General features: G+C 42.7%; 2 protein-coding genes, 1 long non-coding RNA gene and 1 pseudogene across 6 annotated transcripts in view; 1 reads left to right on the top strand and 3 right to left on the bottom strand.

Annotated features, from left to right (window-relative positions):
* Positions 1-3,097, bottom strand: part of LOC113588874 (pyrin-like) — a 10,030-nt gene extending 6,933 nt beyond the window's left edge. The window contains exons 1-2 of one of the 2 annotated variants that reach the window (XM_027028252.3): positions 2,756-3,097; positions 80-175 (exon numbers count right to left, since the gene is read on the bottom strand). In XM_027028252.3, coding sequence (XP_026884053.3) covers positions 80-175; positions 2,756-3,097 — 438 coding nt within the window. Of the gene's footprint in view, positions 1-79; positions 176-928; positions 2,264-2,755 lie in introns of those variants that run through there. The other variant, XM_081694707.1, reaches the window with a different exon arrangement.
* Positions 137-3,202, top strand: LOC145643462 (uncharacterized). The gene is made up of 3 exons (XR_014115863.1): positions 137-190; positions 2,785-2,965; positions 3,064-3,202. It is a non-coding gene; the product is annotated as an uncharacterized LOC145643462 (long non-coding RNA).
* Positions 3,203-20,012: 16,810 nt separating this feature from the next.
* Positions 20,013-24,361, bottom strand: LOC113588871 (zinc finger protein RFP-like; annotated as a pseudogene). The gene is made up of 8 exons (XR_014115862.1): positions 24,266-24,361; positions 23,064-23,622; positions 22,902-22,970; positions 22,375-22,608; positions 22,134-22,282; positions 21,791-21,817; positions 21,621-21,685; positions 20,013-21,341 (listed from the first exon to the last, which is right to left on the bottom strand). The product of XR_014115862.1 is annotated as a zinc finger protein RFP-like (transcript).
* Positions 24,362-31,049: 6,688 nt separating this feature from the next.
* ube3c (ubiquitin protein ligase E3C) lies at positions 31,050-68,269 on the bottom strand. 2 transcript variants are annotated; one of them, XM_027028258.3, is made up of 24 exons: positions 68,127-68,269; positions 67,155-67,260; positions 66,896-66,949; positions 66,734-66,808; positions 65,657-65,803; positions 65,023-65,138; positions 63,925-64,082; positions 63,473-63,626; positions 62,232-62,452; positions 61,967-62,118; positions 61,666-61,853; positions 51,839-51,925; positions 51,222-51,379; positions 50,727-50,953; positions 49,045-49,149; positions 48,001-48,088; positions 44,943-45,040; positions 44,556-44,688; positions 43,560-43,807; positions 39,634-39,846; positions 38,184-38,372; positions 37,047-37,113; positions 36,516-36,646; positions 31,050-33,210 (listed from the first exon to the last, which is right to left on the bottom strand). In XM_027028258.3, the coding sequence occupies exons 2-24, from the start codon at positions 67,218-67,220 to the stop codon at positions 33,040-33,042; spliced, it is 3,246 nt and encodes a 1,081-aa protein (XP_026884059.2). In that variant the 5' UTR covers positions 67,221-67,260; positions 68,127-68,269; the 3' UTR covers positions 31,050-33,039. The 2 variants fall into 2 exon arrangements, with proteins under 2 accessions (XP_026884059.2, XP_081581548.1); XM_081725422.1 differs by having other exon boundaries at positions 68,059-68,250.
* Between the last annotated feature and the right edge of the window lie 3,820 nt (positions 68,270-72,089).

Below are 72,089 nucleotides of genomic sequence, written 5' to 3'. Positions count from 1 at the left end.
AATCTTTGAATTGGCTATACATTAGTGTGAATAAACAAAAGTAATTGCACATGGGCCATTTTGAGTCATGTGGTCTTACTTTATTCAGTTCTACAGAATTGTTTATTTCTTCAATCTTTTTTATTCGATCCTGGATCATCCATTGAACCTCTGCCTGTGTCTTCCCCAGCTGGGCCTGCAGGGTCAGAATGTAAGTGTACTATAGCTTTATCACTGAATTGATATTAGAGGAGTAAAGTGTAGCATCCTCGCTGCAGGACCTTGGTTAAACTTTGGGAATTGTAAGCCTTCAGATGAAGGGCATACGACATGAACATCTGTCAATATGGAACTGAAACGCACAAAACCAGCAATTGTGATGTAAATGTTAGCTAGCAAGACATCACCACACTCCTAGAGATTTATGCTCGTTTTTGGTCGGGTCGGGTAGGTCGAGGGCAAACACATGCGAAGTACCACTACTGCGGACGTGAGAGCAGGCATAATTCAAAGAGTGGGAAGCCATAATGAAAACGATAAACAGGACAGTGTAAATGAATGACGAGTTTAATAATTGAAACACCAGAAGAACACAGGACTGAAAAACTCAGGAACAAACAAAAGGATAAACTAAAATCTGGGTAAGGATGAGCATTAGACAAAGGGAGCTAAATATTAAGGGAAGATATACGGGAAACAACAAAGCATTAAACTAAGACAGGCTATAATGGATCATGAACGCAAAGTAAACAAAAGCACCGAGATAACGTACCACGTGCCGGAAAGCAGAATAAAACTAGACGAATAAGAATTGGGAGAGCAACGTAAATTGGAGCACAGATAGAAAGTGCGTAGGAACTAAACGAGAGAGATAACTAAACAGGAGAAAGGCGAGGGTACACAGAGAGAATAACTTAACTAGGAACAGAGAGAACAAGTACAACGTAACCTGAAACGAGCGAGGCAGATTCAGAAAATGGCGTAGACGTAAACAGACATACGCAGTAACAACTGGGAGCGTAGCCAAAAAAAAGAGCATAGGAATGCAACGAGAAATAACACGGGATATACATAAACAATGACTAACAACCAGAAGACGAAAAACAGGGTTTAAGTAGACACACTAACGAAGGCTAAACAAGGATCAGCTGGCGCTAAGGGGCGAAGACAGGAAATCTGTACTACATTTACATTTACGGCATTTAGCAGATGCTCTTATAGAGAGCGACTTACAAAAGTGCTTTGTCATTTACTCATAGAATACATCCAAGTACAGTACAGTAGGTTAGAATCAGACATACCAATGAACTAGAATACTGTGGAATACAGGGATGAATGCTGATACCTAGAAGTCCAAAATACATCAGGTCTATCTTAAACAATGATAAGTGCTATAAACAATAAGTGCTAGAGTTTGTTAAAAAACATAAACAACATAAACAGTGCCCTAGAATAAGTACTACAGGTACTACCTGTAGATGTGAGCGCACAAAATAGAGGCATAGGGCTAGGTAATACAGGCAAGGGGTGCTTAACTATTATACGTATTCTAAATCTGTAAGAATGCATTTGTAACTTTATAAATTTCAGTGAATAGGAACAGACCCGGACAGGGGGACGAAGGGTTGGGAAGCGTCAACACTATGAAACAACCATGTATTCACTTCTAGGACTACAGGTTTTCTTAGAGAAATCCTCAAACAGCACCGATTCACTCAACAGTGCAGGACAAAGGAAGAGGTGACTGTAGCATGCTGATGAGAGCAGAAGGCAGGGACATTGTTTGTCTGAGGCTGAGGGCTCAAAAGGTGAAGCATAGCACATCAGACAAATTTGAACATAACAGCTGGAGCCCAGGGCAGGAGACCCTGTGTGCAATGAGCTATGGATAGAGAGAGGGACAGGATCAGCCATGGTCATGGGGGCTTGAGTGGCTGATCCATGCACACAGAGAGCAGAAGAAAGAAATCCGGCAAAGTCATAGATAATGCTTCCCCCTGAACACTCCCAACTTCAGCATCAAGTTCTTTCATCAGTTGATCTAATCTCGCCTTGTTCACTACTGAATGCATCTTAGAGCGCTGATAAGGATGGAGAGTAACTGCACACCTATAAGAGCTTCATCTTGCATGAAATTGAATGGGAAACCTCCCTTATATATTTTTTGCAGGGTGATGACAGGAGACCATGATGCGATGACAAATTCTGTTACAGTTGCAACAAAACTGGCCTTAGCCAGAGTACTGTTTCAGTGAAAGAGATAAACTGGTGTGTTACACTACACTGCTGGATAAAGTAGTGTTCTGTTACATGTAAGGCAAGGAAAGATTCAAGTTGGATTTATAAAGCAAACTGAGAAGCACATCAACACACTCAGTGTAGAGCTAGAACACTGGCAGACAAGTGGTGTACACAATCATGAATCAAATTGAGTACATCAGAAACCAGACAAATAGCAGAGAGAAAACATAGAAAATAAAAATTTGAGAACAGGAATAATGACCTAGGAAATGTTTTACAATGGCAACACTTAGCAACCTCTAGCACAGGTATGGCTGACTGGAACACAGAACAGGTGGAACACAATTAGGGTGTGGAACAGGAACACATGACAATAATGACAAAACCAGAACAAAGGCACATGACATGGTCACCATAGCAACTGTAACGCAAATCCAGAAGTGGCAATTGTGACAATAATAAAACCACCAGTTCATTTAAAAATAATTATGCAGAAACATGAGAAGGAGTTAAGAATTTTGTCTTAATGTCTCACCTTCTTCTCTCCACTCTCTGTCTCTATAGGAACAGTGGTGTGCGTTTTGTGGTCTGTCTCAGTGCAGAACTGACACACACACGTCTGGTCGTCTCTACAGAACAGCTCCAGGGGTCTCTCGTGTTTCTGGCAGATGTAGTCCTCCAGGTTTGCCACAGGGCTGATGAGTTTGTGTTTCTTGAGTTTCGCTGCAGTTGTGTGAGGCATCAGGTGAGTGCTGCAGTAAGAGACCCCACAGTCCAGACAGGACTTCAGAGCATCACACTTCTCCTCTTGGCAACAGTCACATGGCACCTTCTTATTCTTAGAGAAGAGTTGATCTGCAGTGCTGTTGGATTCCATCTGAACTGGGCAGAGCAACAGCACAAGGATAAAAGTGTTTGCGTATAGACAGATCACTAAAGCTGATGTTCAGAGAGGAGTCTGCTGCAGGGTGCCATGACTGACAGATGGGAGAAAGACATCAGGATCATCAGGACATCAGCACTGTAGAACACACCCAATGGCTTCCATAGCAAATCCTCCTCCACAAGTTAGAATGTTCTGTATAAATACAATCTTACATTTGAGAGACCAAGTGCATGCTGACCAGTCTAATTAAAATAATTAGCATAAACAATAGTTACTGATAGAATAGATGTCTCAGTAGCAATACTGCAGTATAAAAAAATGTTGAGATATTCCCAATTCACATTTCCTCCCCAACCACCTTTTTTTGTTGCTTCCTTACAAGTTACCTGATCTCCAACCTTAACCCTCTACAAACACATGGATAGATACCAGAACTAACGCTGTGTTTCCTGCTGAAAGGAACTGGATACTGGAGATGAAACCATTGCACGTCCCTTAAATTTCACCTGAGTGACATCACCAGGACACTCCCATTACTTCAAAGGTTTTTCCATGATGATTTGTTGCACTTGCTACTTTGGTCCAGCAAGTGGCAGGCATTGACCAGTGTTATATGAAATGTGGATATTTTTCTTGGTGCATCTAAACTCAGAAAAACACAAATATATATTTTTGAAATCATCTATTTAATGCTCGGCATAGTCTGTACAGTTTTATAACACTGATAGAACTTGGGGATACACCTATGGAAAAATATACATATAATATCAATAATATAATAGTAGAACAACAATAACCAACCCACCACACTGAAGATTGGTATTCAAAATAACTTGCACCTTTCATGCTTTATGAAATGTCATCTAAGTTTCAAAACCCAATATCACTTATTTGTCACTCATGCCTTTTCCAGTACAGAGCTAGTGTCAGTGGAGCCAAACGCTCAAGTTAGTTTGTCATGCCAAATGAGTGGAGTGATCTCTGCCGTTTAGCGCTTCAGTGGTGCTGAAATTCACTATGTGTGGGTTCATCCCTCAGGAGAGGGTGGAATTCATTCAGTAAGGGTTCAGTCCTCAGGACAGTGCCTGGCTGCTCAGCAACAACATGAGTTTTGATTTGCAGAAATAGTGGGCCTGATTGCTGCCACATTATCTTTTGAGATAAATGAAGAAATCCCTATTTTTAACATTAAAATAACTTTGTGACATTGATAATAACATTACACTCTCCAGTAGAACATTTATAGTGCTATGTATTTTCTCAATACAAAAAATAATGTGTGCTCTACACTGAGGATATCTTTAATCCATCTCTCTTCTATAAAGTGCCTGTGCTCTACACTGAGGACATCTTTAATCTCTCCTCTGTAAAGTGTCTGTACTCTACACTGAGGACATCTTTAATCTCTCCTCTGTAAAGCACCTGTGCTCTACACTGAGGACATCTTTAATCTCTCCTCTGTAAAGTGTCTGTGCTCTACACTGAGGACATCTTTAATCTCTCCTCTGTAAAGTGTCTGTGCTCTACACTGAGGACATCATTAATCTCTCCTCTGTAAAGTGTCTGTGCTCTACACTGAGGACATCTTTAATCTCTCCTTAGCAAAGCATGGGGTCACTCAGTATCCTCAGACCCAAGTGCAGGTCTGGCAGGAGTAGCACGAACACTGAACCTGTGTCTTAGTGGCACTTACCTAGTGCCAGCAACTTGGACCACATGGTTTCTGTAAAGTTAAGTCTTGATGCTCTACAACAAACCACTGTGGTGACAGTGTGGATCCTTGGGTTTCCTGCCAGTCAGCCAGCATGAAGGAAAAGTCCATTTTGTTTGTCTGTTTCTATGAATTTAGTTGCAGGTTGTCTTGTCATCTGCATTTTCATCGCGGCGCCAGGTGATTGCAACGTGTGGCCTGATTGGTTATCCTATCCCACCCCACCTCACATATAGCCATTCGAGAAGAAGAGCTCCGATCCCTACCTTTCCATACTTGGCATTGTGTTTATTTTTGTACATTGTTACTGAACGGTTTTGATTTTGGGTTGTGAGTATGCGAGGGTTTTGTGTTTAGTTCGGTTATGTCTGTACAGAGTATGTTGGTCATGGAGATGTAGGGAGATGACACCGTTTATTTTGGGTAGCCTCTGTTTTGCTTTAGGGAGTTAGGGCACATTTTTGTTGATCCTTTATGTTTATTCTTTTTCTTGTTAGGCAGGTTATTTTATCTGTTTTTGTTTCAGACCTGTTTGTTTGTTATTTGGCATTGTCATCTGCTGAAGTATGCCCCTCTATAAATAAATACCGCTTTATTATATCCTTTTCCCTGTCTCTCCTTTTTTCTGTTATGGTCCGGAGCCTAGACTGGGTCGTAACAGAATTGGAGGCTTGTCCTGTGCTTGGGGTGTGTGTTTGGTTGCCGGATTTGGCTTTTTCTTTTGTGTGTGGGGGTGTTGGTTGCTGGTTTCTGTGGATTTTGCTGGTTTTCGGTCGTTATGGATTCCGTGTTTGATTTAGAACAGTTTATGCTCTTCCCCACACTGGAACAGTTTGATGCATGTCGGAAGGATGATTTGTTGCTGATAGCGGATTTCTTCGACGTAGTGGTGCCTCGTAATGCAGCCAAGCAGATAGTTAATGCTACGTTGTATGATGAGAGAGAGTAATGGTATTTACAAACCGTCAAAAATGATTTATTGTTTGAATTGATTGCTTGATTTGACAGCTGTCAATCACCCCAACACACCACCACTCCCCTCCCCCACATATTTATTATATATTTATATATTATTATATGATTTATGATGTGACAATATTATATGAAAATAAATTAAAACACAATGAGGGATCCTCAAAATAGTTTTATTGACTTAAAAAAAAATCTTTAATTGAGAAATATTCAAGTGATTAAAGTAAATAAAAGTTACAAGTCTTAAACGAATACATACCACCCAGTCTCACCATACTCAAACATGCATATGGGTCTCGGTTGTGTGTCTCTTTCTCACTCACCCACTCACTCACCCCTTGCACTCCCTCCCATTGGATGATTCTCTAAGAAGTCACACCTCCTCACAAGTCCTCCCCCTACCATGCAGCAACTTTCTGCCAAAGTTGATATAAGGTGTCGTACCCCCCCCCCCACTAAAACCATCTCCTGCCAGGGTCAGAACTAGGCCAGAAAGATCCAATTTTGCCGCCTTTTTTTCTTTCTTCCCAACCAACCAGACTTGTGTATAAGAAGTTTCTTTAATTGAGAAATATTATTGTGATTAAAAAAAATTAAAGTTTTCAGTCTCAAAGTTTTCTATATAGCTAGCCATGAGAATAAGAATAGCTGTCGATCAAGAGTTTCAGTCGTTCAAAATGTTTCACGTACTCTAAAACACAATGGTTATATTACATATTGATCAAAAATAATCAGAATAAAGACAATATCCTTTCCTAGCTAGCTCGCAAAAAGAATAGATATGATAGCTTGTATATAATACGTAATGATTGTTTGTTAAAATCTATGTTTTATCTAGACCTGAAATTAATTGCGACGCTAAGCCCACCGAGTTAAATCATACAACGCATCATTCAACCATTAGCTAAATAAATAGCGAGATACATGTCAGCCTTTTTAGTAACTTATACTAATATGTTTTAACATGAACGGATAAAAAGAATGTACCTGTTGAAATCGGTTGAGCCATGTCCATGTTTGTTCGGAGGTCTTCACAAAAGTTTTTAGATGTATCACTTACAATTACCACCGTGAACTAAAGGAGTGAAGTACCGTGAAACACGGTTTTAAGAAAGAAGTGTAGGTGGAGAAAAGAAATGGTTTTCGGATAAAAGCTGTAAATTACATTCCACCCCTCCCCAACACCACACTCAGATGTGGAATGCACTGAAAAGAGCCCAATGTGTGATAACAGACAAGAACCTAGTGTAATAAAACTTATGAAGTAACCACATTTGTTTAGAGATCACAGAAAAAATAAATAAAAGGAAACTTTATGATGATTTGTGAAAAGTTTACTTATTGCTCTGTACAAATGGCAGATAAGATGTGAGGAAGTGTGTGAGAGAACGAGAGTGTGTCAACAACCCCTGGAGAGGATACTGAACAAACATAGAAAGTGAAAAACTGGTGTAGTATGAGACTGAAAACTTTAATTTTTTAAAATCATTTTTAATCGGTATTCAAAGCTTGTGTGCTGACCAGAGCACAAGCATGGAAATACGCAGGTGCTGAGGATCTGTCAGAGATGTTTATGTGCATCAATCCGGAAAGAGATTGGGTTGGACCCATTGCAAAACCCGCCTACCGATACTCCTTTAACTGACTGGACCTTAGGTCGAGATAATCTTGTTGCAGCTCAGTGAAACACCATAGATAAAGAAAGGTTATCTATGCATTCAACAGCCTATTACTTAGACAACAGTGTTATAATGCATAAATGGACTCCTCCCGAGTCTGCTACAGCTCGTGAGTGGAGAACTGTATACCAAGTTGTAGTACGTTTTGACTCTTGCACGCAATAATTTCTTATCTGGACACCTTGGTATTATCAGCGTGTGTTGCAACAATTATTCTGGCCAATGGTAATACGGGATGTGGTCCAATTTTGTCATTCATGTCATACTTGTCAAGTTGCAGGGAAACTGAATCAGGTTATCCTGGCTCCACTGAAGCCCATTCCAGTAATTTGTGAGCCCTTTGAACGGATTATTATTGACTGTGTAGGCCTGCTTCCTAAAACGAAAGCAAGTCATGTATATTTATATTGACCTTTATGAGTGCTGCCACTTGGTTTCCTGAAGCTGTTCCTCTTCCCTCCGTTAAGGCCCCGGCCACAGTAAATGCTTTGATAAAATGTTTTACTACTTTTGGTCTGCCTAAATACATTCAGTCTGACCAAGGATCAAATTTTATGTCTAGACATTTTCATAGAGCTATGCACCAGTTGCAGGTAAAACAACTTGTATCTAGTGCTTACCATCCTGAATCCCAGGGAAAAGTTTCACCAAACCTTAAAGACCATGTTGAGAACGTTGTGTCTGTTGCACGGGAAGGACTGGGACGTGGGTCTCACCCTCCTTCTGTTTGCTATTCGTACTACTCCTCAAGAGTCACTTGGATTTAGTGCAGCTGAGTTAGTGTTCAGACACACCATCTGAGGACCATTAAAGAAGTTGCGGGAGCAGATGTTGTCTTCAGATCCTTCTCTCTCCTCTCCATCTAACGTTCTTGATTATGTTAGTGAGTTCCATGAGCATTTACACTACCTTTGTGATCTAGCACATAAAATCCTAAACAAGTCCCAGTGTACTATGAAGACTAGGTACGATTTGTGAGCTGTTCAAAGATACTTCCAGGAAGGAGACAAAGTGTTTGCTTTATTGCCTTTGTCAGGTACTGCCCTTCATGCTAAATTCGCTGGTCTGTATGTGGTTAAGTCACGATTAAGTGATACGGATTATGTGATACAGACACCCGACTGCAAGAAAAAGTCGAGTGTCTGTCACATTAACATGCTCAAATGCTATATCTCACGCTTCCACAACTGATGGTAGTAGTTGTGCACGTGTTCTTTCCCTAGTTGTAGCCCCAATCCCTGCCTCTTTATCCAAGCATTCCTCTGATTTGGATGGTTTAATTTTGCTTGAGAATTTTTGTCCTTCTGCTCGTCTACCCAATTCTGAATCCCTTAAAGATCTCCCCTGTTAGGACATCTTCCTGAGTCGTCTCATCTCGGGAGATCATATACTGGTGGCTGTACAGCATCCAAAAATGTCTAGGTCTTTCTATGCCTCGGATCCACTCCACAACTATTGAAAGCCCAGAGTGTGAAGACACAAATCGGATTCCACAAGAGTACTAGGATCTCATGTTGGTGTTCAGCAATGAAAGAGTTACTCAACTCCCCCCGTATGACTGAAGCATAGACCTAATAGATGTAGCAACTCTACCCAAAGCGTGCATTTACCCCATACTCAGGATGAGGAGAGGGCAATGGAGACCTATAGAAATGAGGCTATAGAACAACCTTCCACTTCTCCCATTGCTTCTGGTTTCTTTTTTGTCAAAAAAAAGGATGGAGGTCTGCGAGTGTGCATTGACTATCGGAACCTCAATCAAATTTCCAAATGGTATGCTTACCCTTTTCCTCTAGTTCCGGTGGCTCTGGAACAACTTCATGATATTTCAGAAAATTGAATTTAAGGAGTGCTTACAACTTGATCAGGCTCAAGAGGGGAGATGAGTTGAAGACGGCCTTTGTCACCACTCTGGGGCATTACGAGTATAGAGTTATGCCGTATGGCCTCAGTGTCATGCCTTCGGTGTTCCAGGCATTCGTAAATGACTTGTGGGAGTATATCATAAAGTTCATCATTGCCTATATGGACGACATTCTTATTTATTCTCCAGGGTCTCAAATCCCACATCAAGCATGTACGTTTGGTACTACAGTGTTTACTTGACTGCCAGCTGTGCATTAAAGGTAAGAAACGAGAGTTCCATGGTCAATCAATCTCATTTCTAGGGTACAAATTTAGTCATAGCAGTATAACGATGGACGATAGCAAGATTAAGGCTATTCTCCAGTGTCCCATACCCACAACCATAAAGAAGTTGCAGCATTTCCTAGGTTTCGCCAACTTCTATCATTGATTCATCAGAAACTTCAGTAGCGTGGCTGCCCCTCTTACTGCTCTACTCAAAAGGGGTGCTACCAAATTATGTTGGACTTCGGAGGCAAATCACTCCTTCAGCCAACTCAAGGGCTTTCACTAGAGCACCTGTTCTTAAGCACTGTGGCTGCCAACACTCAGTTATTGGATTAAGGCTTTCTTGTTTTGTTAACCTCTATTTTGGTGGATAGTTGTTTGTCAGTTGACAAATATAGTTGGGAGCATGTCCATAAGTGGAAAACCATGATGGAATTGTTCTTGCTGTAGTTGGGTTGTTATTATTGGAGACACACTTTATATCGCCATGAAGAGCAGAACATAGTTGTGTGGTCTGGTAAAGAACAATTTGAGTTTAACTAAAGCTGGAAGATTTGTAGACCCTGCAGTTTCCTTTCTTTTCCCCTTTTTAATTAATGCCACCAATGAGGTAGGGAAGTTTCTATGTTTTATGTTATACTTATTACATATGCTACTGAGCTGGCTAATAGCTAATGTTAGCTAAACTTTTGGTGAACATTCAAGCTAATTGTCGGTTAACAGTCTGTTGTAATTTGTATGTTGTTTTGATCTCTTTTCATAACTATTCTCTGGGAGAATGTGTTTGTAATGTACTAAATCATTATGATTTATTTATTTTATTTGTATAGTTCTCATGGCATGATTGAAGGCATGTTTGAAGGCATGAATGTGCAAAATAAATGCCTGTAATCAGGAACACCTTGTGTCCGTGACTTAACTGGAGGGAAGCTGGAGGAAGCTACACACACCCTGATCCTTTGGCTACCTTCGTAGTGGAAGTAGATGCCTCTGAGGTCGGTGTGGGGGCAGTGTTGTCTCAGAAAGCCAAGGATTCCAAGTTGCATCCAGTAGCCTTTTATTCTCACAAACTAACACCAGCAGAGTGCAACTACAGCATTGGGGAAAAGGAGCTCTTAGCTGTAAAACTAGCTCTGGAGGAGTGGACACTGGCTTGAGGGACCTAACCATACTTTTCTGATCCTCACAGACCACAAAAACTTGGAATACATGTGCACGGCAAAATGCCTCAATTCTCGTCAAACCTGCTGGTCTATTTTCTTCTCACATTTTGACTTTTCGATTACTTACCGTCCAGGCTCTTGCAATACTAAGGCTGATGCCCTATCACATATACACCTGGGGGAAACTGAGGACCCAGAGATGACTGATACCATTCTTCCTGCACAGATAAAAGTCAATAAGGTGGGAAATTGACAAGGAGATTGAGGAGCTACTGACTAACACAAAGATTCCCGCAGAGTGTCCAGACGGTAAGCTATTTGTATGCTTTCAATGTCGTGATAAGCTATTAACCTGGGCACACTCATCTCTGGCAACTGGACATCCTGAGGAGACCTGCACACTACAACTTCTGTCCAATCAGTATTGGTGGGAATCACTAATCAAAGATGTTCATAAGTACGTCTCATCTTCCATACGTTCTATTTGCCCTCAGTGCAAAATCCCTAAAACTCACCCTGCAAGTAAGCTCATGCCACTCCCAGTGCCTGAACGATCTTGGACACACACAACATTGGGCTTTATTACTGACTTGCCTGAATCCTTCGGTCAAGTCACCATTCTAACAGTAATCAATCGGTTTTCATAGGGTGTTCACTTTATTCCCTTTTCTTGTCTACCCACTGCTTTCCAAACTGCAGAAGCCCTCTTCAATTGTTTTCTGCAACTGCGGCACCCAGTTTACGTCACAGGTCTGCTCTGCATTTTTTGAGCATTTGGGAGTGACCATGAGTCTTACATCCGGCTATCACCCTCAATCCAATGACCAATGTGAAAGAATGAATCAGGAGGTAGGCAAATTATTGAGACTTTGTTTCAACCATCCTACAGACTGCTCCAGATCTCTCATATGGGCAGAAATGGTGCAAAATTTGCTTACGAGCTTGGCCACAGGTGTCCTTTCGAACTCCCTTCGAATGCATCCTCGGTTATCAACCCTCCATGCCCCCTTGGACACCAACATGGACGGAGGTACCAGCGGTGGACAATTAGATGAGACGACCAATGAACCGAGTGGTTGTTGCAGAAATACAAAAAAAGATAGACCGTCACAGAGGGGTGGCCCTGGATTACAAGCCAAGAGACGGAGTGTGGCTATCCACGAAAGACTTGCATCACACTAGGACATGCCGTAAACTGAGTCCAAAATACATAGGCCCTTTCAGGATATTGAAGCAGCTTAACGAGGTTACGTGCCAGCTTGACCTACCCTCTCATTACCACATCTCACGTGCTTTCCATGTTTCACTTCTCAAACCTGTCATTGCAGGACCCCTTGATGACGTTTCTCTCAGCAACGAGCCTCCCCATCCACAGACTTCGAGGGGACTCCAGTTTACGCTGTTCACCACATCCTGAACTCTCGGAGGCGAGGGGGCATTCTTCATTATCTGGTGGACTGGGAGGGCTACGGTCCTGAGGAGCAGAGCTGGGTCTGGGCCAAGGATATCCTGGATAAGGGCATGCTTGCTGATGACCACTGGCGATTTCCAGATAGGCCAGATCCTCATCCTTGGGGTTGTTCTCGCGGCGTGTTCTCCTCTGGTCGTGCATGAGATGCTGGGGGCTTTAGTGGTCATCGCGGGTTCCCTTGTGCCTTGAGGGTCCCAGACTCCTGGGGGGGGGGGTACTATCACGCAACTGCCCTGTGTCCCTAACTACTCCCGTCGTTCCCGACACAACCTCATCAAATCCTCATCACCAGTTTACTAGTGTCACCTGTATTGCATCTTTGCTACACTATTTAGTCTCTCCTGTTCCATTCATTCCCTGCGACGTATTATCGCTTTTCTATCGTGAGTACTGAGCACGTCCCACTGAGCATGTCCCTGAGATATCTCTGGCTAATACCCTCACCTGTTCCAGTTTGCGAATGTTGCTTGTTTTGCTATAATATAAACCTGGTTATCCTCAAGTGTCTGGCCTGGTCTCAGATGTCACTCACTCTAACAGTGTGTATTTAACTCAGGGAAGAACATATTATGCACTGATGTGAACACTGTATGATGACAAGACTAAAGGTTATGATATATTTTGTGGTTGCCGTACTCATTATAGATGCTGAGAATAAACCACGCCTCATCCACTACTGAAAGTCCTTCCTAACTAATACAGGTCCGAGTTATAAATATTCCACACATTTATCTGTATTAATGGAAACTGTCCGATAATACACCATCATTTAAATGCTACATAAGAAAATTGTATTCAGAACAGCTTTTATAAATGACTATCAGTAATGAAATTGTCAGAGGTTGGGCCTGTCCCCATAACCATTTCACTCCTGTAATATCATATGCTTGACTTTTGCTTTGTATAATTTATGCACACATTTATTTACTTGAGTTCACTTGATTTAGTTAGTTTTTGTTCTTAAATCTTCATTTTTCCCCTTTTCCCAATCTTTCTAATTTAATGCCATGTTAACTGTTTTTGCCCTTTGCTTCCAGTTATAGGCAGGAGACTGGTCCCAGCTGGTGGTGGAAAGGCTGTTTTGCTGTTATCCTCAGCTGTTATCAGTACTACTAATTCCTTGTTATGAAAAACAAAAACACCTATGTGTTTGTGTGTGTGTGTGTGTGTGTGTGTGTGAGTATGAGATAGCACTTTAGATTTGAGGGCTTTTCAGTACAAATAGGTAGCCAGTCTGTACCTTTCAAAGTTCAAACTTTATTTGTCACGTACATAGTCATACATGGTATAACTCACAGTGAAATGCTTTTGTAAGTGCTCTGTCTGAGCTGAGGAGAAATACAGGGAACTACAGGGAAATGGATGTGGTTTGATGAATAAATAACTATATATGAAGGATGCAGAGGGAATGTATAATATATATATATATATATATATATATATATACACACACACACACACAATGTACAACTTGCTTTTTTTTGTTGTTGTTTTTTTACAATTTAGTTTTTCCTGTCTTTTTAATGGTGTTATGATGTTATTGTGGACATCATACCCAGAGTACACAGAGTAGTCTCCACAGTTCATCAGTTGCCCTGATTCAGGGCCCGAATAGCCTGCGGCTAGAAGCTCCTCTTCAGTCTTTAGGGAGCGAAAGCACTTCCCTGACCTCAACAGAGAGAAGAGCTTTTGTTGGGATGGGTGGGGTCCTTAACAAGCCTCCTGGCCTTGGTCTGGCACTGCCTGTAATATATGGTCTGCAGGTCAGGAAGTTCCGTATGAGTTATGTGCTCTGCTGAATGCACCACCCTCTAGAATGCTTCTCTGTCCTGCTTGGTACTGTTCCCAAACCAGACTGTGATGTTCCCCACGAGGATGCTCTCAATAGTGCAGGTGTAGATGTTCCGCAGCACCTTGGTGAGCAGTCTGAGGTCTCGTAGGCGTCTGAGGTTGTAAAGACGCTGTCGAGCCTTCTTTTCCAGGGAGTTGGTGTGGCAGGACCAGGACAGGTCCTGCAAAATGTGAATTCCAATGTACCTGAAACTGTCTACTCTCTCCACCATGGTTTCAGAAACACACACCTTCAAAACCAGAATAAGACTTCTAGAAAACCAGAATAGACATTTGTTTATTTCTTAATTTTTATTATTTTATTCTCTCACTACGTATTTTGCTTTGTTTATATTGTTACTATTGTAATGTCTGTTGTTAGCCAGAGGAGGTTGTGCCCCCCCTTTGAATCTGTTCCTTTCAAGTCTGTTGTAAAAAGTGCTATATAAAATAATTTGCCTTTGACTTTGTTTAGCTGTTATGAGTAAGATTACGAGGTCTTTCCAACATTTGACTGGATTTTCATAATGAAGTTACAAATTCTGGCCGCCAGGTGGCAGACAATTGCTCAGTATAACTAGTGTCTCTATACGCCTCTTTTCCTCATCCAAGAACATGCAGACCTTTAATATGTTTTACATACACGATATTTTTAGATTTAAAAACAAAACACATTCTGCCAGCTAGTCAATTATTCAGCTGCAGTAAGAGCCCAGAGTCTGGTAAGATTTGGCCAAGTTAAACAAGACCAGTCCAGGAATTGAACCCACAGGTCAGTGTCACTCTCTCAGAAACATTATTTTCTGCTTCAACAAAGTAATTCCTGCCATGCAGGTAAGAACTGAACCATTTTAGAATGGTTCCTGCCAAACAAACCATCTCTGAAGTCTACAGGAATGATAGAGGGTCTTTGGTATCAAAGGTTGCACTGAGAATGATCACTGATACCATCCCAGGTTTTGTATTTAAATGAATGTGATTAATTACCTTAATTGGAGCAGTTTCAGTACTATGAATAGGCCAACATCCTGACTGAAGTTTGTCTAGTTTTCCAATGCACAGACCAGCCAGCCATTATTTCAAAACCTGGTCAGGAAAGTACTCACCCTCAAACTCACCTTTAGATTCACTATCACACTTGTCAGTCTCATGAATGCACGCTCTTATACAAAATGGTAACAAGGATAATTTACAACAACTTGGTGGATGTTTGATAACATTTGAAGCATTTTCTGAATTTGATTGCACAAACTGACTTATTGACTGAAACACACACACACACATAAAATTACAATAAATCTGAAAATGTGTTTTCTTTGGTTCAATACCAAGAAGCAATACAATTTCAATTAACTGTCTTGGTAGGAATTTATCTACTCAAAACACTTACAGCCAGGGATGTTTATAAACATGTTCAAATCCTGGAATATTTTATCATTGACAAAATATTGCTTTTTCTTGTTGCCAAAAATTGACTTTTGTATTGAAAATGTAACTGCTTCAGTGTTCTGTTTAGTACTTCAAATCAGTGTCAGAAGACTAGGCTTTGTCACATCAATTTATTAAAGCCCTATTATCACCACTCAGAAGCAGACAATACTACTGGACTTTTAGATTCTTTAAAAATATCAGGTCCTATGGAGAGTGGAGAATGCTTAAAAGTTCTAGTTTCTGCTGTGTCTGTTAATCCTATAGTTGACTCTTGAACTTTATTTTTGAACAAGATGGGGAGAGTTGAGTTGGTTAGTGCTCAGTTACAGAACTGCACATTTACAGGAACTAAACCAACATCTTACTTACCTTTCAAAGGAACAGCAGGGAGCTAGAGTTTAATTCAGGAATTCCCAGATTTGTTTAGAGATTCACCTAGATAAACTAAGTGAATGCAGTGCATGATGTGGATAATGGTGATGAGACTCTGATAAAAATATCCATATCATTTGCCCCCTAGTAAATTAAATTTGGTAAAGGAGAAGCCTACATAGAAGGTGTTAAAGAACCTGAACAGAGTGATTGGAGGTCTCCTGTGGTGCTGGTTTCAAAACCAGATGGCACGTCTACACAGTACTGTATAGATTGTATGGGTTAGGCCAAATGGGTGTCCAGGTTTTGAAAGGTTACTTGCAGGTGCAATCGTCTGCCTGGGCACAAGAGGTTTCTGCTTTTGCTATGGCAGAATGTTTAAGGTTCTCCCTTTTGGTTTCAAATAAATAAATTTTTTAAAAATGCACCTGCTACTTTTCAGCAGATAAGGAAGAAACTTACAGCAGGTTTAAATAATATTATTACTTACATAGATGATGTGGTGGTTTATATTGATTCATGGCAAGATCACTTGTATCACTTGCAAGAGCTGTTTGGACATTTCCAGAAGGCTCAGTTTGTAGTGAATTTGCCAAAATGTGAATTAGGTAAAGGTCAAGTAATTTACTTGGGCTATCAGGTGGACCAAAGAATGGTAATGCCCAGGCATGTCAAGGTAAAAGGCTACATTAGTTTTTCCAGAGCCAAGAATGCAAACGGAACTGATGAGTTATGGTTGTTTTCTTCTGAATTTTTCAGTGGTGACAGAAATGTTAACACACTTGCTGAGAAAAGATGTGTAGTTTTGCTGGACAGAAGAGTATAAAAAGGCTTTTGCTTAAAGAAGTACTAGCATGCCATCCTATACTCGAAGCCCCTGATCCTGAGGACCCTTTTAAGTTGGCAGCAGATGCTTGTGATGGAGTAGGTGTGGCGTTGCTTCAGCTAGATGAGTCAGGAATTGATAGACCTGTGGCATATTTTTTGGAGAAGCTGAATTAACATCAACAAGCTTATTCTACTATTGAAAAAGAAGCTTTAGTTTGGTTTTGGCCATTCGTCATTTTTATGTCTAGGTGTCAAGTGCTCTGGGAGATTTGGTAGTATACACTGACCATAATCGTGTTACCTTTTTCGCAAAACTTCAGACTTCCAATCAAAGAGTATTTAGGTGGACTTTAGTGTTGCATCCATATAACTTAGTAATACAGCATGTAGCTGGGAAGGATAACATCACTGCAGACACACTGTCTAGGATGCCTGCATTCAGTTAAAGTTATCAACAGGAAGGAGTATAATTGTAGATTAGTGTAAGATTTTAGCCATTTATCTATCCGTTATTGGAGGGAATACAAATTTAATGATTTATTGATTGATTTAATGGGTGAAGAAGATAGAAAATTCTGGGTATATATGAAAAATAACAATGGTGGTAATGTGAGTTTTTGTTGCAGGGGGGAGGGGAATGTTAGGTGGTTAGAATAGGTTTAGGCCACATGGTTAGGGAGAGCCCAGGTGATGTCACTTACCTGGAACTCATGATTAGATTTATCTGTGAGCTACGCTTACGGCATCCAAAGTGACTTACAATTATGTCTGAATACAACCTGAGTAACTGAGGGTTAAGGGCCTTGATCAGTAATACTTGCTCAGGGGCCCAGCAATGGCAACTTGGCAGTGATGGGGCTTGAACTGGCACCCTTCTGATTACAAGTACCTTAACCACTGAGCTACCATTGTCCATAAAAAGAGCACAGGAATGAAAATGTTTCTGGTTTTTTCGGCATGTGGCAAGGAACTTGTACCTTTTGTTCTTTTCTCCTAGTACCTTTGGAATTTCCTTACTGATGATTATATTTTTTTGCCTCTACCAAACAGAAAATTTAAAAATATAAAACTGAACACACAAGTAGATCGAAAAATGTGGTTATGCTGGCCCTTTTGGTGACCTGAAGTGAAAGCCTTTCAGGCAGGGAAGTCGATGTGGACTTCAGGTGAGCTGACTTTTCTGTGGCTCCTCGTCCTAATGCATGCACGCACAGAACAGACTGACTTTCACGTTACAAGCTGGCCAGTGTATTTAGCGGCTAGACAACGGTAGCCGTAGTACTAGATAGGTGAGGTTGGGTTCGTAACAATCAAATTGCTTATTGGCATTTCTTGGATTTGGACTTTTGATGATATGCTGGATTCACAAATAATAATAAACTGTAGGAAGACGAATATAGAGTTAATCGGTGTTGTTTAATCTGATAATCTTTAATTGATCAGATGTGTTACATTTTTACCTCCATCACTGAAGCAGTGACTGAATAATGGATAGTTTCTCAGTGAAAGACTGAGCACTGAAAGAGTACTGTCTACTAATAAAGCTCGCCCATCCCTCACCACAGTACCATCATACTGTGTAACATCATAGGAGACCAGACCCTTGGTCGGGACCAGATTACTTGCTGTTAGGATTTAAAGTCTGATTAATTAATAATCTATTCATTAATAACAGAGAATGAAATATTTCAGATTTTAAATATCTAGCTGCACAATAATACAACCCCTCTACTCAAACTCTCACGGTCTTACTGATCAGTAAATACTTACCAAATCACCTCCATTTCCTTCCAGATTGTTTCCAGAAGCTGACACAGAGGACAGCCTCTCAAGGAGTATGCAACAAGTTCAAAAATAATGAAATTTACAAAAATATTTACTGCTGTTGAGGGACATTTTGTACAAAGGCTGCACATTTGAGAGGACCTAATACCTACGCAGTCAGTGATTTTTTAAAATCATATCCACTTCATCTACATTACCCAATCTTTTTAAGTGTGCATGCTGAAAAGGAGAAAGAAAATAATTAACTGGTAACATGGATTCTGCAATTTAACAATAGCAATGCTTACTGGTACAGCCGTTGCTCACACATTTTTGTGGTAGTCCACCAAACTATTTATTGAGCAAGTGTCAATCTATCCCCTTGTTGTTCTGCCGCCAATTGTAAAACGGCCAAAACGGAACAAAAAGACGCACAAACCACCACCAGCCGGCCAGAAACATTTTTACCGACACAAAAAAAAAAAAAAAAAATTAACGATAGTCCAACTTCTGCGAGATTGCAGAAATTAGCCTTAGTACCCTTATCGCACTAGTAATTTAGTGGTCAAGTTCGTCTACTTTTGAAAGTTAGCTAACGCTAGCTACCTCGGCTGCCGCGTTAGCTACTACATCTGCGGTCTATAGTTACAACCCTGATGAAAAAACTCATTAGCAAGGTAGCAGCCAACGTTACACATTATGCACTTTGGCTCTCTGGAAACGTCACCAACAACCGCAAAAGCACAAGCTGACAGTGTGAGTGTCAAAACGCACAGTACTGTTTCTCAGTTTCCAGACCAAGCGAGCTAAAATTGACAAATGTAGCTTACTTAGCTAATTACGAGCTAGCTAGCTAATTTAGTTATAGATAGCAAGCTAGCTAGCTAGATAATTTAGTTAGCTGGCGTTCGCATTAACTAAGCGCTGGCAGAATGGATTTTAGTCATATCACTTTATAGTGTAACTAAGGTTATAACTTTCAAATATACATTAGACTTAACGTACCTTTATAAGTAGTGCCACTCCGTCTCTCTCCTTTGTCCTCAGTCAATAAAATGGCGCGTATGTGTTGCATAAGATATCTTGTTTTCTGTTTTCACATAAATTTGATTGTTGAAATGGTCGTGATCAAAATATTAAAAAAACACGAATGTGAAAAAGGCAGAATTTCAATGTTGATCCAGTGTTGGAAATTTCAGCTCTGATTTACAAGTAATCGTCGGGAAATGAGTCAGAATACGTGAAAAAATTCATTCCTTATTTTTGAGTATTTCGAGCAGTTGCAGCAATAACCTAAAAAGGGCACTGTGTGCAAGTAAGTTGTGGTGGTCAAGTCTGAGAGATTTCAAATTTCACTTATTCCGTGGGGGAAAGGGGTTCTCTCATGTTTTACCATTTAACCTTAATCACTATACGATCACATTACCTTTGTTTGCTGTTTTTTTTTGTTAAACCTTTTAGTCAGTTCTTTTCATTATTACGTACATTGTGTGAGTTACTCATGAGGTTATATGAGTGTACAAATTAGCCATGTAGCGGTACTGCTGTGGACTCTACTGAAGGCAGGAGCTGATTTATTTATATAGTGCTTTTTATAAACAGATGTTGTCACAAAGCAGCTTTACAAATGTCCAAGTCCAAGCTCCCAGTGAGTAAGCCAAGGGTGACAGTGGTAAGGAAAAAAGAACCAAGAGAGGAACCAAGACTCAAAAAGGGGGGTGGGGGGTTATCCTCCTCTGACCGAATAATAATAATAATAATAATAATAATAATAATAAATACCATCATTAAATAAGAGAATCCAGATAAGAGTCTGCTGGGTCATTTGAGTTTTGACCACATGCACACACGGACACATGCATGTCCCCCTAAACCCGTCACAAGCGATGACGAGTCTGTTCCACTCTAACTTATACTAAATGTAAATGCACACTATAAAGATACTTTTTGTGAGAAAGCTTAATGGGCTAAATGTAGAATTCATAATTTCTTTAAATTGTAAGAGAGCATTTACATTTTTTAAAACTATTGTAAACTCATTCTGTGAGAAGTGAGGATAATCATAACGGAGCTAAACAACCATTCTCATCTTAAGCGAGTCTGAATGTATAATTCTGCAGATATTCTGTAGTTATCAGAACAAAATAATTGCATGTTTCCCTTGCACTCATTTTTCCCCCCTTTTCTATTGGGTTACATTTTACATCGATTTGATAATCTATATTTAGATTTAAAACCCAATATAAATCTTCTTTTTATATACATCTTACAGGACGAAAAACAAAAACAAACAAACAATCCCCCCCCCCCAAAAAAAACAAAACAAAAACAAAACATTACCATAGCTTTTTTCCCTATTCAGTCAGGTTTTTGTAGCTTCAGAACTTAAAATTTCGGAAAACATTTTGTAACATATATTGTGAGGCAGGAGTGCAGAAGCAGGGGGTTTATTTAGGTGGAGTGAGGGAGGAGTGATGAAGCGGGGGGTGTTAATTGTGGGGTTTAACCAACATATACCTTTAAGCAAGAGTTAACTTCCTGAAATAACTCCTAGAAATGTACTAAACTGAACTGTCAATCTTATAATGTATTATTCAATGAATTATTGAATATTTTCAGACATAATAAACATTTTCATTATTGTCAAAGTACTATCCATTTTAATAAAAATCAGAACTGAGATCTGATGTCACTAACAGGACAGATGATCAAAGGTGCTGAGTTTTTACCTCCGTCATTGAAGCAGGGACTGAATAATGGATAGTTTCTCAGTGAAAGTCTGACCAGTGAAAGAGTAGATATGAGACCTGGTCTGAACATCATAGGAGGAGACTAGACCCTCTTGATAATCCACAAACGCCCCCACCTTCTGGGGAGCCTGCTTCAAGGAGAGAGACACACAGGGAGAGTCCAGAGCTTTATATTCTGTTTCATTACTCAGACAAACAGACCATTTTCCAATCTCAGGAGAAGCTGTAATCTCCCCTTTCCTGTTAATGGATTCTCTGACCACTCCTAAATCCTACTTAGTTTTCCCTCTGACCTGCACCTCATAGTAAAATCTCCCTGAGGAGATCGCCTATTTTCCCAGCACACAAAGACGACGATCAAATTTCTCTGGGTTGTCAGGGTGTTTCTGTCATGTGTCTCCATCTCTCACCTGTTTCCCATCAACAGACAGGATGAGATCAGGATGAGCTGCATCAGGATCCAGAGTCACATCCACTGAGAGAAAGAGACACAGTTTAAACCCATTTAACAGTGTACAGTGTGTCGTAGTGAAGACATGCTGTATATATTTAGTCATGTGACCAGTGAGAAACCACACACCTGTATATTGCTGAATTCTCTTCAGCTCTGTTTTGGAAAAGAATAACAGACAGAATCACTCACTGTTAGAATTTAAATTCTGATTCATTAAAAACCTGATCAGTGTAAACTATAACAGAGCACTGTAATATTAACACCAAAGAACACATGACACAGTGCTGAACACATGAAAGTTAACAGAGTAACATTAACATGTTAACATTTGTAACATTACTGACTAATAGAGGAATAATACAGAGAATGAAATAAATCAGACTTTAAACATATAGATGCACAATAAACACATTCCAACACAACCTCTATACTCAAACTCGCAAGGTCTTAATGATCAGTAAATACTTACCAATCTCATCTTTCTTCTCCATTTCCTTCCCTGAGTGTTTCCTGAAGCTGACACAGAGCTCTCCTCAGAGTCTCCACACTCAGATGAGTGTCAATAGTGATGTCAGTCCAGTCCTTGGTGTGTGGAGGGCTACACAGGGACGGGTACATCTACAGGAGTGAGGAGAGAGGAGAACTCACTCAGGATGGGGAGGGCTGTCTGTGATGTGCTGCACTGCTATTGAGAAACAGGGGGATCAGACCAGTAGGAGGTGGATGTGGTCCTCAGTGTGAGAGAGCTGCTCCAGCTCAGTGTCTCTCCTCTTTAGCTCAGTGATTTCCTGCTGCAGCTCTTTAATGAACTCTTCAGCCTGCCGCTCTGCTGCTTCCTGCTTCTCCTCCAGCACCTGAAGCAGCTCAGCCTGGCTTCTCTTAATACAGCACACCAGAGAACTGAAGACCTCCATGCTGTCTGCTTTCTCCTTCTCTGTGGTTTTCTAACAGGAGACAAAACACATTTACCTAACACTTTTATCCAAAGCAACTTATAATTATGACTGATTACAGCTTGAGCAATTAAGGGTCTTGTTCAGGGGCCCAACAGTGGCAACTTGGCAGCAGTGTGGCTTGAACCAGCATCCGTCCGATTACAAGTCTAGTACCTTAACCGCTGAGCTACCACTGAAGGTATTTAGTTTATCTTTATGGGGGTTGGATTACTAATATTCTAAATGTACAGTAGACCACTGCTGTGATGCAGTTCAAACTCATTTTATTGAGTTCCACAGACTTCCTCAATCTTCTTCAGTCGGTTCTTGATCATTTGCTGAACTTCTGCCTGTGTGTTTCCCAATTGAGTCTACAGCTAAGAAACAAATCACAATAAAACAATTTCATTTAAATAGTGGTAATTCATGAATTTCATGATAAAATATGCCCAAATTTCTGTCACCTTCTTTACTCCAATCTTTGTGTCTTTAGGAAAAGTGATGTGAGTTCTATGGTCCATCTCAGTGCAGAATAGACACACACGTCGGGTCGTTTCTACAGAACAGCTCCAGGGGTCTCTCGTGTTTCTGGCAGATGTAGTCTCCACAGGGTCTATCAGTTTGTTCTTCTTTAATTTAGTGACTCTGTGATGAGGTTCCAGATGAGTCTCACAGTAAGAGGTCAGGATTTCAGGGCTGCATCTCTCGACCCAGAGCAGATGTCACACAGAACCAGACATGTGACAGTTTTCTGTGGATTGCTAGTGGATTTCATTTGAACTGACTTCTTAAACTGAGCAACCAGTTCAGAGATGAAGGTATTCAGGTGCATCTCAGGTCTTTTAGAGAATTCCTCCTTACAAACTGGACACTGGCAGAGTGAACTGCTGCCCCAGGACTCTTTCAGACAGACCATGCAGAAGTTGTGTCCACATGGAGCAGGGACTGGATCAGTGAACACATCCAGACAGATGGAGCACTGAAGATCTTCCTCAGACAGGACACTACTGGAGGAAGCCATGACTGAGACAAACATACAAATACTATGAGAAGGAGGTGAAACCACAAACAATACCGATATTTTCACAATAGTTCATAGTCAGTGAAGACTTGGTATACATTGATTTTAAATAAATAAATGGCAGTGTTTGCCCTGTTTAGGAGATCATTAAGACTTTATTAGTGGTGATACATAATTCACAAGTTATCACTTAAAGAAGGAGAACATGCACTAATTAACACAAAAACAGAAAACAGACCAACAGTGATGCCATAGAAAAGGGGGGAAAACTAAATTCACACATTGTGGTTCTGTAGCTAAAGGAATGAATATAGAAAAAAATACATGTCTACTTGTTTATCCTGTTCACGTATTTAACGCATTCAGACACCTGTTCTTTATGTGAAATACATTCTGTCTGCTCTAGCTTTGTCTAACCTAAACAAACAGTAAATGTTTTAACTTTACAATGTCTGAAAACTAACAGACCTAATAAAAACTGTCAAAGTAAACAATAATTAATGGTAGAAATGTAACTACAGGAAGTAGGTGCAACAGCAACACCACTATAGAAATAAACGTATACTTCTAAGTAAAACACAGAATCACTACCAACTTGACCTCAGCACTGCAGATTAAGAAAATGTTCCGCCTCTTACAGTTTACCTGCACTGGTTTTAATTCCTCTCAGAAATTCCAGAGAAGCTGTGAGCTTGATTCTGGCGTTGACTCGGATTTCTCTCTTAACTTTCGTTTCACGAGTAAAATCCTGAGGCCCCTCCCACCATTTAACAGTTATTTCATAATGTAGTTGAACATTATGGCCGCCAGGTGGCAGACATTTGCTATGTATACCTACAGTGTCTCTATGCGCCTCTTTTACTCAAAAAGCCGGACAGAGAAAAGTTGTGCTGAGCGCTCAAAGTGTCGTATAATGCGCTGGGTCTCAACACCCTGTGTGGTGAGAAAAGCTGGTCTTTCCTATATTGTTGCACTGGGATAACGTTTTCTTGGAGAGTACCAGTTTATACATAAATGGGATTTTGCACGCAAAAAATGTTTTGTTATTGTTTGTTTGTTGATTGTTGTTGTTTTGGGGTGTGTGGCGAGGAGGGCTTTTTTCGTATCTGGGTGTGTCCGAGTCAAAATAGAAAAAAAGAATACATCTGCCTAGGTGAATTCATCCAAAATTATTTTTGTGGATAGTAATGTTGTTTATTTTATCAGTCTGTACATGGGTTAATGTAAAACTACAATTCCCTGTTTACACACCGGAACTTCCGGGTTTTGATGGCGTTAAACCCTCGCGCATTGGTTACCTCAGTAACTGGCTTCTTTACTGAAGGTCGGTGAGAGAGAAAGAGCTCTGTAATTTATGTGGTACTTTATTAATATATATGTAAACTTGGAACTAAATATTGTGAAGAAGAGTCGCAATATTTTTCACTGTATATAAACGTGGTGTTATTAGGAAGCGTTAATATTTCACTTAATTTAGCGTTTTATTCTTTGACGGAGCTGATAGCTAATTCTCTCTCTCTCTCTCTCTCTCTCTCTCTCTCTCTCTCTCTCTCTCTCACACACACACACACACATGCACACACAAACTTTCTTTTTACTGTTAAACTTACAGTCACTATATAATCACATTACCTTTGTTTGCTGTTTTTTTGTTAATCTTTTTTGTCAGTTATTTTCCTTATTACGTACATTGTGTGTTACTTATGAGGTTATATGAGTACAAATTAGTCATGTAGCAGTAGTGTTGTGCACTCTATTGAAGGCAGGAGCTGATAATCAGGCAATCAATAAATCAGTCAAAATTATTTATATAGCACTTTTTACAACAGATGTTGTCACAAAGCAGCTTTACAAATGTCCAAGTCCAAGCCCCCAGTGAGCATAAGGAAGAAACCTTGAGAGTAACCAAAACTCAAAGTGGGGGGGGGGGGGGGGGGGGGGGGGGGGCATACTCCTCTGGCCGAATAATAATAATAATAATAATAATAATAATAATAATAATAATAATAATAAAGACCATCATTAAATAAGAGAATGCAGATAAGAGTCTGTTGGGTCATTTGAGTCTGGACCACAAGCACACATGGACACAGGTACGCTGTCCCCTAAACCTGTCACATGAGTGAAGACAAGACTTGGATTCCACACTAACTTTCACATACATGTAAATGCACACAATTAAAGCTTAATAGGTTAAATGTAGGATTCACATTTTCTTTAAATTGTAAGAGAGCATTTTTTAAAACTATATAACTCATTCTATGTGAAGTGAGCATACTCATAACAGAGCTAAACCATTCTCATCTTAAGACAGTCTGAATGTGTCATTCTGATCTTAACATATTCTGCAGTTATCAGAACAAAACAATTGCACATTTCTCTTGCACTCAAATTTTTCATTCTTTTTTATTGGGTTACATTTTACAAACATTTGATAATGAATATTTAGATTTAAAACCCAATCATGATTGAAATATATTCTTTTTTTTCCTGTACATTTTATATAGAATGAAAAAGACAAAAAAAAGCTTTTTGGTAAAAAAACAAAAAACAAAAAAAACAAAAAACAAAAAACAAACTTCTATTCAGTCAGGGGTTTATAGCCTTAGTTAAGACGTGAAATTTTAGAAAATATTTTGTAACATATTGTGAGGCAGGAGTGCTGAAGAAGGGAGTTTATTTAGGTGGAGTGAGGCAAGAATGATGAAGCAGGGAGTTTATTTAGGTGGAGTGAGACAGGAGTCATGAAGCAGGGGGTTTATTTAGGGGGTTTAACCAACATAAACCTTTGAGCAAGAGTTAACTTGCTGAAATAACTCCTAGAAATGTAGTAAATGGACTGTAACATCCTCAGAATCAGGCATGTGTGATAATATTCTGTTTGTTAGGATGCTGAGGAGACATTATCAGACATTCTGTGTGTTAGCATGCTGAGACATTATTATTGGTCTGGTCTTGTACTGGTGCAGGAACAGAGTGTGAGAACCTGAAGAAATGTAATAATATTGGCCACAGAAAAGAGAAACACCCTCAACATCATCATGAACAACAATACATGCAATACATACTTGCTGCTGTATTATGCTGATGTGGTAGTTTTTCCACCTGCTGCTGTATTATATTGCTCTAGTAGTTCCTCCACCTGCTGCTGTATTATACTGCTGTAGTAGTTCCTCACCTGCTGCTGTATTATATTGCTCTAGTAGTTCCTCCACCTGCTGCTGTATTATACTGCTGTAGTAGTTCCTCACCTGCTGCTGTATTATATTGCTCTAGTAGTTCCTCCACCTGCTGCTGTATTATACTGGAAGAAACTGCTTCTCTTCTTCTCCTTAATGTGTCACATACATGTGTGTGTTTATAGATTGGTGTGATCTGTTTTATTTGTGTTGTTTATTTGTGTTTTATTTGTGTACAGTTTTAATTTTTCATTTATAAAGCACTTTGTAATTTTGTCACCCAAATGAAATATACTATAAAATTAAGTTACTACATCCAGTTTACTTTTTAATGACTGGACAGCACAGGTGAGATGTAGTACTAAGAATTATATTTTAACAAAGTGGGTTAGATGTAGTATTAAGAATTATATTTTAACAAAGTGGGTTATATGTAGCTATAACGTGGGGCGATTACTAGAGGGACGCATACACTGAGCAGTGCGAGATTTATTAAGGACAAATCCACAATCAGAGCCGTAGTAACGGTCCAGGGTCAGTGAGCCCACACGGAGAGTAGCAGGATACATGATAAAAACATGGCATTAAAACATGGACTGCTATCCCTCTCCCTCCACTTCATCTCTCTCTTCACTCTTCCTCCACTCCATCCTCGCTTTGTGGCAGGTTATCAGCAGGCAGGTGTCTTCCTCACTCCCTGAGAAGGTTTTACATGATTTGTGATGTTTAACTTCCTTTTCCCTTTTGTAGTATCACACCTAAACATAAAACTATTCTCGGCTCACGCTAACAGCGACCATGTTCAGGCTAACCCTAGCTCACCTCAGCGGGGAAGCTAGGTAATGGTAGCTACATGAATTTAGTTTCCCCCTTTCCTCTGGCGTCACTGTTGGTCTGTTTTCTGTTTTGGTGTTATTATTACATGTTCTTCTTCTTTAAGTGATAAAATGTGAATTATGTATCACCACTAATAAAGTCTTAATGATCTCCCAAACAGGGCATTTATTTATTAAAAATCAATCTATACCAAGTCTTCACTTAAGAGAGAGGCAGCACCGTGCATTTACGGGTGTTAAGAAAGTGTAAAATTTCTGCTTTATTTAATTGAATCATCACACGATTTACACTGGATGAATAACTGTAAAAGACGTTTATGTAATGGTCTGTAGGCTACTGTTTTGTTGTATTTGGGTGGCGAATGTACCTTCGGAATTATCGTAAATAATTATTAATGATTATTATTCCATTAGGTGAAACACTGAGAAGCTTGGTTATATATTATTATTATTATTAGTAGTAGTAGTAGTAGTAGTAGTAGTGTGTTGTTATTATTATTAGTAGTAGTAGTAGATAATAATAATACACTACTACTAATTATTATTATTATTATTATTAGTAGTAGTAGTAGTAGTAGTAGTAGTAGCAGCAGCAGCAATCTGTTTAAAGTTGTTTATTTAAACAATTGTTTTTAGCAAAAAGAGTTCTTTGGCTAGATATGCATGATATAGAGAAGCCTTTTTAAAAGAAAGGTTTTTATTAGAAACATTAGGATTTGATGTGTGATCAACTAAACACGACGAGCACAGCAGTTCGACATACTGCGGTTTATCAGCCGCTTCACTAGTGTTCCCTCTGAGTGTGAGGAAATGTCGGGACAGCGGCTGTTAATTCAACACAATGATGAAGTAAGAAATAAACGTTTTTTCAAGAATATAGAGGAAAAGGCGAACGAATCTTAAAAATGCTGTGGGTTTCCTCAGCCCGGATGAACGTTAATTTGAGGAACAACATCAGAACAAAAAGAACCGTCATCAGAGTTTAGCATTTAAACATCTATGTTCAAAACAAGCTCGCTTTGTGCTATCAGGCCTTTCTCTCGTAATACTCATCACCTGATGCTTTGTTGCAGAAATTTGTTTAGGAGTGTTCGCCACCACGTTCCAGATATGCGGCCAGGGGAGTAGCTTTAATCCAGCAGCGGACATCTGCCAGTTACCTGTAATGGCCACACGGTGGCGCCTACGGTCCGCTAAGAGCAGAAATCCGACTCTGTTGTCTTATCTGATTTTACGATGAGGGTTTTTCACAGGATAGCCATCGTTTGTAGGCTTGCCCCCTGTTGATATTTTAAGCAATCGAAACAACCACTGGTGGATAGTCCTGTACTGTAAATATAGAATTAACCTGAATTAATCTGATTAATTCAGCGTCCAGTGGAAATGTTTTATGTAGGCTTAAAGTACACTGTTAACCGTGGAACATAATAGTGGATATTATGGAATATAATAGTGAATAAACTATATCTATCATATTTAAAGTATATATACGCATAGTTATCATCTATTATAAATGTAGATGTATTTCTTTCAGGTTACATTTACACGAGACTCTTACCTAAGCCATGCGTAAAATTCTCTTTAAAAATTCCCCATAGGAGTTATACTTAAATTATATTTATGTAGTAAAAGTAGACACATGTTGCGTGGGGTTTTTGTTTGTTTTTTCTTCGTTTTTTTCTTCCTTTTTAAGAAAACATTTCACTCCGATGCAACATCTTTAAATTTTTCTGCATGTAGCTCTCCACGTAACAGCATAAGAAATGAATAAACCTTGTGTGTGTACCTGGACCTTCTGAGCACTCGTTGCTTTGATATGCCACGTGCTACTGAAGACAGAAGCTCTTCTGCCCTTCAGACATGCGAACATGAACATGAACATGTAAGGAGAAGAAAAGTCCCCCGGTGAAGATCAAGTCCAGGTGATTCTGAATCACCGCCCAATTCGCATATTTTTAATAAGTGTTCGATCATTTGGGAAAATATCATGTTTTGTCTTTTACTGGTTATTATTAATTTGGAGCAGTGACAAACGTAAGAGGAAATAGAGGCGTTAATATTAGGCCACGGCTACAATATCCAACATAGGTTACTGTACGAAATTCCACCCACTTTCTATACCACAAAATGAAGCTCGACATTTTTCGGTGTTTGTATGCGCTAATCATTTATTCAAACAACTATGCATTGTTATCAACTACCATCTATCAACCGCATTATAAGTACAGATGATTTGTATGATACCGCAGGAGCGTTACGTTTGTTTCCGCGCTGTTCTGCTGCTTAACTTGACATCAAATTGATTCAAACTGTCACGGAAACGCATCTTCAGAAGAACCACGGAAATTGTCAGTCGTGGGGGTGTTGCTCGCTGTCCTGAGATTGCAACTATCATGTCGGTGCAAAGCGATCTGTGGGGGGTAAGCGTCATCGCACGGCAAGTAGTGTTAGAATTTTATAAATGGAAAAAAAAGGTAAAAAAAAAAAACAAACATTTTACTCTGATTAAATATTTCCAAAAAATGAATGTGATGAGAGTTGTTTCATAATATATATATATATATATATATATATATAGAGAGAGAGAGAGAGAGAGAGAGAGAGAGAGAGAGAGAGAGAGAGAGAGAGAGAGAGAGATTGAAAAAGCTGCCCTAAAATGATTTTCATTTTGCGCATAGAAAATAAACAATTCTGTCTTAAGAAATGTCTTAAAAATGGAAAGAGAGAATCAACTCCCAGTAAACATGGGCACTCCAGTGCTATAGCAGGTGTGGACTTTTGCCACTCACTGGTGAATTCCTTTAGAATAAAACGTCTGATTTTCATATTCCAATGTGAAATTAGATTAACTGAATTAGATTCTTATTTTAAGAACTGCAACAATTCTTAAAGCCTCTAGAAATTCTCAGTGCAAGATTTATAACCAGAAGCATTAAGTTTGTGAGCTGCAATCAATTATAAGGTAATAGGCCCCAATAAATCTCCCCATAATTGAGATCAATCCCTCATATCTGCAGGACAAGTTAGGTTTTTAAGACCCAATTAGCTCCTTCTGAGCCACTTTAAGGCAGAGCGATGATAACTGCTGTTTCAGCTCAGAGACAAGAGGAAGAGAGGGTGTGTGTGAGGGAAACCAAGAGCGACAGAGAGAGAGTGTGTGTGTGTGTGAGGGAGAAGAAAAAATGGTGGGGGGGAATGGAGACTATCCAAGAACGAATAAATAAATTCCCTGCTCCCTCACTAATAAATTAATGCCAAACGCACGCAGCTTTAATTTGTGCAACTGATTGCACCTTCCAGGACCAGCCTGGCCTCCCTCTACTTCAGCACTGGATGTTTCTTTAATTATATGTCAAAGGCTAGAAAACCATTAAATGAGCTCCCACACTACACACCTAGGCATGTACACACATACACACTTTCACCAAAAGATTTACTTATCTCTATTGCAAATAAAATAAAAAAAACATTTAATAATTTTTCATACATTCAAATACATAGATATTTTGCTCTGTGATCAGGACAAGGTTTGGTTATTTGAGATAATCCAAGGCAGAGAAACAGGTGGATTAAAGTTTCACCAGAACTACCTCAGACCTGAAGTAACTCACGGACAGCCTCTCCACACTGGTGCCATCACTGCAGTTGTAAACAGTCTGTCATTCCACTGGGCCACGAGGCAATATTGTGGAAAAATACAGCCTCAAGCATGCATTCTGGGAGGTGTGGAATCACACTGTCTGTGCTGAATTTAGAAATCAACAGGCTGTTTTGGCTGAGAGGAAGCCCAGACTACACACAGCAGGAGAGAACAAAACAGCGCCAAACTGCCCGTGTACACACATTCACACCAACAGGGGGTGATGTTGAGTCCAAAACAAGGGGAGGAGCCAAAGGAATCATTTCTTATTCAGAGGATATAGACAAAAAACTGAACAGAAAAACCCTCAACAAACAATGATGTTAACAGCACGAACAGGCTCACCTCACCAATAATGTGAACAGCACGGACAGGCTCATTGCCTTTTCTTGTAATCTTTCTCTTACAGAGACAGTGTGAGCCAGACATCCTGCTTCTGACTGTGTACATTATTGCACAAACGCATCATTTCAGTTTTAGTGCTAAGGCTCAACGCGTGAAGTATTTAGTCAGCCACAAACTTTGTATTAAGTGCACAAAATGAATCAACTCTGCTATGCCAACGTGCATCTCTCAGTAACTGACAGTACACACACTCTAATTTTACAACACCTTGATATTCATGTAGAGGAAAGTAAACACACACACCTTCTTAAAATCATACCCTACACTACCAGCACTCTGGAAATATGTCAGTCCCTTCACATGTCATGTGTCTGCTAGAAATGAGGAGGAATGTTCCCCCTACACTGCCACACTCCCCTTATAGTCCTCACCATCTGCACCTAGGAGAGTCCTGCTTACTGCACACCTGATCTGCATTAAACTGCACCATTCAAGACCAAGCTTCCTCTACCATGCCTGCCACTTAGAAAAGTCTTCAACCACTTCACATGTTTCATTACAAAGTCTTTTTAACAATTTAGAAAGATATGTTGAATTCTGAACACTGACACCATCACCATCTTGAGTTCTGAAGAGTGATCTGGATGGTTTTGCCTTTCAAGGTCTCCAAGGTTGAAAAACTGCAAAAAGATTTTTCTTCTATGCATTTAAAAACAATTTTAAGAAACAACTGGTAGAATTTCCCTTTAGCTACTGTGCAAGCCATGAAAAACATTTTTTTATTGTAGCTAAAATTACAGCATCGTGTTGGCTAATGCTAAATTAGTAATGCAATTCTGCATGCAGGAAAGCAGAGCTAAATGATCTTCAGCATGTGCTTGTGGGGAAAAAGGCTTGTTTCAGCGTATATTTTACTGTCCTTTCATTAGATGGACTAACCTCTAGTCTGTGATGAAGTTAGTCTCAATGAGGGCAGCTAATACTTAAGTTTTTACTCCTCTCTTTCAAAGGCCAACATAGCACATAGTCCTGAACATACTCTCAACATCCTAGTGAAATCTTTGGTGAAATATGCATCGTGTGTTGATACAGATCACACTGCCTTGAGTGATGGTGTCTGGGGTTTCCCATCAGGGGTTTGGAGCAGGACAGTCACTTCCTTTCATGATGCTTTGAATCTGTTATTACTGATCCAAAGTCAGAGTAAGTCAGTACACCTGTCCTGCCCTGAAGAGTCAAGTGTCCTCCCACCATAAAACATCAGAGGTTCCATGGTCTACTTTACACCTCTGGATTTTAGCATCCTTTTCCCTGTGAAAGAGCACCGGCCCACTGCAAACAAAGCTCCACCACACCCCCCACCCCTCCCACCCTCTTCCCGGCCTATCTCCATGGCAACAGGATCGTTCCATGAGCGTCTCAGCTGAGCTCAAACCCCGAGGAGGACTCGATTGCGTAGAGAAGTTTGCTCCTCATCAGATGCTGTTCACAGAACTCGGGAAGCTTCAGCAGGTTCATGCAGGTGCTGGCAGTGGGCAGACGGTCCAGATCACTGCCACCATTGTGGATGCAGAAGGCTGGATACAGCTCCTACAGCACAGGCAGGGGGGCAAGCACAGTCAGTTGGTAAGTTACCTTACCCAACACAGTCATCTTTCTCGATGCAGCTTCACCTTACATAACAACTTTACCTTACCAAACACAGTTTCACCTTAACCAATGCAGCTGGCTTTATCATAAAACCACAGCTATATCAAACACACAGGTTGCTTTTCATGAACTTATAGGTGCTTAGTCATAAACACATTACAAAGATAAAAAGATAAACATAGGACGAACATTTGGTGGTTTACTACTGCTACAGCGGCTCCATTGTAAACCCTCTCTGGCTACAGTGGTTTGCTGCTGTCCACACACCTGAGGGAGTAAAGGTGTGAAAGCAATAGGACAGGGCTCAGGTCTGCTTCCTGGTTCCACCAGCATTCTTGATGTGCAATCCCACCTCTGAGGAGAGTATTACCAACCTAGAAGTGCATTCTGCTGTACACACAGCAGAACAGCTACCCACATGCATGCTGGGATACAGTATGTTGATGTCTGAGCCAGACAAACTGTTGTTCATCACCAAAATTACCAGGAACACCTAATACGCACTGGATGCCACAGTGCCTCCTAGATAGCTACAAATTCTGTCCGAGACGTCGTGCATGCCCGTGAGCTGCGGCAGGGCTCAACCCTCGAGCGAACTCAATTAAACTGATCTGGGGGCTTCGGTTTAACAGCCACATTTTTCTAACAATTAACGTATTAAAGTATCGTTGCTTATTGAGGAAGTGCCAGGACGAAAGCCATCATTTTGAGAAAAGGGTTTTCATCATCATTTTTAAATGGCCTTCCCTGACAGGGTCATTTCTCCCTTAATGAATTCCCGGGTGTTTAACGGCACCTAATTAAGGCGAGCCTGGCTGAAGAGGATAAGAGGGGAGAGGCCATCCTGCTTTAAACAGTCTCCTTGTTTCCACTGCTTCCTCTCTCCCCTCCAGCCCTCCTCTTATCCATCCCTCTCTCCCCTCCAGCCCTCCTCTTATCCCTCTCTCCCCTCCAGCCCTCCTCTTATCCCTCTCTCCCCTCCAGCCCTCCTCTTATCCCTCTCTCCCCTCCAGCCCTCCTCTTATCCATCCCTCTCTCCCCTCCAGCCCTCCTCTTATCCCTCTCTCCCCTCCAGCCCTCCTCTTATCCCTCTCTCCCCTCCAGCCCTCCTCTTATCCCTCTCTCCCCTCCAGCCTTCCTCTTATCCCTCTCTCCCCTCCAGCCTTCCTCTTATCCCTCTCTCCCCTCCAGCCCTCCTCTTATCCCTCTCTCCCCTCCAGCCCTCCTCTTATCCCTCTCTCCCCTCCAGCCCTCCTCTTATCCATCCCTCTCTCCCCTCCAGCCCCCCTCTTATCCATCCCTCTCTCCCCTCCAGCCCTCCTCTTATCCATCCCTCTCTCCCCTCCAGCCCTCCTCTTATCCATCCCTCTCTCCCCTCCAGCCCTCCTCTTATCCCTCTCTCCCCTCCAGCCCTCCTCTTATCCCTCTCTCCCCTCCAGCCCTCCTCTTATCCCTCTCTCCCCTCCAGCCCTCCTCTTATCCCTCTCTCCCCTCCAGCCCTCCTCTTATCCCTCTCTCCCCTCCAGCCCTCCTCTTATCCCTCTCTCCCCTCCAGCCCTCCTCTTATCCATCCCTCTCTCCCCTCCAGCCCTCCTCTTATCCATCCCTCTCTCCCCTCCAGCCCTCCTCTTATCCCTCTCTCCCCTCCAGCCCTCCTCTTATCCATCCCTCTCTCCCCTCCAGCCCTCCTCTTATCCATCCCTCTCTCCCCTCCAGCCCTCCTCTTATCCCTCTCTCCCCTCCAGCCCTCCTCTTATCCCTCTCTCCCCTCCAGCCCTCCTCTTATCCCTCTCTCCCCTCCAGCCCTCCTCTTATCCCTCTCTCCCCTCCAGCCTTCCTCTTATCCCTCTCTCCCCTCCAGCCCTCCTCTTATCCATCCCTCTCTCCCCTCCAGCCCTCCTCTTATCCCTCTCTCCCCTCCAGCCCTCCTCTTATCCCTCTCTCCCCTCCAGCCCTCCTCTTATCCCTCTCTCCCCTCCAGCCCTCCTCTTATCCCTCTCTCCCTCCGCCCACTCAAAGTCAAATTCATTAAACAGCCGGCCTTTTTTTTAAATTTTTTTAACCAGTAAGTCTTACTCCAAAGTTCAGAGAGACAGCACATCTTTTCTCTGGGTAAATACCACCAAAAGACAAAGACAATAGGTAAATAAAGAACAAAAACTTAGTAACTGACAACTGGGCAGTAGGCAGTTATAAATTAAGAAAGAATTTAAGATGAGTGAAATTTGTTCATGCCAAGATTGTTGTAATTGTACAGACAGTGTGCTAAGTGACATGTAAAATAAAACAGAAACTATGGTGTTAAGAGAACCCCTGTCATTTTAAAATCCAAATTTAATGAAAGGAAAAAAAATACTACTACTACTAATAATAATAATAATAGAGGCTATGTTTTCGCATGAAACTGCATTCAGGAATTAATCTATCAGGGATGAAGCAGCTGTTTAACAGTAACTGGTTCAGGTCTGATTTTACAGGCCCTCGTCTCTTAAGCAGGAAGCTATGGTCAAATTATCTCGGCACAGACAGCCTGTCCTGCACAACAGCATGACTCACAGCAAACTACACAGCCCAGATAAGAGTGCTGACAGGTATTATAACAATTTAATGTAGAAATTATTATTCTGAAAACGTGTTCGTTCAGTGGAACTGGCAAGTGCAGATTAGTAATAATCTCTCTCACACACACAAACACACATCCATTCCTGACCACAGTGAAACCACTGATAACTTTACTGAATGAATGGATAACTCCAATAGACCCACTGTGCAGGTGAGACACTGTGTGCAGGTAAGGCAGTGTGTGCATGCATGCATGAACTTTCCCTGACCTGTGCTGTGTGATTCCCAGGGGCTGGATTGTTAACATTTGCACAGCACCTGTGCAGACAGGAACTCTTTTCTGCTCAAACACTAAGGTGCACAGGATCTAAACCGAGTTCTACACAGTCTGCAAAACCGCAATTTTGGTTCAGGTACACCAACAACCCATTTGACTAGAAACATTTATTCATCAGGACGCCCGTTTTGTTTGCAACGTTGACAAAATGCCAAAGTCAGCGTTGTTCCCGTTAGCATGTCCTTTAAGAGCCTCTGCAAACAGCCTCTTTTTTAGCATCTGCAGTCAGTTCTGTCTAAGCACACTTCCTCAACCACACTTCCCAAATGACCAGAGTACTGGCCAGAGGAACTAGGATGTGACCAGCTGGGGTGTGTGTGTGTACGAGAGAGCGAGAGAGACTCACTTTAAAGCCCAGTAGCGGAGGGCGGGAGCAGCTGGTGACAAACTTGAGCAGTTTGCGCTTTTCATCATCACTGAAGCTCTCCACCACCTCCCAGAAGATCTTGATCACCGGGTGAGTAGCCGAGTAGCCGCCTGCACCAAACACATTACATCAGTACTAACATTTAACTGTGATGTCAATAATCAAGGGTGGTATAAGAAGGGGGTGCAGATGTGAAGGTAACAGGTGGACGTGTGTGTGTGTGTGTGTGTGTACGCGTGTGTGCATAGGGGTAACAGGTGGAGGTGTCTGTGGGTGTGCGTATAGGGGTAATAGGTGGAGTGGGTGTGCGCGTGTGTGTAGGGGTGACAGGTGGAGGTGTGTTTTTAATGTAAATCTTCATGACAAAATTGTCCTAACTATGAAAGAAAAATAGGTGTAACCTACCATTCCAGGACAGGCTAATCAAAAAGAGAAATCCCTTTTTATTGGTTAACAGATGGTGTGTAGGGGTAACAGCTGGAAATGTGTGTAAGGTAAGGTAAGATGTACCTGAATAGTTGGTGAATTTCTTCAGATCATCCAGACAGATAGGCACATGGGCACCAGAGATCAAAACCTGAGAAACGTTAACAGTGCAGTGTGAGTGGTATATGGAAGTCTATGTACTACACCAGTGTCGTGTGTGTGTGTGTGTGTGTGTGTGTGTGTGTGTGTGTGTGTGTGTGTGTGTGTGTGTGAGAGAGAGAGAGTGATGTATGGAGGTCTATGTACTACACGAGTGTCATGTGTGTGTGCACGAGAGTGGTGTATGGAGGTCTATGTACTACACCAGTGTCGTGTGTGTGTGTGTGTGTGTGAGAGTGGTATATGGAGGTCTATGTACTACACCGGTGTCGTGTGTGTGTGTGTGTGTGTGTGTGTGTGTGTGTGTGTGTGTGTATGAGTGGTATATGGAGGTCTATGTACTATACCAGTGTCATGTGTGTGCGCGAGAGTGGTGTATGGAGGTCTATGTACTACACCAGTGTCGTGTGTGTGTGTGTGTGTGTGTGTGTGTGTATGAGTGGTATATGGAGGTCTATGTACTATACCAGTGTCATGTGTGTGCGCGAGAGTGGTGTATGGAGGTCTATGTACTACACCAGTGTCGTGTGTGTGTGTGTGTGTGTGTGTGTGTGTGTGTGTGTGTGTGTGTGTGGTATATGGAGGTCTATGTACTACACCAGTGTCATGTGTGTGCGCGAGAGTGGTGTATGGAGGTCTATGTACTACACCAGTGTCGTGTGTGTGTGTGTGGTATATGGAGGTCAACAGGTTAACACCCATTTTTTTTTAATAATGCCTTTTGTAATGTCTGAACAATATATGTGTTTGTGTGTGCATGGCTGTCCATACATCTGTCCATTCATGTCCACGCATATGTATGTCTAACAGTGAGTATGTGTGAGCATGTGTTTGTGTGAGAGAGAGAGAGAGAGAGAGAGAGAGAGAGAGAGAGAGATTGTGTGTCCATGGGTGAGTGTGTGCGTGTGTTCATGCATGAGTGTGTGCGTGTCCACATGTGATTGTGCGTGTGTCCGTGTGTCAATGCATGAGCGTGTGTTCACTCACTCTGCCGCTCAGGGAGCATTTCCTGGATCTCGTTCGTGTGTGTGTTCGCTCACTCTGTGGCTCAGGGAGCATTACCTGGATCTCTTGCTGGTCAAACATGCGTAGCCACTCCAGGTTCACCACGTTGGCCAAGCCTTGCCGGAACGACAGGCAGTGAGCTCGGATCTGTTTGTTCAGACGGTAATCGGCCACTAAATGGATGTAGGCGATCCGGTTTGCCGTGGTTACCGGGATATCCTTCCCACCTGGCTTCAGCTCAACCACCTGGAAAAAAATGAAGGGTAAAAGCAGGTAGGTAGGTAGGTATAGAGAGAGATGGGCAAAGGTAAGACATTCTGCGATATATTTCGTACACCATACTCCTTAAAGACCAGCGATCTGTAAAGACCCTCCATTCAATCCAAAAGTTCTGTTTCAGCTTCCTTGAGGGCTGAACACCTGCTCTAGAGGAGCTGTGGAGGAGTTACGAGGAGCTGTGGAGGAATTATACAGTCATGGCCAAACGTTTTGAGACTAGCACAAATTTTGGTTTTCACAACATTTTCTGCTTCAGTTTTTAATGGTGGCATTTTGCATTAACTCCAGATTGTGAAGAGTGATCAGATGAATTGCAGTCATTCCTTGCCATGAAAATTAATCAGTCACAAAAATAACTGCATTCCAGCCACTGCATTTCAGCCCTGCCACAAAATGGCCTGCTAACATCATTTCAGTGATCTGCTCATTAGCTCAGGAGAAAGTGTTAACGAGGACAAGACAACTGATATCACTGTCATGCTGATTAGAAAAGCAGACTGGTTGATTTAAAACGGTGGTGGTGCGTGAAGTTTTCTTCTGTTAACCATGGTTACCTCCAAGGTAACACGTACCATTATCAATGCATTGCATCAAAAAGGATTCACAGTAAAGGACATTGCTGCTTGTAAGATAGCACCTAAAATCAACCATTTATCAACTCAAGAACTTCAAGGAGAGAGGTTCAATTGCAGTGAAGAAGGCTTCAGGGTGCCCAAGAAAGTCAAGCAAGCACCAGGACCTTCTCATAAAGAGGATACAGCTACAGGATTGGGTTACCACCAGTGCAGAGCTTGCTCAGGAATGGCAGAAGGCAGGTGTGAATGCATCGGCAATTGAGGAGATAGAGGAGCTGTAGGAGATGGTTTCTGAACTGAAATGTTCCTGGCTAATAAAATCAGACAGTTCTGAATGTGAAACGATATTTCTTGTCAATTCAATGTTTTCACTGGTTTTGGAAATACTGTAACTAAATGTGGCCATATTAATAAAGCTACAAACCCCACACTGATCTTAGTAAGACTGGTGTGGGGTTATCAAGTGCTTTCACATGATCATTCTGGAGAAGGGGGGGGGGGGGGGGAGAGAAAGAGGAGACGTGCTCTATCATCTCACTCACTTGAGCAAACCGACCAGAATCTGGATCAATCATTAACACACAAAAGAACTGAAAAAGAAAGCCGGGGGGGGGGGGGGGGGGGGGGGGGGGAGTGATTCAGCACTTCCTAACCTGGGCTTCTCCCAGGTCATTGTTGACGATGGTGAAGTTGAGGCCCAGGTCCTCCACATCTCCCTCGTAGCTCTTGAGGAACAGCAGGTTGCGGTACATCTCTGGGTCCAGAGATGCCAAGTGGTGGATGTCCACATCAGCACTGGTCCCCAGTAGCTTGGAGAGGAAGAAACTAGCAAACGGCAACTCCACCAGCATATTTTCATACAGGGCCTGAGAGAGAGAGGGAAAATATTCATTTATTCATGCACATTTTTTGAATTGCTCTGGCAAAATTATGACAGTCCTGCTCATAAAGCATTATAATTAAAATGAAGCAAGAAAAAGAGATTTGATTACTAACAGCAGAATGAAGTATCTGTATGGTTCTGGGTCACTTGCACAACAAAAGAACTACTTCGTCACTATGGCAACGCAGGCCAACCTAGCTGACCTACAATAGTTACAAATTCAGCTGCTCAGACCTTTACACACTGTACTGTCCTTCACCCGAGACACTGGCAACAGTCACGGCCACTTGAGGTGACTCAGAGACGTAAAGCTAATGTACTGGAACAGCCCTAAAAGGGCCCATCTCAGGACATTAAGGTATACAAGCCTCGTATAAACGATTGCACTCTCCCTCCCAGCCACATCAACTAAATGGATTATAAATTCCCCAAATCTCCATAATGCACACATCTAAAACACACAGGCAGCCCCATAAATCAGGGCATTTTTCTAAACAGGTTAATCTCTTAATTCCAAAAAAAAGGGGGTGGGGAGCATTTTTATGTAAATCAGGGCACTCAGAGGGGCTGTGGGCCCGAACCCCAGACGGCACACAGGCCACAAGGGGGGGGCGCACACGGGCCGGGGTGCGAGGGGGTGCAGTTGGGACTTCTCTCACAGCCTTCTCTTATTTATTACTGTTTACTGCCAGAAATTGTGCCAAAATGACTCAGGATAAAAAGGATTAATGATGGCAGCAGCTTTTAATATCAGTGAGTGCAGTGGCAAAGGTAATTAATGCAAATCGCAGCACCATCAAGAGAGCTGAGACACCGACAAACAGCCGCCTTCTGTTCACTGCCAAATAAATCTGTTAATTTACAACATTAAGAATCAATAAAATATATATTATACTTTATACAACACTGCAGGCATCAGTCATCCACTGACCTTGTGTTCATCCACCTCTGGAGAGTCACTTAGTGAAGTATGAAAGTAAAAAAAAGTAGAAATATAAAAGGAGTAGACCAAAGTAATGAGTTGTAATTATACATCAGAAGTGAAGGAGTTTGGTTAAAGGCTGTTAGCAGCAGTGAGCACACACTCCGACCTTTAGGACAGACACACACACACACACACACACACACACACGTTAAAAAAAGCTCAAGATACAAGTCACAGATATTACAAAGGCTTTTCAAAGATCTTCACTAGAAATATCGATGTGTGAGGGGAGAGTGTGTTCTCATCAGTGTGAGTGATGGTCAAAGCTGATATGTCTGTAAAGCATCCTTGAGTCTGAGAAAGGCGCAATATATAAATGTAACTAATTATAATAGAAAAGCATCCCTCTACAATGACCATATGACACCAAACACACACAGCATGTCCAACACACACACACACACACACACACACACACACACACACACACACACAGCATGTCTAACCTGCTCCACAGATTATGACACTGCTGACCTTAGGAACCACACAAATACAAATTCACAATTATGCAAATTGGCCTTATTTAAACACAAAGGTTGGGTGAGGGGTGCAACTCCACTGTGTGAGGGGAGAGGGTGTTGGGTGAGGGGTGAAACTCCACTGGGCTGCCTTGGTGTACATATGATCACTATTGGTTTATGCTGTAATCACCATTTTTAGAAGTGAACAGGGCTATGACGCTATCCTTTAGTCAGTTAGCGCCCTGTACAGACTTAATAAATGTGTCCCTTGAGGGTATTGACAGCTGTAATTCAGTAAGTAGTTCAAATACTTTAGTTGTGTCAATCATAGCCTAAATGTGACCATCACATTAACCTCAGGAATGCTAAAAGATCTTAATAATGAATTAGTATAATGAACGTAGCTGTATGTTTCTGATCCACACAGCAACAGTGATGTAACTAATCTATATCAGGTGCTTTTATAAACGCACTAAGCAAATATCAATAGCGCACTCCCCCTGTCACACAATAGTGTATTTATGGACAGAGAAAGAGGGTTAATTGAAAGTCAAATTCGAATTAATCTCCCCACTTTAATTGCCTGAGCCATTAGTGGGGAACAGGGCACAAAGTGAATGAACTGAGAAGGGGGGAGGGGCCCATTTCTCACCTTAAGAACTCAGCCATGGTCTCTTCTCTGGTGTGTGTGTTACAGCTCTCTAATAAGTGGCTTGAATCGTCTTGCTGGGAACGGCGCTGATGTTTGTGACCGTAAAACAGATCAAAACTCTATTACCGGCAAGCAGGGTTGGGGTTATTTATGATGCTGGCTGATTTAGCACACTGGGGGCAGTAGCTCTGTGTACACAAACATGGCTGGGGAAGCTAATGGGGGTGGGGCTAACATTGGGGGTGGAGTTAATGGGGGCGGAGCAGGGGAGCAGAGTGCTTGTGAGGTAATCTCCACCTCGCTGAAGGCCTCAGTGCCTCTGCATAAACAACCCGGACCAGACGCATTAAAGAAACTTGAAAAATGTCACCATCATAAATCAGAGCTTTTGGATGGCACGGAGACAACAAGGAGATGTTCATATAAACACACCAGCCCGACAGAGGACGCGTTCATATGAACACACCAGTCCAACAGAGGACACATTCATATGAACACACCAGCCCTACGTTCATATAAACTGCCTAAGAGCAGAAAGTTCAAGATTCAGATTTCAGGTTGACCGTTCTTCTCCATCTTTTTGAAAGCTGTTACATTTACATTTATGGCATTTAGCAGACGCCCTTATCCAGAGCGACTTACAAAGTGCTTTGTCATTTACTCATAGAACACATCCTATTACAGTACAGTAGGTTAGAGTCCAACATACCAATGAACTAGAACACTGTAGAAATACAGGGATGAATGCTGATACCTAGAGGTACAAAATACACATAAGCACTATAACACACCAAAATAAGTGACAGCAAGCGGAAGTCACTTGCTTGACTTGAGTGATTAGAAAAGTCAGCATTCACTGAACACTGGACAGGGTAGATCAAATAAACAAACTGGATTTTCATCTCTGCTGAGCTCACAGATAAAAGTTTTTGATACAGGCTGCTACTCTAGCTTTTGCACTAATCACCTTTGACCTACACTATCGATCCGAGATCAGCTCATATGTGCTGTGTGAACATGTGGGACTTAAAAATAAAGAAATGAAGAAGGAAAAAGGCGAATGAAGACACTCGTGAAACTACACAGCTGTTGGTTCACACTGTAGAAAAAGCTAAAAGAAGAATGAAAAGATGTGAAAGTGCACACACACAGAGAGAGAGAGAGAGAGAGAGAGAGAGAGAGAGAGAGAGAGAGAGAGAGAGAAACTATATCTAAGAAGCCATTGAAAGCCAGTCTAGACTGAAAACAATATTGACTCTCCTACAATGAAACAATCACTATAGGGTACTGTTGACTGTTCCATCTTTTCTTCATCATTTGCTCATTTCTTGGTTTAATACTGCAATAATAAAGAGCAGACAGCAGGTCAACAGAAGTGTGTGCCTTATCAGCAGCTCAGCAGAGCCCATGATGAGGGGGCTGGGAGCTGAGGTGGGACAGACTAAAATCAAACACTCATCTTACCAGAACCACCTAAGACAAGAAGTCAAATCAAACCACGCCAACATGTCTCACCGTGTATATGGGCGTGACAGTCCCTCCCCCAGCCAGTGATACCTGTATGTGGTCGTTACAGTCCCTCCCCGAGCCAGTCGTACCTTGCCCAGTATCCGACCCAGGAAGTAGTAGTGTCGCGTGAAGCTGCCTCCGACCAGCATCTCAGCCGTAGGACTAGGGTACAGCAGACCCTCGTTGGTGGTTCTGAAGAAGCCCTGGTTGGGGTTAAACCCCGACTTAAGCAGCTCACTCAGGAACTCCCGGAAAATCCCACCGCCATCGATACCGGCCTCGTCAAGGCCGTGGGCGTTAAGCAGGTGTACCCGGATACGCTTCTTCAGATCTGGCTCTGCAAAGATCCCAGGAAGCAGAAAGACATTTAGATTCGGAACACAAACCTCCTTCATTTGCCAAAACATTACTGTGTGTACAGAGAGAAAGAGCAAGAGAGTGAGAGAACAAAGCTGGCTAATGGAATTCTGGACACAACAAGGCCTTTGATTGATCTCTTTCATTGCAGGTAGCTGCAGCATTATAAAGTGTCTACGTTGAATTCAAATACAGATATTAGATTAATTTCCCTCAGACAAAAAGTCAATGAGAAAATTGGCCACTGTTAAATGGGAATAAACAAACACAAATGCTCAAAGTGCCTCGGTAAAAACAAAAAGGCAATCTTTCCACATTAATTAGACATCATAAATCACAAAAATACAATCCATTATAAGCACTGATTTTAAATATATCACATCACTTTACTGAGCCAAATATTGTTTTTTTACACCTTCTTCCCAGAGAAAGTACTGGCCTTGTGGTGTTTAGAAAAAAACATTTGAGTAAAACCTTCAACAAGACAATTTTTGATCATGTTGAACAGAAATTCTTCAACAATAAGGTACACCACCAATAATGGACACCACATCATTCACAATGTGACCATGTGGCACAAAAATCAGCACCAAACACCACACAGATATCCTGAGAAAAGATGTTTCTGTAGTGTTTAAGACACAAGATCCTGGCACTGGCCCCTGATCATGAATAAGGTAGTTGTACCACTCTAGACCAGCTGAAGATCGTGTGTGAGGAAGCCATACCATTCTCGGGGGACAATTTGTCGTAGGCGTCCTCATAGATGTAGTTGCGTCGGATGGTGATGTTGATGCCGTCCAGGAAAGGGCCATCTCCCTGTATGTCTCGCTTGTCAGCATAGATCAACCTCTGGAAGATCTATTGAAGTCACAGGAACAGAAATCCAGACAGACAAAGTCATGGCAACATGGCAGAAGGCTGAAGAAAGCATCTAGCTGGAGGAACCCTATGAGCTGTTTAACCACTGAAACACTTCTCGTGCTTAAGACACACACTATAAGCTTACAAACAGTGTTTTATCAACAGGGTCACAAGATGAATCATTAGAATGCTGACCGTTGCTTTATGTGTTAGGAAACTCCACTAGAAATTCAACACACAGGATCCTGTACCTTCACTCTCTCCTCAAAGGGCACAACGAAAGGTAGCTCAGTGAGGATGGCCAGGTGCCTCTCCTCTGATACAGACAGCTGGGGAGGATCCAGCCCAACTGGGGAAGAAATCAACACCTTCTTATTCAAACATGCATTCTTCATTATGAAACTCTTAAACCCTTCAGCCATCCAGCCTTCTGTTTCTTTGGTCACTTCAGGGCAACATCTACCACCCTGCAGAGTATAACTGCAATTTCAATAATAAAAAAATGTAAATTAATAACAACAAAATTAATAATAAAAATTATTATTAACTCTCCCACATGTCCAGGTGAGAGAAACCACACCCACACTCCCAGGTGAGAGTGAGCCCTGCATTGCCCCTACTCCACCCTTTTTGTACTCTCACACCTCCACCCATCTGAGCACTGAGACTTTAATTTGGGTGCATGCAGAGGCAGTGGTGGGGAGGTGGTGTACACAATTCCATCCCACCTGCTCTGTTCATCCATTGTTCTGCTCATGTCTACCACCCCACTGATCAGCTATGAAACCAGTATGCATAGCAACCAATTAAGCCTAAAAGATGCATGGCTGGACACACCCACACAAATTAACGGCAGTTGTTACCACCTGGCAACAATTTCACGCAAATACTGGCCCTCTGAAGAACATTGTACTGTTTAATAAACATGTTTGTTAGGAGAAAAAATATATAAACATATACAAAAAAGTATTACTGTTCATTATATCAGCTGTGGTTGAAAGGATGACTGGGAGGTCATCCAAGCATGTAGGCTCTCGGCGCATACAGACATCTCTATTGAATATCACTGAAGCCTCTCTCTCTCTCTCTCTCTGCCACTCAAGCCTGTCTCTCTCTCTCTCTGCCACTCAAGCCTGTCTCTCTCTCTCTCTCTCTGCCACTCAAGCCTGTCTCTCTCTCTCTGCCACTCAAGCCTGTCTCTCTCTCTCTCTCTCTGCCACTCAAGCCTCTCTCTCTCTCTCTCTGCCACTCAAGCCTCTCTCTCTCTCTCTGCCACTCAAGCCTGTCTCTCTCTCTCTGCCACTCAAGCCTGTCTCTCTCTCTCTGCCACTCAAGCCTGTCTCTCTCTCTCTCTCTCTCTCTCTCTGCCACTCAAGCCTCTCTCTCTCTGCCACTCAAGCCTGTCTCTCTCTCTCTGCCACTCAAGCCTGTCTCTCTCTCTCTCTCTCTCTGCCACTCAAGCCTCTCTCTCTCTGCCACTCAAGCCTGTCTCTCTCTCTCTCTCTCTCTCTGCCACTCAAGCCTCTCTCTCTCTCTGCCACTCAAGCCTGTCTCTCTCTCTCTCTCTCTGCCACTCAAGCCTGTCTCTCTCTCTCTCTCTCTGCCACTCAAGCCTGTCTCTCTCTCTCTCTCGCTCTCTGCCACTCAAGCCTGTCTCTCTCTCTCGCTCTCTGCCACTCAAGCCTGTCTCTCTCTCTCGCTCTGCCACTCAAGCCTGTCTCTCTCTCTCTGCCACTCAAGCCTGTCTCTCTCTCTCGCTCTCTGCCACTCAAGCCTCTCTCTCTCTCTCGCCTCTGCCACTCAAGCCTGTCTCTCTCTCGCTCTCTGCCACTCAAGCCTCTCTCTGCCACTCAAGCCTGTCTCTCTGCCACTCAAGCCTGTCTCTCTGCCACTCAAGCCTGTCTCTCTGCCACTCAAGCCTGTCTCTCTCTCTCTCTCTCTGCCACTCAAGCCTGTCTCTCTCTCTCTGCCACTCAAGCCTGTCTCTCTCTCTCTCTGCCACTCAAGCCTGTCTCTCTCTCTCTCTGCCACTCAAGCCTGTCTCTCTCTCTCTGCCACTCAAGCCTCTCTCTCTCTCTCTCTCTGCCACTCAAGCCTGTCTCTCTCTCTCTGCCACTCAAGCCTGTCTCTCTCTCTCTCTGCCACTCAAGCCTGTCTCTCTGCCACTCAAGCCTGTCTCTCTGCCACTCAAGCCTGTCTCTCTGCCACTCAAGCCTCTCTCTCTCTCTCTCTCTCTCTGCTGCTCAAGCCTCTCTCTCTCTCTCTGCCACTCAAGCCTCTCTCTCTCTCTCTGCCACTCAAGCCTGTCTCTCTCTCTCTCTGCCACTCAAGCCTGTCTCTCTCTCTCTCTCTCTGCCACTCAAGCCTGTCTCTCTCTCTCTCTCTCTGCCACTCAAGCCTGTCTCTCTCTCTCTCTGCCACTCAAGCCTGTCTCTCTCTCTCTCTGCCACTCAAGCCTGTCTCTCTCTCTCTCTGCCACTCAAGCCTGTCTCTCTCTCTCTCTCTGCCACTCAAGCCTGTCTCTCTCTCTCTGCCACTCAAGCCTGTCTCTCTCTCTCTGCCACTCAAGCCTGTCTCTCTCTCTCTGCCACTCAAGCCTGTCTCTGTCTGTCTGTCTCTCTCTCTCTCTCTCTCTCTCTCTCTCAGTTCACCTGTCAGATCCAGCCATTACGGGGAAGTTTGCGTTGGATTAACCCGACGTCCTCGAGACACCTCTAGCAGAGGAGGGGGTAGAAAGTGCCGGAGAGGCAGAGAGGCATCGTTTATTCACCATGCCACTGGTACACCACTATTATTCCGCTCAATTAGTCTCCCCACCCTCCGCATCCACCCTCCCTCTCCTTCTGCAATACAGCCATCAACACGCCATCTCAGGGTGAGAGTTATGGTGTGCTGCGGTCAATACTATGGCCATTCGTCACCAATGCAAACGTCCATTTAGGGTAATGAAAGGGGTTCGGACAAACAGGCGGCCAGATGTGGCCTGCCTTAGGCTAATTGGATTTCTAAACGCATGTGGCACAGAGCACTGCGCAACATGCCGTTATGGGTTAGTGTTCACACCACACACACACACACACACAAGCATTATAAGCACAGTCACACACACAAACACACACGCGCGCACATACATGCGCGCACACACGAAAGCAAACAACATACACGTACAGATATACATGCACACACATTGTGTGCTGTAGTGGGTGGTGTTTCAGTAGTGCTTGGTGTTTCGGTAGTGTTGGTAGTGATGTAGGGGTTGGTGTTTCAGTAGCACAGGACTGTTAATTAATCCCAGGATCCAGATCTCACCATCTAACGTTGACTGAAGAGGTCCAATTCGACCCATTCTTCTAGTCCTCCATACATGTCTAGCAGAGGGAACATACAGCTGGGTCACCTGAATAAACACACACAGACAAGACAAACACACAGACCCATTAACCCAAGGTAAAAAACTCAAAGCAAAGGCACTGGCTGCTATGCAAAAGACACCATAATCAAATTTTACTTAATTTTGTTTAATATAATTTATCATTAAAATATCTAATGAGAAGACATGTTGTAATACCTGCTGGTGTTTCAGTAGTGTTGGCAGTGCAGTAGTGGCTGGTGTTTTAGTAGGGTTGGTAGTGCTGTGGTGGCTGGTGTTTCAGTAGTGTTGTTAGTGCTGTGGTGGTTGGTGTTTCAGTAGTGATGGTAGTACAGTAGTGGTTGGTGTTTCATTAGTGTTGGTAGTGCTGTAGTGGTTGTTTCAGTAGTGTTGGTAGTGCTGTAGTGGTTGTTGTTTCAGTAGTAGTTGGTGTATCAGAAGTGGTTGGCAGTGGGGTAGTGGCTGGAGTTTCAGTAGTGTTGGCAGTGCAGTAGTGGCTGGTGTTTCAGTAGTGTTGGCAGTTCAATAGTGGCTGGTGTTTCAGTAGTGATGGCAGTGCAGTAGTGGCTGGTGTTTCAATAGTGTTGGCAGTGCTGTAGTGGTTGGTGTTTCAGTACTGTTGGTAGTGATGTAGTGTTTGTTAGTGCAGTAGGGGTTGGTGTTTCAGTAGTGATGGTAGTACAGTGGAGCTTGTTGTTTCATTAGTGTTGGTAGTGCTGTAGTGGTTGGTATTTCAGTAGTGTTGGTAGTGCTGTAGTGGTTGGTGTTTCAGTAGTGGGTGGTAGTCTGTAGTGGGTGGTGTTTCAGTAGTGTTGGTAGTGATGTAGGGGCTGGTGTTTGAAGATGGTACAGTAGGGGTTGGTGGTGGTTGTACAGTAGGGGTTGGTGGTAGTGGTGCAGTAGGGGTGAAGATGGTGCACTAGGGGTTTGTGGTGGTGGTGTTGCAGTAGGGGTTGGTGGTGGTGGTGCAGTAGGGGTGGTACCTTATCAGCTCGGATGTTAACCTCAGCAGACAGCCAGTGACCCTCCGGGCAGAAGGATCGTCTGATGTCACGTGCCTTCAACATCTTCACCAGGTTTGTAATCACCTGAAATCAAACACCAAAACCTAATAAAAAACTAACATTTTTTAACTAAATACAAGATTTGTATTCTTTTTTAATTGACCTTGACTTCTTGAAGGACATCAGTCTTTATTATGTTACCTAACATCACTCCTAAGATCAAGAAACAAAGAAATATAACCTTTATTTTGACATACAATGAGGTTGAAATAAGAGATTCTAGTTGTTGCTATGAGTGTGTTACACTTGCTATACTCGTTATATAGGACAAACACACTGCTGAGAAAGACTGCTGTGTTCCATCTACTGTGCTCCACTGGCACACCCCCACCTCTCTCTGGATGCAATGCCATGTCCTCCCACAAGCCTCTTAAACTGATCCCCAACCCGTGTCCACAGCATGACCATTGGTCTCGTATAGCTCCAACACCAGAATGGTGTGGCTGAGGGGACTCTACAGCGCCACCTGTGGTGGGCAGGAGGGGATGAGTGAGGACTGGTTAATTAGCCCATCAGGTTAAGTGCAGGCTGTAATAGGCCTCTCTCAAACTCCAGCCATGTCACCGCTCTCCAAACACAGCCAAGAAGAACCCTTCCATTAGCAATATTAATACAAGCTTAGTTGATCATTTTCATTCAATTAACTTCCTTCAATTAAATGGATAGCCAGACAATAGGGGACATAAAACACAGTGGAGGGGCGGGAGAGGCCTGGAGGCAGACATTAGCGTAGGCAGGGTCAACGGCACAGCCGACTGTAAATCCCGCCTTCAATTTAGGAAATGCGCTTCTTCTGCTCACGCTGCTTTAACAACCCCAGCTGACCAGGGGCAGCTGATGCCACAGTTTATAACATCCCCCAGTGCTCCTACCCCTGCCCACCGCACCGTGCTCCTGCTCCTCCTCCTGAGAAGGGGGAGCTCTCTTAACGAGGCTGATCTCAAGATCACAACAAGCATAACGAGAGAGAGAGAGAGAGCGAGAGAGAGAGATAGAGATCGAGGTCAAGATGTCTGGAGTGCAAAAGCTTCAGTGACGGGTTTTCTACCACAGCAAGTGGACAGTTCATGTACAGTGTGTATATGAACACGCTGCTTTCTTCACCATGCATGAACACACCGCTCAGTTCATTAAACTCAGACAACTACACCACACACACTATTAGCACAGAACAGGATAGTGAAGCCACCCCCACTGCAAGTGTCAGTCACTAATGAGGCGAAGACACTTTATAAATAACTAAGCTTTTAACAAATTACCATGGTGATAATTACGCTAATTGCAGTAGTAGCAAGAAAAGGATCTCAAATAATTAAAGCCCTCTGTTCATTCTCCCTGAGGTCTAATGTAGCTGTAATACTAATGCTGAGTGTGGCAGTCAGATCTTCTCAAGACTCGACACCTCCTCGGCCCCGAGCCCTTCACCCTGCATGTAGAGAGACCACCAGTACTGAGAGCAGCAGCTCTTTACACACGTCCTGTGTGTAACACACGTCCTGTGCCACCAGGTCTTTGCACATGCTGAGTGAGAGGCCTGCTGGCCTCCAAGGACAGGACACAAGTGTATCATAGTTCAGAGTGTGTAGGGTGTGTAGTCTGACCTTAAAGAGTTGGACCCAGCGTTTCTGCTGAGCTTGTATGCACTGCTGGGCATGGCTTCTGGGAGACACGCCCACACTGCGCAGGGCGGCAGCGTACTCCTCGCGGTGTTCGCTCTTGGTCTCAGGGTAGGCCAGCTTAATGATGCCCAGACACGCATCACGCAGACACCGGGACAGCGTCACCAGCTCCGCCAGTGAGAAGGGCATCATCGACGGAGCTCTCTGGCCTGAGACAGCAACATAAGAAACAAATAGGACATAGTGTGTGTGTGTGTGTGTGCGCGTATGCATGAACGTGTGTTTATATGTGTGTGTATGAGTCTGTGTGCGTGCGCGCACGTGTGCATGTCTGTGTGTGTGCACGCGTGTATGCATGTACGTGTGTTTATATATATGTGTGTAAGTATGTGTATATATATTTGTGCGTGTGTGTGCAGGTGTATATGTGTGTGTATATTTGTATGTGCGTGTGTGTGTGTGTGTGTGTATCAGCACCATCCATGGCATCTCCGAAGAACTCCGTGTCGTGGATGGAGATGAGAGAGTGACTGAAGAGGGAACTGAACAGGTAGAAGAGAGGAATGATTCTGCTGGAGTCCTCCGCAGACATGGAGGAACCACGGGACAGGAGCTGGAGCAGAGACACCAGAGACCTACGCGCACACACACACACACACACACACACACACACAATTACATACACGCGCACGCAATATTATATAGACACACACACACTATTACACACACACACACACACACACACACACACAATATTACACACACAATTATATACACACACGCACACTATTATACACACACACAAACAATATTATACACACAAAATTATACACATGCGCACGCACACACACACACACACACACACACACACACACACACACACACAAACACATTATACACACACGCAATATTATACACACACACGCAATATTATACACATGATATTTTGCAGAGAATACCACACACACAATATTATACACACATACACAAAATATTGTACGCACAATATTATAAACACACATGCGCACACGCACACATACAGGGGGGCTTCTTGGTAGTTGTTGTTCTTGGTCTTTAGTGAAGGTGGCACTCACCCTGTTATCATCTTGGTCCTCATGGACGTTATTAAGTGCCACAGGTGTCTAAGGAAGCGAGCGTTGAACGCCAAGCTGTACAGGAGCCTAGAGAGGACAAGAATCACATCACACACAAAATGCCAAAATAAACAGAGCAAAGACTGAAAATAGACATTGAAAAGATTGACACTGAAAAGTGAAAAGATAAAATAAATCACTCCATCACTGCAAACAGACCAAAACTAAACATTATAAAATTACATAAGTATTATAATTAACACTCACCATCCCAGCACTCAGCACCATCACCATCACACATTAAAGACACTGTTCAGCTTTATTTAGATGAGCTACTGTCCATTAGTAAAGCAGTGACCCACAGGAGGGTCATAAACAGACTGCAGTTTCCTGAAGGGCCCCATTTAGGTTAATGGGCAGCAGAGACAATGGGGACAGGCAGGAAGAGCACAGGGAGAGAGACTGAGCGCTACATTACACCATGCATCTACAGCACATCCACTCACACACAGCACTGAGGTGTGAGGACACACTGTGTGTGTGTGTGTGTGTACACACACTAAATCCACACTCAAGCATCCCATTCTACACATTTTAGTGTTTGTTAAAACCAGTAGCACTGCTATGGTAAAAGTGCACAAACCAGGATGAAATGCAGTAAAGTGTTGAAGAGGATTCCACTGAGGGGAGTCACAGAGGACCTGTTACAGCTTGGGTCAGCTGTTAAGATGCTGGACTAGTAATCAGAAGGTTTTTGGTTAAAGTCTGTTACCACTGTTGGGCCCCTGAGCAAGACCCTTAACCCTCAATTACTTGAACTGAACTTGATCACAATTGTAAGTCACTTTTTGGATAAATGCTTCTGCTAAATGCCGTAAATATAAAATGTGGATATACTTTGTCCAGATTTCGTTTACATTTCTCACTTCAGTGAGTCTCCACTGTGATCAGATAAGTAAAAAGCAACACAAGCATTATTTGTTTTACTTCCTACTGCAATCAAGGTTTCTGCCTCACTGCTGCCAGTGTATTATATCCTGTCAAATACTGGAAGAAAACATTTAAATAAGCCAGTGGCTTCTCTGCACCTTTTTGTTTGGCATCAGCTTTCACCCCTGCAGTGGTTAGAGCTGAGGACCAGAGGACTGTGGGCATGAGAAAAGCACTCAGCAAAAGCATCTCCCTTTACGTAACGGGATTTGGATAACAAAACCGCATTCCGTTTACACTTCTATTAAATGTAGTCCGGATCTGTCTCTGACCTCTTAAAATGGTTTGAGCAAACTGACCTTAATCCAATCACAATGCGTCCTAGGGGTATTTTCACTTAGCTGAAATCTGGTTTTGGTCACCAAAAACGCATATTAATACATGGAATAAACAAGATCTCTACTAGTGGACACATCCCAGCTGTTTGCTCAGCAAATAAATGTCAACTGAATTAAATATAAAAGCAGAAAACTGAAATTTCCCATACGGATGGACACACACACAACTGAATGTGTAGAGAATCATTTAAACATAAAAATATAATGAAATAAAATACAACAGTGTGTTGCATGTGAACAGTTAATGAGAGCAAGCTGAGTGTCTGGTGCAGGCAGAACAGCTGGTGGTGCTGGAGACACAGAGACCCTTTACACAGCAGCATCTGAATGAGGCTCAGAGCAACATGACTGATGAGGACAAGAACTCCATTTCAATTACCAAATGAAGTGCTGATAAACACACACACACAAATACACACACGCGAGCACATGTGCACATGCACGCACACACACACACAAACACTAAAACACCCCACTTCTATGAGCAGGGATGAAAATGACCTTGATACAGGAACACTGAAAAAAATGGCCCTTCTGTTAGCAGAGATTTATTCAAAAACACCACAGATATGAGAGAGAGAGAGAGAAGGGTGTCCACTCAGTCATCATAGCTGCACTAGATAAGACAAGCATACAGTAAATGTCCTGCATGCAGAATTCTACCATGTTTCTAAAAACACAAAGTAAAACACCCAGCAGATCAGAATTAGGCTGATTTCCACCATCAATGAACATCCAAAAAAGATCCATACATTTCCGAATACATTTACAGACCAGTCCCAGAGAAACACCGCATTTAAAGACCAGTCCCCGAGAAACACTACAATTTAAGTCATAACAGTCCCAAGAGCTGAACCCTAAAAAGGTTCTTTTAGTCAGCTGGTTGTGAAGCTCCATAACCCTCTAACAACTACTACCACAGACCAGCACTGCTTCACCACCAAATCTAACACTAAACCAGATTATAAAGCAAAGTAAAAACTTTTATTTCGAAAATTGGGACTATGAAATTAAAACAAGTAAATTAGTGTGTTACCGGGCCCTAAACAGAGAGTCTGAATTAACAGAGTATCTCCTTACTGTCAGAGAAACATAAATACAAATCCTAACCAAATACAGGCTCAGTGAGATCAGTGAGCTATAGAAAATGACGGACACAGAGGGACCTGACTGTCCAAAGAAGAAAGTGACCACTGCATGACAGGTGAGGAGGAGACAGAGATGCCCCTTCTCCTTTACTGTGAAAAATGTAAAAATGTATGTAACAATTTCACATTAAAAATACAACACTTAATCCCAAATTTAAATAATGTGACCCAAAATGAAAAATTACAACTCTTTCTTGGAGCAGAGCATACATCAACCCTTACTGCAAAATATGTAGAAACATGTCCTCGCCTGAGATAGTCAGTGACACCCTCCTTATTCATATTTCCCATAACCAAATCACCCCACACACAGTCCTCTTTGCTAAATGTGTTTACATATTACATAGTCATAATTTTTTGTTTATGTCTTAATGACTTGTTAGATGTCATTAAAACTGTTGTGTGCTGTTATTATTCCTGTTATTAGTGGTGGTGATGCTTTTAGATGTTTAGATTCCTTTATTGTCATTGCGCAGAGCACAATGAAACAGAGTCAAACAAATGAACAAAAAAACCATGAAAAGGGCATGGGCAGTGTTGAGCCACTGCGTCCGTGTGCACCGCCACCTCCTCATCTTTTATTAGTATTTTGTGAAGTTAAAATGTAAACATTTTCAGTGCTCGGGCAATATTGCATTTTGTACAGTCATGCCAATAAAGCCATCTTGACTTGACGAGAGAGAGAGAGGCAACGCTGCATTTAGTTAAAGAGTACCCTATAAACATCATCTAATGAAAAGAGGAGGAAAACAGAGCTGACCACTGACCCACAGACAGCAGTGATGTTTATACCATCTTTGGACAAATGGTCTGATCCCACTTGGAGACAGGCAGTCTGATCCAGCAACAGCACAATGGTCTGATCCCACCAGAGCAGAGTAGAGGTCAACTTACTTTTCAGAGTCAATATCGATACCGAATATACATAATCAAGGACGTGGACAACCAATGGCCGATGTTCATTCACTGCTTCCTCACTTTAAATGAACATAATACTTTATATTAGAACATAATAAATGAAGTGCTTTGAGCTTTACACAGCATAAAGGATGTAAAAACAGTAAACACACTTTACAGTAATCTTTAAATAGATTAAAGTAACTTCAACAGCTGCCAAATCACAACACAATTCTATAAACAGATCCTCAACAGATTCAGTAAAGTGGAAAATTCAGTCAAATGAGGAAAAAGAAATTCCACTCTGCAATATCTCCTCAGGAGTCCTATCTGAGCAACACAGAGTCATGGTGTAAAAACCTCTCGGCAGGATTTTGCTGCTACAATTTTACTCCTCCTGCTCCCTGTCCTTAAATCCCAAAATTACATGTTAAATGATTATATACACATAAAAAGATTTCTGTCTGTAAAGAGTTTGAGAAAGGTGCTATATAAATTTGACTAATAATAATAATAATGATGATAATAATAATAATAATAATAATATTATTATTATTATTATTATTATTATTAACAACAACAACGTCAGTGACATTTGTAAGAAATGGAGCTCAAAAAAGGGGCTACTTTCTAAAAAGCAACAATGAGATTAGATGGACATTAATGTTGATTTAACCTTGACATTACTTCTTTATGAATTTCATTCAGTAAGTAGTAGTTAGATGTGCTGAATTTGTCAGAATGGTTGACTCTTGGAAATGGATTGCCTGACTCCAAGGAAACAGGATGTTTAGTCCTGTTCAAGCTGAGTGGTGCAGTCTTTAGAAGATTTAAGTTTGTAGCCGTCGGTACTTTTAGAAAAAATGAAAATAACCAGAAGTTGTGTACAATGTTTCTACTAAATATAAAAATTTTATTGTTTTACAAATAATTTAGGCTACTGCTTTTTGGAGGCATGTCTGCATAGCTGGCCATGGGTGCACAGCCCATTTTACATCAGACGCTGCACATCGCAAACAAAAACGCTTGTATTAATGTAATCAGACGCTGAACATTGAGAATGATATGCTCTTGTGTTAATGTAATCAGACGATGCATGTTGGAAATGATGTGCACCTGTGTTAATGTAATCAGATGTTGGACATCACGATATGATGATATGCTCGTGTTCATGTAATCAGACGCTGCACGTTGGAAATGATGTGCGCCTGTGTTAATGTAATCAGATGTTGGACATCACGATATGATGATATGCTCGTGTTCATGTAATCAGACGCTGCACGTTGGAAATGATGTGCGCCTGTGTTAATGTAATCAGATGTTGGACATCACGATATGATGATATGCTCGTGTTCATGTAATCAGACGCTGCACGTTGTGAATGATACACTTGTGTTTATGTAATCAGACGCTGCCCGTCACAAGCAATACACGCCTGTGTTCATGTAATCAAACACTGCAAATTGCAAATGATACGCTCCTGTGTTAATGCAATATTTACACTAGATGCTGTACTTCACAAGCAATACACTCCTATGTTAATGGAATCAGATGCTGCACGTCACTCGTGATACACTCCTGTGTTAATGTAATCAGATGCTGCACATTGATTCCCGTAATCGTGACAATGTTGAATATCGGCTACAAACGATCAGTCAGGTCGATAAATCGGCCGACCTCTATTGCGCAGGGCACATGCCTATTTAAGGTAGAAAAATCAATCCAAAAAATCCACACCATAAACCTTTAAGTCAGGGGCACCTTGTTCTGCACAGATCCTTCCTTCTGAATCTATGAAGCACATCAATCAACAAGATCAGCTCTATATAAGGACTCCAGAGGAACGTGTAAAATACTGAAATAACTGACCTCTGCTGACAGCTGGGCTTGGAAAAATATCCAATATACCAGTTAAACAGTTTGAGCTGAGCTCCAACCTGAATCAGGCCAAGCATCAAAGCCAGGTGTGTTACATTAGGAACACATCTCCATGAGTATGGTTGGAGCTTCAGGAGCAGGGCCAGACAACCCAGTGTGGTGGTAGATAGAAGGACACACTGGGCTAGCTGACCAATCTGGCATCAAGCATCAACATAGGACCCTTCCTTAGACCCGTAAATCACGTAAGCAGCTGTAATTTGCTCCCCTTTGCCTCTTGTAAAGCTATCCTGACCACTCCCGCTAAAATGAATCTTTCCAGAAGAGCTAATTATTTTGTACAGATATCCAATAATGATAAAGCACTGAGGGCAGAATTTACGGTAAAAGCATTTCCAAACACATCCTCGCTCCAAGATGAACATTAACGATACACAAGTCTGCAGCAGCCATAAGTACCAAGGGAATGATGTAGAGAAGGGTGGAACATGGAGGGAAGGGTCAAAAACTGACTGGTAAGCAGACAAGTAAGACCACTGACACACACACACAAACACACACCTTATGTCTACATTACAAATTCACATACAGCCTCCAGAACAAGAGAAACAGAAACTTTGACTCCTCTGACACACATGCTGATCTTGCCTCTCTCCCCACTCCACCATGTACTGCAGTCTCTCTCTCTCTCCACCATGTACAGCAGTCTTTCTCTCTCCACCATGTACAGCAGTCTCTCTCTCTCTCTCCACCATGTGCTGCAGTCTCTCTCTCTCTCTCCACCATGTGCTGCAGTCTCTCTCTCTCTCTCCACCATGTGCTGCAGTCTCTCTCTCTCTCTCCACCATGTGCTGCAGTCTCTCTCTCTCTCTCCACCATGTGCTGCAGTCTCTCTCTCTCTCTCCACCATGTGCTGCAGTCTCTCTCTCTCTCTCCACCATGTGCTGCAGTCTCTCTCTCTCTCCACCATGTGCTGCAGTCTCTCTCTCTCTCTCCACCATGTGCTGCAGTCTCTCTCTCTCTCCACCATGTACTGCAGTCTCTCTCTCTCTCTCTACCATGTACTGCAGTCTCTCTCTCTCTCCACCATGTACTGCAGTCTCTCTCTCTCTCCCCCATGTACAGCAGTCTCTCTCTCTCTCCCCCATGTACAGCAGTCTCTCTCTCTCTCTCCCCCATGTACAGCAGTCTCTCTCTCTCTCTCCCCCATGTACAGCAGTCTCTCTCTCTCTCTCTCCCCCATGTACAGCAGTCTCTCTCTCTCTCTCCCCCACGTACAGCAGTCTCTCTCTCTCTCTCCCCCACGTACAGCAGTCTCTCTCTCTCTCTCCCCCATGTACAGCAGTCTCTCTCTCTCTCTCCCCCATGTACAGCAGTCTCTCTCTCTCTCTCCCCCATGTACAGCAGTCTCTCTCTCTCTCTCCCCCATGTACAGCAGTCTCTCTCTCTCTCTCCCCCATGTACAGCAGTCTCTCTCTCTCTCTCCCCCATGTACAGCAGTCTCTCTCTCTCTCTCCCCCATGTACAGCAGTCTCTCTCTCTCTCTCCCCCATGTACAGCAGTCTCTCTCTCTCTCTCCCCCATGTACAGCAGTCTCTCTCTCTCTCTCCCCCATGTACAGCAGTCTCTCTCTCTCTCTCCCCCATGTACAGCAGTCTCTCTCTCTCTCTCCCCCATGTACAGCAGTCTCTCTCTCTCTCTCCCCCATGTACAGCAGTCTCTCTCTCTCTCTCCCCCATGTACAGCAGTCTCTCTCTCTCTCTCCCCCATGTACAGCAGTCTCTCTCTCTCTCCCCCATGTACAGCAGTCTCTCTCTCTCTCTCCCCCATGTACAGCAGTCTCTCTCTCTCTCCCCCATGTACAGCAGTCTCTCTCTCTCCCCCATGTACAGCAGTCTCTCTCTCTCTCCCCCATGTACAGCAGTCTCTCTCTCTCTCTCCCCCATGTACAGCAGTCTCTCTCTCTCTCTCCCCCATGTACAGCAGTCTCTCTCTCTCTCCCCCATGTACAGCAGTCTCTCTCTCTCTCTCCCCCATGTACAGCAGTCTCTCTCTCTCTCCCCACCATGTACAGCAGTCTCTCTCTCTCTCCCCACCATGTACAGCAGTCTCTCTCTCTCCCCACCATGTACAGCAGTCTCTCTCTCTCCCCACCATGTACAGCAGTCTCTCTCTCTCCCCACCATGTACAGCAGTCTCTCTCTCTCCCCACCATGTACAGCAGTCTCTCTCTCTCCCCACCATGTACAGCAGTCTCTCTCTCTCCCCACCATGTACAGCAGTCTCTCTCTCTCCCCACCATGTACAGCAGTCTCTCTCTCTCTCTCTCTCTACCATGTACAGCAGTCTCTCTCTCTCTACCATGTACAGCAGTCTCTCTCTCTCTCTCTCCCATGTACAGCAGTCTCTCTCTCTCTCTCCCCCATGTACAGCAGTCTCTCTCTCTCTCTCCCCCATGTACAGCAGTCTCTCTCTCTCTCTCCCCCATGTACAGCAGTCTCTCTCTCTCTCTCCCCCATGTACAGCAGTCTCTCTCTCTCTCTCCCCCATGTACAGCAGTCTCTCTCTCTCTCTCCCCCATGTACAGCAGTCTCTCTCTCTCTCCCCCATGTACAGCAGTCTCTCTCTCTCTCCCCCATGTACAGCAGTCTCTCTCTCTCTCTCCCCCATGTACAGCAGTCTCTCTCTCTCTCTCCCCCATGTACAGCAGTCTCTCTCTCTCTCTCCCCCATGTACAGCAGTCTCTCTCTCTCTCCCCCATGTACAGCAGTCTCTCTCTCTCTCTCCCCCATGTACAGCAGTCTCTCTCTCTCTCTCCCCCATGTACAGCAGTCTCTCTCTCTCTCTCTCCCCCATGTACAGCAGTCTCTCTCTCTCTCTCCCCCATGTACAGCAGTCTCTCTCTCTCTCCCCCCCATGTACAGCAGTCTCTCTCTCTCTCCCCCATGTACAGCAGTCTCTCTCTCTCTCCCCCATGTACAGCAGTCTCTCTCTCTCTCCCCCATGTACAGCAGTCTCTCTCTCTCTCTCCCCCATGTACAGCAGTCTCTCTCTCTCTCTCCCCCATGTACAGCAGTCTCTCTCTCTCTCTCCCCCATGTACAGCAGTCTCTCTCTCTCTCTCCCCCATGTACAGCAGTCTCTCTCTCTCTCTCCCCCATGTACAGCAGTCTCTCTCTCTCTCCCCCATGTACAGCAGTCTCTCTCTCTCCCCCATGTACAGCAGTCTCTCTCTCTCTCCCCCATGTACAGCAGTCTCTCTCTCTCTCTCCCCCATGTACAGCAGTCTCTCTCTCTCCCCCATTTACAGCAGTCTCTCTCTCTCTCTCCACCATGTACTGCAGTCTCTCTCCACCATGTACTGCAGTCTCTCTCTCTCCACCATGTACTGCAGTCTCTCTCTCTCCACCATGTACTGCAGTCTCTCTCTCTCTCCACCATGTACTGCAGTCTCTCTCTCTCTCCACCATGTACTGCAGTCTCTCTCTCTCTCCACCATGTACTGCAGTCTCTCTCTCTCTCCACCATGTACTGCAGTCTCTCTCTCTCTCCACCATGTACTGCAGTCTCTCTCTCTCCACCATGTACTGCAGTCTCTCTCTCTCCACCATGTACTGCAGTCTCTCTCTCCACCATGTACTGCAGTCTCTCTCTCCACCATGTACTGCAGTCTCTCTCTCCACCATGTACTGCAGTCTCTCTCTCTCCACCATGTACTGCAGTCTCTCTCTCCACCATGTACTGCAGTCTCTCTCTCCACCATGTACTGCAGTCTCTCTCTCTCCACCATGTACTGCAGTCTCTCTCTCTCCACCATGTACAGCAGTCTCTCTCTCCCCACCATGTACAGCAGTCTCTCTCTCCCCACCATGTACAGCAGTCTCTCTCTCTCCCCACCATGTACAGCAGTCTCTCTCTCTCCCCACCATGTACAGCAGTCTCTCTCTCTCCCCACCATGTACAGCAGTCTCTCTCTCTCTCTCTCTACCATGTACAGCAGTCTCTCTCTCTCTCTCTCTCTACCATGTACAGCAGTCTCTCTCTCTCTCTCTCTACCATGTACAGCAGTCTCTCTCTCTCTCTCTCTACCATGTACAGCAGTCTCTCTCTCTCTACCATGTACAGCAGTCTCTCACTCCATCTCTCTGAGCCCAGTCAGCATGCAAACAGACAGACCAGTGCACTCATTAGCCTAACTGATGAATGACAGGTTCTGAGACGGACCATTACCTGCCCCCGACCATAAAATTGGCCGACAAGGGGACGCTGATTGGCTGACTGGGTCCATCACTAGATTGAATAGTGCTTAGACAGAGCATTAAAAAAAAAACGAAGAGCACACAAATATCTTAAGAAAGAAACAAGCAGCTTTTAAAGAGATGGGCCATTTTAGCATCAGGCTGTGTATTTTATGCTGGTATGGAAGTGAATCTTCACATAGGCTCTACTGGACTTCCTGCTCTGTTCACACTGCTGTCCCTTTTTGCCCTTATGAGTGTTAATTCCACTTCTCTTTCAACCAGTATTTTGTGGGTGTGTGTGAGTATGTTTGTTTGTGTGTGTGTGTAAGTCCTAACCTGACTCTGGGCACCATCATGCGGTGCTGAACCATGAGTGTGTGGCAGATGGAGGCCATCATAGTGAAGACGTCCTCGCTGGCTGAGTCTCTCCACACCAGAGCCAGCAGCGCGTTTGTCTGCTGCCGGGAGTCCAACTTCTGCAGACAGGACTCAGTGATGAGCTGCACAGAGACCCTGCCTTCATCCTGCACAGCAGTGGGGAGAGGATTAGAATACAACACACCAGCAGGCACGACACTACTGAAACACAAGACTGTAGTGTGTATGTGTGTACCTGTGTGTGTGTGTGTACCTGTACCTGTGTGTGTGTGGAGTGTATCGTGGTGTCGTCCTCATCCTCAGAGTCACTGTTTATCTCTGATGTGCTCCGGCTCTCAGTCACAGGCAGCAGTGGTAAGAGAGTCTGTAGTGTCTTCAGATACAGGAGCAAGCCTTCATCAGAGAGAGAACCTACACACACACACACACACACACACACACACAATGAAAGACTTATAAGTTACAGAAGCAGGCCTTCATCAGGGAGAACCTACACACACACACGGACGCACATGCACACACACCCAGGCTGGTTTCTCCGACTGACAGCACGAAGTAGAAGAGCCACGGTGCGTGAGCTTGGGCCAGGGCTGAGGAGGCTACGGTGGCCTGCAGGGACCAAAGGAAGTCCTCAAACGGGAACACTCCCCTAGGGTCAGCCAGAGCTGGCACAAAGAAATCAAACACCTGCTCCGTGAACGGAGGGGAGATGAACTCTTCTGTGAAGGCTGAGAACACTGACTGCCTGAGAGAGAGAGAGACAGACAGACAGACAAAAAGGGAGAGACAGACAGACAGACAGACCTCATTCATATATAATCAAAGGCATATCGCTGTTTACAGCAGATTCACACAACTGTCTTTTTTTTAATCTGTGGATGACCTCATTCTTGCTGTCAAGCAGAGGTTAGAGGGCAAAGGGCAAAAAGAAGTTGGAACTATGTGCAATCTGTTCACTGAGTGGACTAGCACAGGACCTGTCAGTTCAGCTCAGAACCAACAGCCTAAGAATCTACCATCCCATCCAATCATGATAAGAACACAGAATACAGTATTTTCTAATCTGATCTGTATGCTTTTCAAGACCAAAAGCCGAATGCTGTCAAAAAAATATCATAACATACAATACCATTCTAAAAAAAAAAAGAACCATAAATCAGAGCGTTGCAACATTTTCTAAAACATCTTACATTTTAAGAGTAGCCACCCACATCTGTGTGTGTGTGTGTGTGTGTGTGTGTGTGTGTGTGTGTGTGTGTGTGAAAATAAGCAAACAGGAGAAGTGTGTGTAAAAGCTTTAGTCACACTGGTGTTCTGTGGAATACACAGGGGTGATAGTCCCAGAGAGTTTTTTGAATGGAGCCCCAAACTAAGCAAACATTACAGCTCAATTCAAAAAGCCAGCCTGACTTTTACTGCCTACTGTAAACATACAGAGCTAATTACTGCCCTCACTTCCCTCTCTCACACACAGAAAACATTCCACTTAAACCTACAGCAGAGCTCTACTGGAGGAAAATACAGCAGAGTCCATCCCAGGGAGAGAGACCAGCGCCAGAGTTGCTGTGGGTCATTTCAGGTCATGTGTGGCCGTGTGTGAGTGACAGCCAAGATTAGCACACAACACAGGAGATGTATGTTATGTGCATTGGTTTATGTATTTCCTCAGTAAGTGTTTGTGTATTTGCATAATACACATCAGGGAAGGTGCACATAAGGTGCAGGAGTTTGAATGGGTGTTGCAGCTGTGTATGTGTGTGTTTACCTGGCTCCCTCAGGGCAGGAAGTGTAGGTAAAGTGCAGGGGTTTGAGTGTGTGTTGCAGAAGTGTGTGTGCCAGAGGAACAGAAGGGGCATCTGTGTACTCCAGACTCGACGGTAACTTATGATTCACCAAGGCATACACAGACCTGTAGTATCCTAGACACAGAGAGAGAGAGAGAGAGAGAGAGAGAGAGAGAGAGAGAGAGAGAGAGAGAGAGACAGACAGAGAGAGAAAGAGAGATGGATGTATGAGGTGGGATGGAGAGAGAGCAAAAGAAATTAACAGAAGACAAAGAGAGAAAACGGAGAGAGATTGTAACTGCCTCGTACAAGACACAATGATTTACTTCATGAAACAAGATCCACTACTCAGAGGCAGAGAGGGGACGTGAGGAGATGGAGGAGGGGATGAAGAGATACGAGAGGGGTGGGGGGAAGTGAGATCACTGCATACCTTTCTGTACCATATAGTGCAATATCTGCTCAGTAAGTGCTGTGGCAGCACCGGGGTCGTGCAGCACAGGCAGGTAGGTCTTCTCCCAGCAGAACACTTCCACCATGCGCATGGGCACAGTCACATTCACACGCTCATCTGCACACTGCTGCAGCAGTCTGGGGACACACACGTCAGGGCACACGTATCAGACACACACATACACACACGAACAGCTATTGATTAGGGTCGTTCCAGGCTATGCTGGTAAGCCCTTTATAAATAAAACTTTCATACATCAAAATAAATTCTTAATATATGATGTCAGGTATTATGGCAGACAATTTATCATGGAACGATTCGGCTTTACACACACACACACACACACACACACACACACACACACACACACACACACACACACACACAGTACCAGAACTATAGTCATTCCCCTATAATGATCTTATACTGATTAATAAAAAATAGAAATTCATATTTAGTCTGTCCTATGAGTAGACAGTACCATCACGACCAAGCACTGTTGGAAACATAATATTTATACTGAGTTGGCTAATTAATGTATTAAATCATGGACTGGTTACTATCTGGACCACCAAGAGGGTGAGGGTCCCTCTTCAATCCTGATCTGTAGTAATGGTGACTGGGAGCTGATCTGAGCTGGCCCACCAGGAGGGTGAGGGTCCCTCTAGAGTCTGGGTCTTCCCCAGGTTCATCATTAAACACCCAGGGACTTTTTCCTTGCCAATGTCTCCTCTGGTTCACTCAGTAGAGATCTGGACCCACACATTTGTAAAGATGTGTCGTGACTATGTGTGTTATATAAATACATTTGACTTTGACTTCACTAGACTCTGCTAAACGCAGTGGTAATACCATAAACACTGTTCACCTGAGCAATAAGTTATCTAATGAACTAGAAATGAAACCTTATTTATCCATTAGAACATCGAGCACCTCTGTTTAATTTAATACTTATTTTTCCACACTCAGTTTCTTCAAACCTCTTTCATCCATTACACAACACTTATTACATAGCAGTTAATGGTGTCGAAGCCTGTACAAGTGTTTGAGTGTTCTAGCCCCGCCCATCACAGTTACCTGCAGCAGTGTCCCAGAAGCCTCTTGATCTGGAATACACATGTGGATCCCTGCGGCCCAGCCAATAGCTTCACAAACTGGGCATGGTGCTTCACGACACTCTGACACAGCCAGATCTGCAACATCAAACACATCAAAATGGGCGTGGTGCTTTATCACACTCTGATAGGGCTAACTCAGCTTCTCTCTGCAGGATCAGTGAATGACAACCACCATCAGCAAGAGTCCCCTTAGTGACACTCAGTACAGATTATGAACAGCAGTACTGCACTGGTCCTGGCTCCTAGTGTACCTCAGGCTAGGGTGGGAATCTCTGTCTGCTCTCCAGAGGATTTGGACTTATCTGCTCCCAACTAATAATTCTGCTTTTGATTACATCAAATAAAAGAAAAACTCCAGAAATGTTCATCAGAAGGTGCTGACTGTAACTGAAAGAAAATGTTTGCCATAGTAGTAATACAACATCAATGGCTTTTCAGTATATATATAAATAACAAGCAAAACAAATTAATAAGCAAAACAAAACTCCATTAAAGTATCATAAGGTGTCATTTAAAACAAACAGAAAAGAAAAACAAGCAGTAGTAAGCTGTGAATAAAAAACAAGATGTTAGTCAGGGTGACGGGTTCTCACCAGCCTGTGCGTGTCCTCACTGTGGCAGTAGAAAAACAGCAGCTGTCTCCCCAGCAGCCTGAGGGTGGCGCTGTCCACAAGCGCTGGGCTGTGGAGTGACTGGGCCTGACTCACCGAGCGGTCAAAGAGAGCCCTCTGGATGGCATGCTGTGAAACACAGGACACGGGGGAAGGAACCAGGACAACAATGAGGGACACAGCAACTGTACCAACAATACACTGTAAGAGAGAGGTAGACAATTCCCCTATTCTGCACACTGAGACAGAATGAGACAGTCCCTCAACCTCTGTGCACAGAGATGGAATGAGACAGTCCCTCAACCTCTGTGCACAGAGACTGAATGAGACAGTCCTTCAACCCCTGTGCACAGAGACTGAATGAGACAGTCCTTCAACCTCTGTGCACAGAGACTGAATGAGACAGTCCTTCAACCTCTGTGCACAGAGACTGAAAGAGACAGTCCTTCAACCTCTGTGCACAGAGACTGAATGAGACAGTCCCTCACATCTGTAGACAGAGAGAAAATGAGACGGTCCCTTTCCTCCATACACCGAGAGAGAATAAGACAGTCCCCTGTTGAGAATGAAAATGAGGCAGTCCCCTGACAATACCTGCTGTCTTTACACCTAGATGGCCAATAATGAAGTTATATGCAGGTTCCTTAGGATTCTCTTTGCATGGGATGTTAATATAAGTGAAATAAGTCACCATCATGATGGCACAGTCACTGCGCTTGTAAATATAAAGAGCTCTTACTGTAAAGGTGATATGTAAAACTCAGTTTACACTAACCAGGTCACTATGTGTACCAAGCCACATTAAAATAACTGAACATGTTCCTATAGCAACAGCAGTGCAGTAACGCATGTCTAAGGAACACATTATACTAAAGGTCAGCAATGAAGCCACACTAACAAACTACTGCCATCAAATGTGTACAAATTCCTTAAAGATAGTATACCCAACAGTGGGGCTTACAATACCACCATATCATCTTTCACAATTTATAGAAATAAAAACAGTATGATTTCACATATGAACTAAACTCATGCATGTACCGAGATCTTTCCACATACCTGACGCTTTCTTTCATGGAAGCCTCTTATGTAAGACTGGATGATTATTGCATTTTTCAGCCGTCTCCTCTCATCCTGCAAGGGAAAAGCAGTATTAGTCAATAATATTAACAATACCACCACCAGGCTGACCCATCAAACACTGCAGTAATTAACAGAGACCTCTCGTTTCCGTCTTTCCTCCTGTGTCCGATGAAGCAGAGATGCTTTTTCCTCCTGAAAGAAAACAGAGAATTTCACAGCTACAGTAACACTAGTTACAATAACACACTACAAAGTTACAATAACATACACAGGCTATAACACATGGTTCAGTTACAGTAACAGCACTAAATACAGCTACATTAACAATAAACACAGCCACAATAACACACTACAGAGCTAATGAAGAACCAGCAGCGAGGCCCAGCCTCTTTCTTACCTTCCTACTCGCCCCACCAAGCGACACTTTTGGGGTCCTCCTGAAATCTCCCTCAAAGCTGAACATGGCTACACCTTTCCCATTGAGCTGCAGTCTATAAAATTACCTGTGAGACGAGACACACGCGAGTTCAAAGCCTCGATTTATCTGAACACAACGACCTCAACAACAAAACAATTACGGAAGGACCGAGCAAATCTCTATACGGTTGTTTCAAGCTGTCACATGTCGCCGTGCGTTCTGAAATCAACTGGCTGCTTATTTTGAACTCTCAGGAAGCCGAATTACGGTAGTTATCATTACATAACGGGCACAGTGTTCGCCTGTGTTTATATTGCTACAGGCCGCAAGCTAATTTAGCGTCATAACGGACCTGAGAATGGATTAAAAAAAGACAATTACACAAAAATCCGAATAGGTGTTGAAAGGCTGTTTCCTGGAACCAAGGATGTTAGGATCTGCTAATAGGCTAGGTAGCTATAACAAGGCAAGCACTGACAGCTTAGACATTGATACTGGAAAATCAACCCTACTTCGCTATGATTTATATAGATAGGTGACAAAACCTTGTTTCTTTTTATATTTACAAATTAAAAGCAACACGCGGCCCTTACGACCGTAGATAGCTGACGTGCTAGCGTGCTAACGTGCTAGCAGCATTGTTCTGTCATCAGTCACAACTTCACGGGGCTCTTGGCTAGCTAAGATAATGACTCAGCGGTCTCTCGTCATAAACAAAATATAAGTAAATATATTTATTATTTAGGATGATTTAAATGTAAATCTAGGCGTGTAGTATGAAAACAAACGTTTCCCCGATTCTTTAAGGCGCGAGGTAGCTAGGTTAGCACCTATGCTAACGCATTCGACATGCTCATCCTCCTTCTGATTGAAAATGGTTTACTTATGTCAGCAAGATGTTTAAATGTCAGGACATCAAATATCTTCGACACATGAGGTCAAATCTTTTACCTGTTTTACTGAACGAGCAAGCAAACAAACAGCTTAAAGGTAGGAATTCAGAGGAAATGAAACAAAAAGTCCAGCTATGCCTTTGCCCAGCTAGCACCCCAACGCGTCACACACCTATGTCCCGCCCACTCAGCAAAAGTACGACAGCGATTGGACGTCGGAAGAGAGGCTGAACGGCTACTCGCGCAAATAAGGTGAGTAATATGTTAAACGTCACTCGCGGAATGAGCTTGATCTACAGGCTCCTCCAAGTAGGTGCTCCATGTATAGGCCTACATTACTACAAGGGACCTCGGTGTGCTAGCTTTAACAAAACATATCTAAATATATAAGTCACTTCAAATCTTCAGCAATACGCATTAGCTACATACAAAGGAAAATATCAAAAGCTGCCAAAATATGCAGACTGAATTTCTGCTATTAATGCAGTTTTATTTGTGTTGTGGTCCTATTTTAAGTTAATGTACTCTTTGGCTGCGAGGGTGAAGTTCAGTTTGTTTACCAATATAAAAACATGGACATATATTCACGATGTGTTCAGAAATGTATGACATAGCTACAAATACAAATAGTAGGTCCTAAACGATTTTTTAAAAATACTTATAGTTTGCTGTTTTGTCTGTCAAGCAGCAAGTGCATATTCTATAGTTTAGTTACATATTGAATGTGGTAGTCTATAGCCTGAGATTCAACAACAGAAAATGAAATGGTTTAAAAAAACGTCTCAGTGGGTGTGGTCATATCTTCCAGTGGGAGGTCATATTTTTTTCTGAAGGCCTGGGAGTATGAAGGTGCAGAACAGTATTATCACTGTTCATAGGATCGCACTCTTCTGGGCTGAGACTGATGATATCATTCCCAGGTCTGTTGGAGCCCATCCTCCCGCTTAAATATGCAGCGACAGTACAAAGTGCAAGCAAAGAGTTTCAAGCACAGCTGATAAAGGACCACTGGCCGAAATGTCCTGTTTCTTTAAACATCTCGTGCACTACACTACAATTTCTCTACCGCTACATTTTTAACATCAACAGTACACTGCAATTACATTCACACACACACACACACACACACACACACACACATATATATATATATATATATATATATATATATATATATATATATATATATATATATATATATATATAATGACTGTATGAGTATAAATAATCTTATATAATATTACCAACACTATCACCAATTAATATACATCTTATATAATTTTATCTGACCTAGTAAAAGCAGCATAATAATTTTAAGAATACATTTAAATAAAAACATTTGTTAGCTTAGTTTTTACTTTAATGATAAAGTATTAAGTTACTGATAGATTAGAATGCATTCAAGCACCAAAAGAAATATATGAATGAGCTGTACAAACGGTTTATGTGTCCTCAAATATTCTTTAAGTCCCCATATAATCAATACCGTACAAATACCGTAGATACAATTAGTAAAGCTATAGATAGGCTGTTATAGGCTGTAGCATATATAGCAGATGGACGGAAAAGTGAATAGGTTATTAAGTTTTCTAACAATTTAATTTGTTATCATAAAACATGGATCGAAATATTAATGCAAAGTACAATGTTTTCTTGAAATACAAGCACAAGTTTGTAAAACGTCCCTATTTTATCTTTATCGGTAATATAAAGACGGGACGGGGTAGCAAAACGAGCGGTAATGGTAATTTTGCAAACACTTGATCTTTTTGATTAGACCTATTGTTGTTATAAGATCTTATAACATATGAATCACCTCGTTTTGTATTTTATGTTTTAAGCATATAGTAGTAATGAAGAGAATTAAACAGAATTTTATTTGTAGCGCCTTTCAAAATACCCGGGATCGCTAACACAACCAAGAGCACTGACTAAACTATCACAGCCTGCTATTTTTATAGCCTTTTACATTAATACAACCTGCTATTTTTATTTGTATTTTTTAATGTATGTTTAGCAGCATTAAGGTTCAATATTTGTGCTACTAGATAGCATATAGGACAGAAGAATACAACTTGGCTTACTCCAGTTCAGTGTAGCTCAACTCTAGTTTTTAAAGCAATAGAGCTAGTGCTAATTAAATGATCTTTTGTTGACAGATATAAAATGAATCAATTGAAAAATCTGCCAGCTGCTGACATTATCAATCACACAGTCTCACACAGAAGTTGGAACACGCGACCAGCAGGTTTAGAATAAATCTGCGCAGCCGCACGAGGCTGGAGGATAAAGCTGAAAAGCTCCAAACTTCGAGGCCATGTAGAGATATTTATTGAGACGGATAGTTTAAATAACTCCGTCCAACGTTTACCTATATAAATTTAGTACTAACATATTCCACCGCTATACTACTAATTTATTCCACCCCTAGAATTTCAGACTAGTTTCTGTTTAGTATTAGCCTGTGGGAACATTTTGGCTAGACATTTTACACGTTAAAATAAACACAAAACAAACAAATCTAGCAATAAATAATATTAAATGGTATAGTGTTAAAAGATAGAAGAAGCTGGAAAGGTTAGACTAAGGGGTAAGCTCGACCTGCACTAACAAATCACCTCACGGTTCGCGAGAATGACTGGGCATATGGCGCGCGCTTCAGAGAAATGACCTCAGCAGTCCTCAAAAATTAGCGCAGGAGTTTGATCTGGTTAATGACTCTAAATAACATCCTGTCGTTTATGGTGCTTTAACTGGCTCACTCTTTATGAGAAGGAATTAGACTAATTAAATTGATAAAATGATTATGAGTCACAAATGTGTTTAAAAGCTGTCCTATTCGTTTCGACACAGACCCCATTTGTGCTATATAATTAAATGTATTTATTGCAATAAAAGAGACAGTGCAGGTCCCCTTAAATTGTCTTTTCATAATGAACACATTTACCAAGGATAATTAATATATAAACTATTTCGATTTGTCACTTTGATTTGTATTCTAGTTAATTGTGGAAGTAATTACCAAGGTAGTGAGCAGCTCTGAGGAAAGCCTTGTGCTTGGAGGGCTGCCTCTTTCTCGGGGCGCAATATTAATTTTACCCTCTCCTGATGTGATGAAAAAGAGCCATAAATCTCTCTGATTGGAACAGACCAATGTTAAACGGCTTCATATTTCATCGCCGCTTTAATAGAAATATTCATGCGGTCCCTTAATGAAATTAAACCCGGAAAGGGACAAAGCTGCAATTTAATGCGTGCACGTTAAAGGCCCGGTAGAGCTTTATTGGCTGACATCTGCGATACAAGAAAAGTGTTTCAATGGGAAAATTCATATCGCACAAAGTCCAAATTGTCCATAATGTCGCCGGATCCGCCATAGATGGAGAGGCCCATTTGTCTCTGAATAGCGCATACCAATTTAATCAGGTAAACCCACTAACCGAACCGAATCGGGGCTGTGCATACAAATAAGGCCTAGTAAACGACTGGAGGGGGTTTCGAAGTAGAAGCCTCACTGTGAATTCGTGCCCGCGGCTCTTTCTGTAAACTTCCACAATCCGCTATGCAGCTCATCATCCTTCTCAGCAGCCTGAGTTCGGCACACCGCTATCCATCAGATAACTCAGCTATTATAACTTAATCGGTCATGATATCATTTCGGTTCTCAATTAAATCCTGATCCTTGTCGAATCCGCTCTGTGACTTGTTGATTTCCCCTGAGCAAATAAACGAGGTCTGGACGTCCCGGGAGAGTGGTTAGCTAATGAATAGAGGAAAACTAATCCGCTTTATTGGTAGACAGGTTAAGGGCAGCAGAGTGTCAATAATTCTCGCTCTGACCTCTTCGTCCATTAGCTTAAAGAGGCTGATTAGAGAGAAAGACCCTGCCACGCGCGTGGCTCCCCCACACTAGTTTCCTTCTATGAACTTAAATGCCAAACGAAACCAGTATTTTCACAGATTCATGACCATCGACACACGTACACCGAGAGAAAAGCCTCAAGAGCTTATACTGCCACGT

Source organism: Electrophorus electricus, chromosome 13 (genome assembly GCF_041902795.1).
Source record: "Electrophorus electricus isolate QZ-2024a chromosome 13, ASM4190279v1, whole genome shotgun sequence".
NCBI lineage: Eukaryota > Metazoa > Chordata > Actinopteri > Gymnotiformes > Gymnotidae > Electrophorus > Electrophorus electricus.
Note: the sequence above shows the minus strand (reverse complement) of the source record. Positions and strands in the feature narration are given on the sequence as shown.

Bases quoted from the DNA above. Each gene is read 5' to 3' on its own strand.
- ube3c (XM_027028258.3), bottom strand. From the start codon at position 67,220: ATGTTCAGCTTTGAGGGAGATTTCAGGAGGACCCCAAAAGTGTCGCTT. The intron at 66,809-66,895 runs GTCTCTGTTAAT...TTTCCCTTGCAG, and splicing joins AGGAAAGACGGAAACGAGAG to GATGAGAGGAGACGGCTGAA. The intron at 49,150-50,726 runs GTCAGACTACAC...GTTTGATTTCAG, and splicing joins GCTGGGTCCAACTCTTTAAG to GTGATTACAAACCTGGTGAA.